Raw genomic sequence first — 60,948 nt, 5'->3', positions numbered from 1 at the left:
GAAACAGAAATAGATAAAAACAGTGTTTAACAAAACCAGTTTATTTTTTTGTTCTTGATAATGAACCAGTTCAATTTTGTAGTTAGGGAAAAGAAAAAAATAATTCTGTTTTTTTTGTTCCCGAGCACAAAATGAGAAACATTTGTCTCTCTCAGTCACTCTCCACCACTACCATCATCATCACCACCACCACCATCCCGACATGACCACCATCATCGCCACCGTCGTCGTACCACCACCATCGCCACCATCATCATCACTACCATCACAACGCCACCACCACTGCCATCTTCGCCACAGCCACTGCCATCACCACACTACTGGCAGACCTACATGGTTGCCTATGTGTGCAAGTGTAGACATAAAATAAAAATAGTTTGAAATAGCTTGAATAGCTTGAAGAGTAAAGTACATTTTGGATCCTCAACAAAAATCACGGGGTCCCTTAGAAAAAAAATTCGATTTGTGATCCCTTTGAAATTCAGAATAGACATCTGAAATTCAAAGAAGACCCACATTAGTTTCTCAAAAGGACTAACATGGGTCTATTTTGAATTTCAGAGGAATCACGAGTCGACTTTTTTTTAAGGGATTAAATTGGGTCACGTGATATTTGTTGAAAAACCAAAAGATACTTTACTCTAGCTTGAAATAGCATTTACAAAAAATGAGATATGCATGAAATAGCAAAGCTTGATATATGTGAATAGTTTTCTTTTCTCTTCTTATTTATATTCTTTTATTTTTTAATGCATTTAAAAATTTCTTTAAAAAAAAATTTCGAGGGTGGTGTACAGATAGGGTTGGCAAAAACGAGCCAACCGTAACCCGCCAAAAATGAGCCGGGTTGGGTTGACAAAAATGAGCTGCCAACCCGACCCGAGCCAGCTCGTGAAAAAACGAGCCAACCCGCGGGTCAAACGAGCCAGCTCGCGGGTTGAGGTTTTTTTTTTTAATAAAAAATACAAAATATAATATACAAAATTGGACAAAACCCACACATGTTGTCATCATTTTTCTTCCTTATCTAAACCTAAGTCCCTAATCTTTTCACATCCCTGCCATTTTTATATTGTTAGGTTGTGCTAGCTCTGTTTGGTTCAAATATCTTACCCACTTAGTAGCAAGTGATTCTGATTGTTTCTTGATGTTGATGCAAATTTGTTGTGAAGAAAATTTGAAATTAAAATATTTTACTTTCATTTCTCATTTTATAACCCTTTGTTTAAGCTGATCGAAGCCACATAGCTGGTGCATTAATACTTCAGGGTCATTTAAATAGGCTTAAATCGAGCAAACCCACGAGCAATTTTCGAGCCAACCGCGAGCCAATTCGCGAGCTATTTTTTCAAGCCAACCCACGAGCCATATTTTTTAGCCAACCCAAACCCGACTCTGGTCGGGTTGGGTTTTCTGGCTCATTTTTTTTCGAGCAAATCCTAACCCGGCTCGTTTTTTTCAGTTTTATGCGGGTTGGGCCGGGTTGGCCCATTTTACCATCCCTATGTACAAACCTAAATAAAATTTCTTGAGTCCGCCACTAACCACCACCACCACTACCATTTCCAAGCCACCACTATCACTACCGCTGCCACCAATATCATCGCCATCATCACTACTATCATGCCACCATCACCACCACTACTATCACCACTGGCGGACCCAGGTTGGGTCACATGTCCGCAAGTGCAGACATGACATTTTAGATTTTAATTTTTTTTTTTTGTAGTCATGTAGGTTATTATTTGTCTTTGGTTCAATATTTATAGTATGAGTAAATATCATTTTAAGTCCCTAACAAAAAATATAGTCCCTATTTTAGTCCTTTACCAAAAATTAGTCTCGAGGAGGTCCCTAAAAAATTCAAAGTGAATCAATTTAATGAAAATCGTGATCCCTCACAAATTTCAAAAAGACCTACATTAGTCTCAAAAAGACTAAAATAGGTGCACTTTAAATTTTATAGGGACCAGGTGACTCTTTTTTTTTATAATGGACTAAAGTGGAGACTAACTTTTTTGTTAGGGACCAAAAATGATATTTATTTTTATATTAGTTAGTAACGTAGCAACGTACAGAGATGATTAAAACAACGTAGCAACGCAAATTGATTAGAGAGAAAACTTATTCTTTCTCCTCTGTCACATACTCATTCCAATGATTTCTTTATCCTTTGTTATGGAAGCAACTAGATTATGAGCGGGTTAAAGCGTTAATTTAAAATTTTTTTACAAAAAAAAAATTCGGGGGCGCTGCCCCCGAACCTCCGCCACTAAATGTGCGGACATAGAGAAATTTTTCTGGGTCCGCCACTGACTATCACCACGCCATCGCCATTGCCACCACCACCACTATAGCCACCATTGCCGCAGATGCTGCTGTCACCACCACCGCTACCATCACCATGTCACCGCCACTGCTGCCACAATCATTACCACCATCATCGCCGCAAAATTTTATTCTATTATTATTATGCTCAATAGAATAAAATTTTTATGCTCAATATGAATGCTTTTTTATTCTATTATTTGTTGTGTTATCAAATGCAATTTTCATTCTCGAAATAAAAATAGAACATGTTATCAAACATATTTTTTTCTCATAAACTGTTCCAAGGCACAAAAATAAAAAGAATTGTTTCTTTTCAGAAACAATGTGGAGGAACATAATGATTATCATGCACACCCAAAATGTCAAAGAAAAATAATAATATTTGCACAAACTTTATTTCCACAACGTGTTTATAAACTCCATGTGAACCCATGAATTTTTTTTAGAAAAAGCTATAGTAACTCCTTTTCACTTTTATGGAACTTTGTCTTCCTTTGTGGTGCTTAGACTCCCTCTTGTTGAGTTTTGTGTAACTAGGCTATTGTTATTTATATTGCACTGATATTGATATGGGACACGATATTTTAATATATTAATTCTATAAAAATATTAGATATTTTTTGTCACATTAGAAAATATTTTGATATTAAATAATATTTTTAATTTATATGGTATATTAATTTAATATTCAATAATATTTGGAAGTTACCCAAGCACCCTTTATAGGCAAAATTTCATTTAATGTGAAAGTTAATAGTCCATAGTAATAATATTTTTCCATGTGAGAATAAGTAACCTATCATATTTGAAATTAATAGCCTACCATATAAAATCAAGTCAACAATTTCAACAACAACAATGCTCATAGTTTTCTCAATTGGTAGACTCGTTGTCGTTGACACTGTGACATTTGTGGTGTGTGTATTCGACCTTGCGACGAGGTTGATTTGAAGGGTAACAGCTATGTAGCACCGATACTGACACGGAACACGTGACACGATACGACACGACTCTCTGACACGTTAATTCTAAAAAATGTTAGATTTCGACACGTTAGGACACGTTTTGATATAAAATAATATTTTTAATTTATGTAGTGTATATTATATTTAATATTCAATAATTTAACAAAAAAATGAAATTAAACTTATAATATTTATCAATTTTGCAAAGAAACATAAGATATCCCAAATATTTATATTAAACTTAATAAAATGGTAATCGAAATTCAACGAATTTAATAGTTGAAACTAAAAACTCAACGCAACGCAACCTTTGAACCTTTTTTTGAATTTCTATAACACGTGTTAGAGTGTCGGGGAGTGTCGGAGTGTCGAAGAGTGTCGGAAAGTGTCGGACACGACACGTCAAGGATTTTGAAGTGTCGGTGCTTCATAGGGTAACAGAATGTAGCAGCAAGAAATGCTGTATCCACCCCTCTTTTAACATTTTTAAATTTTTATTGCATTTATTCTCTTATTATATATTATAGGATTTACAATTCTATTTTAATTAGGATTCTATCGCAACATTGTTATAATTAGGAAAATAGTAAATGAAGAAAATAGAAGAAATTTTTTTAAAGGAATTTTATTTTTTTCTAATCTTTTCGTAACAACAATTTCAACCCAAAACCTTAAGATATTAGGTGATGACCTTTTTAATGTTTTTATTTTATTCTCTAATACACCTCTTCACGCAAGAGTCTTATTTGGGCTTGAAGCATGGATATAACACAAGCCCACTATTAGTTTGCCTTGTGCTGCACAAGTCAATTTTTGTATCAAAGTTTTAGTGATCACAATGTCACGAGTTCGATCTCGACTGTACAACACAAGGCAGACCAATAACAGGCTTGTGTCATATCCACGCTTCAAGCTCAAAGGACTCTTACGTGAAAGGGATGTTACAGAGATATAGAATAATTAATTTCGCCCCACCCAATGCCTTAAGGTTTTGAGTTTGATTGTGGTGTTCCGAGCCCACTTAATATTGTTGTTCACTTGGTCCATAGTTAACGATCTTTTCCCGCCATGAGCTCCCCTTGCATGGCCCAACATGTTAATGCTTTTATTTTATTCTCTATCATCTTTTTCAATTTCTGCCTAATTTCGTCCTTCTTTCCCTTCTCCCTCTGGTTTTCCTCTCTGTTCGTTTTCTTCAAATTTTCTCAAAATGTCCCCTACTTGGAGGGTGACATTTGCTTTAAAGTTGTAGGGCTTTGAACATTCTTCATTAGGTCTAGTTCACTTTTTTTTTTGGTAGACAGTTCAAATTTTAATATAAAACAATATAGTTCATAAATATTCATAATTAAGTTAAACTGTTGATAAAATATTTCACAAATTATGAGCATCGTATTGCATCCTTTTATTCTTAAAAGACAAAATCTTAAATTGACCCTCTAAATATTAGCGTGTTATTACATTAGTTCTTAAAAAAAATCATCACTTCATTCGCAAAAATATGAAATATTTATTAAAATCATCTTCTGTTATCACCACTTTATAATTCCTTCAATTCATAAGGGATGTTATATTTACAAACTTTTTTGTTTACAAACTCTTACAAACTACACTAAGTATGACCGGTCATACCATTGACGGACCTAGGTTTGTCCAAACGTGTGCAAATGCAGACACAAATTTTTTAGAAAAAAAGAAGAAGAGTAAAGTATTTTTTGAATCATCGACAAGAATTATGGAACTCAAATTAATCCCTTTAAATAAATCGACTCATGATCTTTCTAAATTTCAAAATAGATTCAGTTAATCGAAATCGTAGTCTCTCTAAAATTCAAAGAAGACCCACATTAACATGAGTATATTTTGGAATTCACAGGGTCCACGAATCGACTTTTTTTTCTAACGGATTAAATTGGGTCCTATGATTTTTATTGAGGATCCAAAAGATATTTTACTCAAAAAATAAATTTGAAGTTGAAGTTTTCTTCTATTTATATTCTTTTGTTTTTCTAATACATTTAAAATTTTCATTAAAAAAAAATTTTGGGTGCAGGCATAAATAAAATTTTATAGATTCGCCACTGGGTCATACTTTAATCATGTAGTGTACAACCGGTCATATTTAGTGTAATTTGCAAAAAAAAATTGTAAACATATCCTATCCCATTCATAAGAACTAATAATGTTTTAAAATTGTAACGAACTGAGTTAATAATAAAACTCTTTAAAAAGTTAATATAACATCAACACAATTGTTAAAAAAAATTAACTTAATAATTTATTAACAAAAATTAACTTTTTATATGTATTAGGGGTTTTGGTCCAATGGAACACTTAATGACCCGTTGACCTTTTTTCTTGGGCGGGCGGTGGATTATAACTGAGCCAGCCCAATCCTACCTATTTAACATGAAGCTAATACTGGAAGGGCCAAAAAATCCCAATTTAAAAACGGCCTATAATTTAGTCATCAACTTAACTGGTACGTCCAATAACCATATGAAACGCTCACGTCTCAAAGTCCATTTTAAAAACCCCACGTAGATGGATGACAAGTCTGATTTGATATAACGACATGAATTGACAAGTGTGCGTTTATAAAATTAAGGGAAAATTGTTTATCCTTTTAAATGACATAATTTATATCATTTCATTTTTACAAAGAGGTGAGACTCATACTTTTATTTTTTTATCAACTCTCTCTTCTCTTTTATCTATCTCTTTTTTTCTCTTAAAATAACACAATTTTATATCCTTTAAAATAATACATACTTTTTCCTAAAACTAAATTTGAGGAATATTTGTCCGGTGAAAATTCAAAACAAAAAATGTCCTTTAAGAAAAAAGAAGAAGATGATATTAGATAATCTCATTAGAGTTTGACAGGTCAATGAAATTTAACTTTATCCTGTTTTTTCTTTCCTTTGTGGTATTTAAATTTTCAGGAGTTTCAACGGCATTTCTACTTAGGGGTGAAAGTGGGTCGACCGACTTATAAGAGCTTACGGCCTAACCTATATCAGGTCGGACTTGGCCTAATGTCTATTATATATAGTCAAATAAAATAGATCCGAGCTTTTAAATAAGCCTATTTAGAAAGTAGATGATAGGTTTTTTTTTTACATGCCGAGCCTATAAGCCTACAAGTCGATCTATATTATATTATTTATTTTAAATTAAATTAAATAATATTATTCATACTAGTACCAAATGGCGATAGTTCAATTGGTGCATGTGAGCTAAGTAGGTGGTGGAAGGATCTAAGTTCGTTTCCTCACCACTACTATCTTTGAGAGTTGCATAAAATCTGTGCCAATCTTTATAGTACCATAAAAATCAACATTATTGATGCCTATAGTTCTAGCTTGCCGGAAGATATCATCCAAGTGTTAATATACGATGGAGATTGGCTACGTAATAGGTATGACTTAAGAAAAAACAAAAGGTATAAATTTAATCAATTGAAATTATTTTATAATTAATTATATTCGATTAAATTTTTATAGAAATTTGGCTTTATTTTTTATGTAAGGGGAACCATCATCTCAGTATGTGAGATTGCCTATATGAATCTATTAAAAGATTTTTTGTTTCTTAATCTTATTTTTTTTGTTTCTATTCTTTATTTTTATTTTTTCTTTTCTATATTTACAAATTGTTTACCAACTTTTTTTGTATGGGAGAGAAGATGAAGAGAATTTTTTGGCTACTGCAAGCATCATAATGTGTTTATTGGATTTATGTAGTTTTTTTAATCTACATAGTATAGATTTGTTTGTTGGATCTGATGAAATATATGTTATTTAGTTTGAGCATTATATTTTTGAATGTGACTTAAATGCAGATTGTGATGAATTTTGTTGTGATTCATGGTTCTGTTTGGACGTTGACATTGTGATTTTTGTTTTAGCAACAAAATTTGAGTATTTTGTGAAGATGATTCATGATTCTGTTTAGGGAAGTTAAAAATTAACAGGTTAATGGGCCAAGCCAGGTCATTTATTTTTTTATAAACAGGTCAAGCCAGACAAACAGTTAGACTCGTACTAAACTCGGGTCAGGCTAAATTGAAATTTTTTTGCAGAGGCTTGGACTTTTCGAGACAAAGCTCGGCCCAGCCCAGTCCATTTCACCCCTAGTTCTACTCTACTCATATCATGTTATATATATTTTTTTAAATTTTGCATTAACTATCTAATAAATTTATATAAATATTTTAATTATGTGATTCTGTTGGATTTTGAGTATCTAAATTTCGTCTTATGTTACAGTAAATTTATATGAAATTAATGTTTTTTGTGTTATACAAGATAATTTTATTTTCTACATATAAATAAAAGGATGTAAAGTCCAGAGCGAGAAAAAAATACATGGACCTCACACACACTTTTATGTGTATGTAAATAAAATTATCTTACATGGACCTCACACAAACTTTTATGTGTATGTAACTTTACTCATAATTATTTACCCCCTTTCCAAAATTTTGAATCATTTATCCCCCTGACTTAAGATTTTTTTATCATTTAGCCCCCTAAGTGAGAGGGATAAATGATAAAAAAATTTAAGTTAGGGGGATAAGTGATAAAAAAAAAATCTAAACAAGGGTGTAAATGATTCTAAAAATTTGTGAGGGGGGTAAATGATACTGTCAAGATCCCCAGTAATCCATGAGTGAGAATCAATGTTTGCTTCGTTTGGTTCAGGAAAACCAAAAATTTCCCCACTTTTCACGGTTGCCTAGCCATTGTCTTTGGCGTGTAAAATTGCAGCAAAGTTATTCTGCGATTTGACCAAAGTTAACGTGGTATTGTGAGAAGCATAGCGGAATGGCAAAAAGTGGTGCAATTTTATGACAAAACTATCTCGTCCAATTTTGTGAGAGTTATGGAGACGTTAGAAATGTTGAAGAAACACTCGATGGGGACAACGTTTTGTAACGTTGGGAAAAAATTAAATAAAGGTTATTCTGGTCATTAATACTAATTTTTCCATCAATATTTTACTTTCAACAAAATATGGACTCTTATAATTTAACTTAATTTCGCCAGCAATATTTTGGTCAACCAAACAATTTTTTTTAAACTTCCCTACCAAATTTACTTTCCTATCATTTTCTAGTAATTACATTTACATGGTTAAAAAAATTTTCTTCTGAACCAAACGTAACCTTAGAGTTGGACGCGGGCTAACCCGTTCGCCTGAAATTGTAATTTATTTTTTTTGAGTTTCAAGACTTAAAACTTATATTCGTATATGTAGAGAGAGAAAGCACGAGAGGCAACCTAATTTCCGTGTGTTTTCATTTTGGAGACGACTTTTATTTAATAAGGCTAAGGTTTTGATAGGCTACTTTTTTTGTATACAAAGGAATTAAACTAAACTATATCTGTCTAATTACACAGGGCCAATCAACGCCCCTGAAATCATTCTCCAAGACCCCAAGACAACCTTGAGGAGGATTATCCAGCAAAACAGTCTCCATATTCAAAGAATGAGAATACCCAGCAAGCCAGTCAGCAACTCCATTGCCCTCTCTGAATGTGTGGACAAAGTATACCTGCCAATCACAATCTCTCATATGGTTGATCTTTTTCACCAGGCCTGCATGAGGGTGGCTTGATTCACATCCAATCCTGATCATGTCCAAAGCCACTTGGGAGTCACCTTCAATGATCACCTTCCTATACCCAATATTCCAAGCAGTTTGCAACCCCAGTAAAATACCCCATAGCTCTGCTTTGACAGAGCTTCCTGCTCCCAGGTTCCTAGCAAATCCTATAAACCAGTGCCCAGAGTCATCCCTTAAAACTCCTCCACACCCACTCTGTCTATTTCCTCCCAAAGCAGACCCATCCGTGTTGATTTTAATCCAACCAACTGACGGAGGGGCCCACTGAACAAGGGTTTCCACTCTATGTCCAATCTGCAATCCAGTAGCTCTATACAATTTCCTTGCATCCAAAAAATTTAGCAAGAAAATACGTATAGATCAAGCTAAATCCTCTATTCTAAGGTTTGTATTTTCAATAACAAAACTGTTTCTATCTCTCCAGATAAACCAGCATATGATGCCGAACAAAGTACTGCCCTCTAGACCTCCCAAAAGGCTGAGTTTAGGGGACAGATTGGACACTAACCAGGATTGAAGAGGCATGCTATTAAAAGCTTCCTATTTCTCCCTACTGATAAATTTTCTCCATATTTGTTGAGACCAGTGGCACTCCCTCATGACATGAAGGCAGCTTTCAAGACAAGAATTACATCTAAGACAAGTGTTTGAGTCAGATATGTGTCTTTGATACCTCCTTTGGTTAGTTAGCAGGTTTTCTCCAAGCAACAGCCAAAGGAACGTCTTGACTCTAGCAGGTCCTTCCCACTTCCAAACTGAATTCCAATGGGGTTGATCCTGGGGAGGATCTTCACTGCATAGGCTATTAAAAGCTATTTTAAAGGAGAATTTGCCATCATGGGATTGCTCCCAAATCACCTGATCTTCACCATCATTCGGTTGAGGAGGGAAAGTACCTGCAATACAATTCAAAGCTTCTTGGGTTAGATAATCACCGAACTCCTGCCATCTCCATTCTCCAAACTGATCTACCATTTGTGCTATCACAGCAAATTGGCCTTCAAGTGGTATGGCCTAGATTGTGTGGTCCTTTAGAGGGCCAATTGATAGCCATTTATCATTCCAAAAAGAGCTGTCAACTCCATTCCCTATCAAAATCCTTGACCCTTCGTAAATTTTGGGCCATACCCTAGATAATCCAAGCCATAAATTAGAACATCCACTTTTCTTCTTGATCATAGGCATCAAGCCATCCTCCACTTTATACTTATTTTTCAATGACGCCTCTGTTTTGATAGGCTGCTTTGGTATTAACCTCTGCTAAAATTCTCTATGACACCTTTGTTTTCTAAAATGGAAAGATGTTCTAAATACATTATTGAAATATATCTCAATGCCATCAGCACTAAACCCCTATAACTAAATCCAACCCACCTCTAATCAGCAATTGTCTTTCCTTCCTCCCCTTTCCTCAAACACATTATATTATGAGAAAAATGTTTATCCTTTTAAATGACACAACTTATATTATTTCACTCTCAGAAAGAGGTGGGACCCACATCTTTATTTTTTTGTCAACTCTCTCTCCTCCTTTATCTATCTCTTTCTCTCTCTTAAAATAATATAACTTTACATTCTTTAAAATGACACACATTTTTCCCTTATATGATATACAAACACAAAGAGAATAAGTTAACAACAAGGTCTAGTTTTCTGATTCACCCTATATAAAAATAAAAAAATTAACCTAACTGCAGGTTTGATTGATCCCCCTTGTATGCCCATGGATTTTCTTTATGTATGTATGCCTAGCTTATGGCAACTCCACACTTGAGCCCAAATAAGATGGATCCAATCCAATTAATTGAATGAGTATTTAGCCAGTCATATTTGTCTTGAACTGTTCATTTGGTACTATTCAAACCTTATTTTTATAATTAAAAGGGACTTGTCTACAGAATACTAGTTGTGTATTGAAAATCTAATAGATAAAATCAAAGGGTAAGTAGAGAGTATAATAATGATCTAGAGACGAAGGAGATAATCATGTAGGTAAATGCAGCTCAAACTGTAAACAACTTCAAATAAAAGAAAATCCTTTTAATAAATAAGTTATCACTAATTTGCTTATCGTGCAATCCAACTCCCCTGATTTGTTCCATTTGGATAAGATGGGACCAGATGATTAGGACTTCATATTTAGAAATAAAGCTAGTGGATATTAATCCTTGGATGCTTCATGCAATTTCAACTGCATAATGACTCCCATTGTTCCTAAGATTGATGACCCATTAGATTCATTTCACACAAGAGGTCACAAAACCATTGGATACACTTTCCTCCTCCACTAGCTAACTAGATTTACACAAAGAGCCGTTTGTATGTGATTTTTACTTTTAAGATTTTTTTTAACTAGACTATATGTTTAGTTTTTTTAAAATAAAACTATTAAAAAGTAATTTTAATATCTTTTCAAAAAAATTTAAACAAAAAAAGTCTAACAAATAATATTATAAAAATATTGTTTTATAGGGAAAAAGAATTCTCATGTTATAGGAGATTTCTTTCTCCTACTAGAGATACATCTAGGGGTGATAAACGAGTCAGGGGCCTTTGGCTCGGCTCGTGAAGGCCTGAGCTTACATGCCTAATATTGGTTGTTGGAACCAAGCTTGGACTTGTATAAAAGCTCGTTTAGTAAAAAAGCCTCAGGCTTTAATTCAAAAGCTCGGTCTTGGAGCCTCTCAGGCTGGCCTAGTATATTAATTTTTATTTTTATTTATATTTTTTATACTATTTATAATAGCCCTCTCTCTCCTCTCAATTCATTTCACCCTTATTTTATTAGTTAAACAGACTTTTTGAATGATTTTGTTCTATATTATGCTGTTTGGATATTCATTGAATTTATGAATATTTATGGAATTACTAGTGTTGTTGATTGTATATTCTGTTTGGATAAATTTTTGTTATCTTATTCTTTTCTAACTGGCTAACAGGCTAAATCAGGCTTTTATTTTTTGTAAATAAAATAGGCCACAAACCGATAATTATATTCGTAACAGGTAACAAGCTTGGTAAGGCCGACACATTTAAACACAAGCTTAGCCTTTTAAGACCAAAGCTCGGCTCGGCTCGGCCCGTTAACATCCCTAGATACATCAAAATATGTGCAACAACTTTTTTTGTTTTTGTTTTTTAAATCGAGGTGAGACCCATCATATATTGTATATATAGTTAAAAAAAAAAAAATTCTTACATAGAAAAGAGGAAAGGGAGGAAAGAGGGACCCTTAAACTTATCATAACTCAATGATAAATAAGTTAGCAATGAAAATTTTTTATATAAAAATCTTTAAGCAATTTGGTACTCGAAAGGACATTTCACTTTCATCTTTGTTGAAATGTTGTTTGTGTGCCTTTCACCCGCATGCCACCTGAAGATCTCACGCGTACACAGAACAGAAAATCTTCCACCACTGCCTAACCAACATTTGAGTTTGTAGCAAGTAAAGTCCGATCTACGAAAGTTAGAAAAACTCTTCAAAACTTTGACTTTCTTAAAAATAAAAAATAAAGAATTGGCTATTAGAAAATTACAATACTTATCGTTATTCCTATTCCGTACTCCACGCTCACAAAAAGAACAGTGATCATACCATGATGTAAGATCTTACGTCACTTAGCACTGTAAAATTCCGCGTTCCATTTTCAGATATAAATTATCATCGTACTCTGACCGTGTTTTAATGAAGCAAGTCCCACGATATTTTGTATGAGAAGGCTCAATTACGAAATTACCCCCCTCACATGCCTCTCAACAGTGTAGGAATTTTGTTTGCCGTTTGCACCTTTGGGTACATCAACATACGATGTTTGTAGTTTGTATAATAAACATTGGAAACAGACGAAAGAAACAAAGGGAACAAGGTAAAAAGAAAAAACAATATTGTGGTGAATGCTACGAAGTTTCGTTAATTTTTGGATGGAAGTCATTGGTGTGTTTTCCACTTGTTTACCAAGAGACTCGGAGTTTTGTCATTTTGTTTTTAACAAATGGGTCTCTATGGAATATTAATCTGTTCATGTTGTTTTAGTTGGGTTGCTGAAATTCCTCTTAACTGACTTGTTTATTTTTTTTAGAATGGATCTTCTCACGTGAAAAAGTGAGTAATTATGTGATCATGTTATTTGATCGCAGTCACTCATTAATGATGAAATAAGAGAGAAAAAAATGTATAATTTTTAAGTGAATAATTAAGATCAAATAACATGATCACCTGACTATTTTTTCACGTGAGAGGATTCATTCTCATTTTTTTTTTCTTCAATCATTAAGAGTTTTAAAGTCTGGTTTATTCCTTTCTATATCTAGTTATCTACATTTAACTTGACTCTATATGTCGGTTCTCAAAGTTCCCTCTTGCTAATATTGGCTTTTGTCTTATTTTGTTGCTTTTGAACCAAACTGAACTTCCAATCCAACGAATTTTTTTATATAGAAAACAATCATCAAGTGGTGGTATTGCCTTTTGGCTTGGCTATATCTCTATGCCATTTGTCAAAAACCTATGCTAACCTTTCTTCTCCCTGTAGAGACAACTCTGAGGTTCATCTTCATCTGCCTTTGTATACAAATGACAGGGTAGGAAGACTCTCTTCTTCTTGATTTCTACTTCCACCAGGTACACTTCTTCTCTGTGGTAATTGATCTTTAATTTCTACCTCCAGAATCTAGATGATCTGCTTTAAATTCTGTAACTTGGATCCTTTCTTCTAATAAGAGGTACTTAGTAATCTGTTGCAGTCTTAGGAATTGATTGTCAATCAGCGGCAGATGATACATATTATAGTATTATGCTTGTAAATGCAAAAAGTAAAGATTGGATTAAATAAGGCGCTTTAGTTTCTCCTCTTCCTTGCTGTTTGTTAAAATTCAATGTTCTAAGGAAGTTTTTGATTTTTTCTTGTATAGGTCTTTGCTCCCAAAGGGTTTTTGTTTAGCCTTTTCTGTTACTATCGCTTCATCTGTCTACTCATTGTTTTGACTTATAAAAAAAATGCTGTTTCTTCATAGTAGATATTGTTGTCCGGAGATTCTCCATTTCTCCTAGCTATAGACAAAACAAAGACAAAGATGCTTCATTTCAATGTTCTTAATCTTTAACATCTTAATTTGTATCCACGGCAGGTGCTTCATTTCAATGTTCTTTCTGGCTAGAGTTAGTATGTATTCTCAGGGCTTTTGATTTGCAACGTTATAAGATTTCTTCATTTTCTAGTTTGGCGGATAAGGTGTAAAGATTTTAGTTGGATGTCTGAATAATCATAGATAAATTTTGATTTTGATTTTTTTTTTTCCGAGCACAATTTGATTTCAAGAATGCATTTTGTTATGTGGATTGGATTCTAGTATCTGCAGACAGAAGCTCATATTCAAAATGGATGTATAGCACACCATTCTTTTTTAATATTTATTTTGCTCCTCCAGATAAGGCGAGGTGACTATGTAAGGAATAACGGTCTTTGCTACGCTAAGGTGGAACTTTACCTGCCATTTGAACTCATGTTTGACTGAATCTAATAAATAAGTTTTTAAGTTTGAAATTCATTCTCTTGGTTGGCAAAGTGAGAACATAGATAGTACTTGAATAATTTCAACCATAGTGGGTCTTCTAAGCATGCAGTAACATCAAATTCTGTTTCTATTGAAGACCATTAGTTCATTTTTTGGATTGGATAGATACTTGCACAAATTATGTGAGAGATGGCCATAATCTAGTTGTAGTGTGACTAGGGTGTTATCCAATGACTTGCACAGGAGTATGTGCGAGTATATGAGTGTAAGTTTGTGAAAGTATCAATACTTTTTTTACATAGAAACTTTGGTGAATTGAAACATGATGAATTATCAACGAGCTTATTCATAATGATTTAACTTTGTTTATCTGTTACTGAGGCCACTAAACTCATAACTGTGTCTAGTATGTTTTGTCATATTTATATACATTAATTTTTCTAATTGAAAGGTTCTCCTAAATTAGTTTTCTTCTCGTTTTGTTTCTCCCATCGTGGCAAAGTCATCCTAGAAGGTTTAACAGGATTTCATCAGTGAGCGACTCTGCCTGGTTTACTATTTCTCAAGGTGGGATAGGGAAATAAAGATTGGTAGTTGTAATTTATTGCAGACTTTATAACATTTTTCTGGCTAATATAAGTGATGTTTTCGATACAATCTGAAATTCTGTGTGTACTGAATAACAGGTGAACCATGTCATTAGTTAGGACTGCTGAGGTAGCTCCTACATCGTATAAAAATACCAAGCTCTACTCATTAAAGGGAACCGATGCTAGACCTGACTTGTCCTCCCAAATGTTTGGTTCTGATAAGCATAGAACCGTGTACATGACAGATACTTACTCCAGTGAGAGTTATGAGAAGTACTTCCATGACTCACAAACAGAAGAACTGATAGAACCATCTAGTTCCGGCATCTCTGGAAGTTCAATTCACCCTGAGGGTGCATCTTCTTACCAGCTCAGAGCTAGTTCAGGAGCTAGTATGGTTGCTAATGACCCATTTGATACATCTTTCATGTCTACGAGGCACCATGATGTCTATGAGTCCAACTATGGATCAGATTTGTTGGAAAATGGAAGCCTGGACTCATTTGAGGATGATGGTCTAATGAGATTAAAACTACAAGCATTGGAGAGGGCATTGCTTAATGATAGTGATGGTGAGGAGGAGGAAGAAGACATATTTGGAACTGCTCAAAGCATGGAAATTGATCCTGACATAGCTGAGTGGGCTGATCCCGTTCAGAATATGCTGCTCTATGACTCACCAAAGGAGTATTCATCTTCAGATTCCATTATTAGCAGTATCAGCAGCAGCAAAGAAATATCACATATTTCTCGGACCCCCAAGCAACTGCTTTATGAATGTGCTATTGCACTTTCAGAAGGAAATGAAGAGGAAGCCTTATCTATGATAAACAATCTCCGGAAAATGGTCTCAATTCAAGGAGATCCATACCAAAGAATTGCAGCATATATGGTGGAGGGACTTGCAGCTCGCTTGGCTGAATCTGGCAAAAGCATTTATAAAGCTCTGAAATGCAAGGAACCTCCTTCTTCAGACCGTCTAGCAGCCATGCAGATACTATTTGAGGTTTGCCCATGTTTTAAATTTGGATTTATTGCTGCTAACAATGCAATTTCAGAGGCAGTTAAAGATGACATGAAGGTTCATATAATAGATTTTGACATCAATCAAGGAAGTCAATACATAAATCTAATTCAAATACTTGCTTCAAGGTCAAGTAAGCCACCCCATGTTAGATTAACTGGGGTTGATGATCCTGAGTCTGTGCAGAGATCAGTTGGAGGCTTAAAGATCATAGGACTAAGACTTGAAAAACTTGCAGAAGTACTCGGGATGCCATTCGAGTTTCGAGCAGTAGCATCAAGGGTTTCAGTTGTCACCCCATCAATGCTCAATTGTCTTCCTGGAGAAGCACTTGTGGTGAACTTTGCATTCCAGCTTCATCACATGCCTGATGAGAGTGTTTCAACAGTAAATGAAAGAGACCAACTTCTTCGCTTGGTGAAGAGCCTGAAACCAAAGCTTGTAACAGTTGTGGAGCAAGATGTAAACACTAACACCACCCCCTTCTTACCGAGATTTATTGAAGCCTACAAATACTACTCTGCTGTGTTTGAGTCTCTTGATGTTACCCTTCCAAGAGAAAGCCAGGACAGGATGAATGTTGAAAGACAATGCTTAGCGAGGGACATTGTGAATATTGTTGCATGTGAAGGCGAGGATAGGATAGAACGGTATGAATTTGCAGGAAAATGGAGAGCAAGGATGACAATGGCTGGCTTCACTACATCTCCAATGAGCACAAATGTGGCTGATGAAATCCGAAAACTCATAAAGATGTACTGCGACAGGTACAAGATAAAGGAGGAAATGGGTGCTCTTCATTTTGGTTGGGAAGACAAAAACTTGATTGTTGCTTCAGCATGGAGGTGACCAAGATAATTCATGTTAGGTGAGACTCATTATGGTATTGATAATGTAGTTTTTGCTTGCTTGTTTAGTTTGTAGACTTATTTTGTCATTCGTATTGTAGTGTTTGCTTGTTTCTTCAGATGTATGCTAACGTACAATCTTAAGCTTTTAACGAACTTACATTTTATTTAACTGCTTAACGTGGCTGCAGGACAAGGAAGCATAAAACAGCTATGCTTAGGCTTTCCATGCCATGATTCCTTGTTAGCAACATTATTTCCATCTACTCTTTCCCATAGTTCAATTGCATTGGTGATTTGGTGTGACTCGTTTTATGTAATAAAAAGAAAAGAATTTATGACTTGTACCCTGATTTAACAACAACAAAAAAAAAAAAACAGCATGAGCCAACAAGCACCCAAGTCCTTGATTTTCCTGTTTCACAACACAAACCCAGTCAGAACCTAATTAATTCAAATTTCATATAGAAATCCGATGAACGTACATTTAAGTCTCGAAGTTAAATTAGCTTCTGGTGTGTCTCGTCAGTTTAATTTATTTGGTTGTAAATTTTGAGTATTGAACACTCCCTTATGAAATATTCTTTTCTCGTTTGCCTTTTTTCTCGCCCTCCTTGGCCCCTTAATGCCAAAGCATCACAATGGTACACATACAGCTTAAAATGCAATTGCAAAAGCCTACAATTGTTTATCTGTGTCAGGGTGTGTTCATGCGTGTTTTGTGTGTTAGCAATGTAGCAGTTTTGCATTTCAAGGAAAATATAATTTAATCTATTGAGAACGATATAACTAATTCAAAGGGTATCAAGTTTAGGAAAAAAAGCATTTAATGAAGATAAAGAAGCTAATTTCTAAACACAAAAGGTTGTGGTGGCATTCTGCGAAAGAACAATGGTTCGTGTTTAGCAGGAAAGATAACGAACTTTACAGGCAAATGTGGTCGGGAGAAATAATTATAGAAATTACTGCATTTCTTGTTACTGGCGAAATCATCTTTTCATTGACAGGTTGCATCCTATCTCTTTTTTTTTCTTTTCTTTACTCAGCACACAAATTGAACCTTACAGAACAAAAAAATAAATCGATTTTTGTTTATTTTTGTTAAAAGCTATTTCTATCTGATCCCGGAACAGAGATTGAAAAAAAAAAAAAAAAAATCTCAGAAGGTTATTATACACACCTACAAATGCAGACAACTTCAGTTTCATCCATGAGTGGGGTTCCAATGTGACAACGAAAGCGAAACAAGTGCAGCACATGCAATGTTTCTTTTCAAGAATCAAAGCGGTTGTACCAGGAACACCACAAGAGTGAGTGGCACAAGCATAATATGAAGCGCAAGGCCACGCAACTCCCACCCACCCCTTGCTGAGGAAGAGTGCACGTCAGACATGGAATTCAGGGACTCAAGAATCAGCGTTTTTGAGATCTTACTCAAGTCTTTATGTGCATAATACTTAGGCCAATTTTGTAGGGAAAGTCTGAGTCATTTTAACAATATTCATGGAAATCCAGAGAAATTGCCTCAAGCATTCTGCATTACAAATTACAAACATCTATATAGACTTCAGTTTTTTTTAAGCCTGGCAGTATAGTAGAAAAAAAATTAAGATCTACAATTATTTTTCAATAAATTCTGTATTCCTATTTATTTATTTATTGAGTAAGGTTATACTTACAACTTTTTTTTACAACCTCTTGCAACCATATCTTAACACCGTTGATTTCTGCTAATCAACGGTTATGATTTTCGCAAATTAAACTCATTAATTAATTATTAATTCACAATAAATGATAACCGTTGATTGACGCAAATCAACAGTATTAATATATGGTTGTAAGAGGTTGTAAAAAAAATTATAAGTATAACCTTCCTCTTAATTTTTTTATACAATGATAAAAATTGAAAATATAATCTAATATAAATTACTCAAAACCATCACCACCATTCCATTTCCTATTTTACAATCTCTTTGGGGAGCTTGTTTGTTGTGGTCCCGGAGCAACAGTTCTTTTTCTAAATATAGAAAGAAAAAAGGATGGAGGGAGAATTTGGGAAAAAAATGGTATAAATGAGATAAAATTTTACCCCTTTTGAAAAATGATCATCAAACAGTAAAATGGGCCTGGATCATAATAAAAAAAATCCCTCTATAGAGGCTGTTTGGTGGTGGAATTTTCCTAGAAATTCTGGGAAAATGGGGTGGGGCAAATTTGTTTCCAACGTTTGACATGAGGAAACTGAAAATAATCTTAGGAAATTTTTTTTCTCATTATTCCATTTTACACATAATATTCTCAAATGAAAATATCATCTGATACATGATATTTTTATTTTTTCATAATATCAATAGAATTAACTCAATATTTCTGGAAAAAATTTAAGCCTACCAAACACTTTTTTCGTAACTTACCAAAAAAAAAAAAATTACACCATATTCCCAAAAAGAAAATTCGATAAAAATTCTACCCGGCGCCTCCTAAGTAACGATTCAATAATAGCCCATAATTCTCTGTGGGCTTTATTTGATCTCATGCGAGCCGCATGTGAAAAGAAAAAAAAGGAGAATTGACCCTTGAATTGGGCCTGAAATGGACCAGTTGAAATACCTGATGTCCGATGCAGAACGACTTGCATTCCTGCGTTTCCATTGATAACAACATGATCTAATGGGTGTTGCACATCTAATCTAGATAATTGATTTTGGTGAAGTTTGACTCAAACAATTATTTTAAAAATATGTTACTAATTTTCAATTTTATTTGCATTTCTTTCAGTTAAATAACTGACATTTCTACCAATATTGTAATATAATTTTGATGATAGAAGAAAATATTGTAATTGTCTTCAATTAGATGTGTGAAATGTAACTAATTTGAATCCTCTAAAAAATGTGACATGCTATAATATTATCCGACAACTTAAATAGGTGAAATGTTAAGAGTTGATACTTGATAAGCTAAAAGTATTAACAAAAAGAATATGCGAATAAGAAAACTCTAGTCAATTATCTACATTTATGATATCTTGTAGAATAAAAAAATAAAAATAAAAAGTACGTAAAGAATAACCTCTTACTACTCTAGTGTACATCACCGTTTCTGGTTCTGAGAATTTTGGATGATTTATATTTCTTAGTGGGATAAAAGTTGAGAGTTTCGAAAACATAAATGACATCCACATGAATTTGAGCCTTCTTATATCCTCACAATCTTGGAATAATATCCACTTAACAGATATACCTACAGAATCAAACCAAATAAGTTGAAAGCAGCACACACAGGATCTTATCCACAAGTCCAGAAAGCCTGGGGTGCATTTTCCACACCCTCTTGTGGAAGGAATTACACAAAAGCAGCATGGCCCTAGAGAGCTGTATACGAGTAACCACAGTAGGCACAACCAGACCCCAATGCCTTTCTCCAATCTTTTCAACTTCAAGGGAAAAGCTTGTTTTCCCAACTCACACAGGATTCAAGAAATCCATGCAAAACTCAACAAGATCATACCCATCTCTCTACACAACCGGTGGTGCCTACAGAAAATCCCGTTTTATTTGCAATGCTCGTGAAGCAGTAAATGAAGGTAAATAATTCCCCACCACTTTGCTTGTTACCTTTTATTTCTTATTTCCTACAAAGAAACGTTCCTAATAGTCCAGTATCAAAAACTGCATTAGAACATGTTTCGTGGCTGGACTTACACCACCCGGTGCTTTACGAATAGAGCCAAAACAAGTTAAAACTTCACATTCACTCAGGAATGTCATTGTAGCACTTGATTTCGTGTACAAATTTTTGCAGCCAAGTATTTGCTTGAATTAGTTAGCAGATTGATTTTTTCAATATCACCTCGAAATTGATGTATATGTTTGCTTGCATCATATCATGGCTTGTACAGAATTCTGAATTTAGGTAACAGTTCTAACCATATTTGCTTTAAGTGACTTAGCCCTCTATGTTGTGTCCTGTCACATGAAATAATACATATGCTCAAATTTGGCAGTTCAAGTAGTGACTGACTCGAGCTGGAATGACCTTGTCATTGCAAGTGAAACCCCTGTGCTGGTAGATTTTTGGGCACCATGGTGTGGTCCATGCAGGATGATAGCACCTATTATTGATGAGTTAGCGAAAGAATATGCTGGAAAAATTGCATGCTACAAGCTTAACACGGATGATTGTCCAACTATAGCAACACAGTATGGCATCAGAAGCATACCAACAGTTCTATTCTTCAAGAATGGAGAGAAAAAAGAAAGCGTTATTGGTGCAGTTCCCAAATCTACTTTGACCGCAACGGTGGAAAAATATGTCGATATATGAAATGAGAAAAATGATAAATAAGGTCATGCATTATTACAGTGCCAAAAATGAAAGGACTGGAATGGGAGAAATGAGAATAGTGACATTGCCAATTTTCATTTTCTTCCATTCTTTTCCATGCCCAATAAGGCAAGTGGTAGTATTTTTAAGTTAAAGACCGTCTTTCCATCAATGATTTCAACACTTCAAATAATGCTTCGTAGTTCGCACCCTTCTTTTTTCAATTTGTAAAGGTTGCATTGGATAAACAGACAGACTTCATTCAATGTTTGAATGTGGATTACTTCCGTCAGTAGTGGAACTTCAAATTTATCTTCGCTTAAGATAATATCTTTTAACTATTCTCTCCAACCAGATGCTTTTTGTTACTCAAAACTCGTCCCCTTCCTCGGGTGGCGTTTATAAGGATGAGTTTGTGAAAGCTCATGAAGATATAAAAAGTAAAATAAAAAGTTACACTTGAATTCACAAAAAAAATCAGCCCCATCAGCCACACAACCAGCCAACAAATTTTCATTTCTTAAATATATAAAATCATATATTCGCAGATTGGCCTACTCCCTATCACTACTCAATTGCGTTATGCCATCATTTGGGGGCAGAAGGCAATTCTACCATTTCTCATGCTGCACAAGCAGCTGTCAAGAACCACATTCATACCATCTAAAAAGGCTCTCATGGAGAAGGTTTCCAATCAAATTGAAGATTATTAAAACCATTTACTGCTCCTAGCCCACTAAGTAACTGGTTTGACAAATCCTGTTGATGATTCATAGCTTGATCCCGAGCAATAGATGCCATTCCTCCCCTTCCATTCATAACTGAATTATTTACCATAGCAGACCTGATTCCATTAGGCATAGTGGATTGCCCAAGACCCATTGTGCCATAGCTACCAACACCAACACCAGAATTACTGTTAGGTGTGCCATTGCCCACCAGGCCATTTCCATTGTTGAGCCCTGTATTGGCATTCACTGGCAGAATACCATTTACATTCTTCACCTCATTTCCAAGGGAACCAACACCTACCATTCCACCTGTGCCATTAATCTGGGATGATATCATCATCTCATGTATGATTTTCTGGACTGAGCTCTGAGCATCACTAGGATCAGCTTCACCAGAAAGAGATGCCTGCTGTTGTTGCAAGGAAATATTAGCTGGTGAGTTTGCTGTACTTATGTGATTGGTCGACATTAAGGCAGGGTGAGATGTTTGCGGGGGGTTGTTACACGAGGATGGTGTTGGTGATTGAAAAGGGGATGAATTTGGCTGGGCTGGTGGCACGGTACTGGAGGAACCTGGGGATGGAATCTGAACAGAACTACCTCCATATGGACTGCTTGCATTGTTTATTGAACTTTGTTGTCTAGAATTCATAGAGTGCTGATGGAGAAGTCCAACAATAGTACTTGTGGTGGTTGATGTGGATGCTGAGTTGACAGAGTTATTTACACTAACCATACCATTGCTACTAGAGGCAATTTGCATGGCAGCAGCTTGAGCTGAGTTTTGATCACCATTTGAGTTATGACCCACCATTTGCTGTTGTTGCTGCTGTAATTGATCTTCATGTTGTGCTTGACTACGAAGTCCAGATGAACCGCTTGTTCTCCGAGGGAATTTGACCAAGCTCTCTGAGAGAAGGCCCAAAAAAAACAAAAAGAAACATTCCATTATCCCTATCATCACAATCAAACAACTGGCAATAATTATTAATATAAGAAAAAAACTTCATAACCAAAAAAAAAAAAAAAAAAAAAAAAAAACATTTCCACCTAGTTATCTCAAGGACCTAAACTTTCCTCTGGTTAAGTGATATGACATTATAGAAATAAAGTGAAGAGAGTTAGAACTCATGTTCCCAACTAGGTACAGGGATAAAAAAGAGAGATCACAGCAAAACCGGTTGCCCATGTAAACAATGTCATGTACAACAAAATTGATTCCATACTTGACACAAAAAGCACAAAATGGAAAACTTTGGTTTCTCAAAGACGTACAGTCAACTTTCAGCAGCCTCTTGACCTCAAACTCACGAATGAGGAATCAACCATTACACTAATTATTAACTTACCCATAGGACCAGTCCCTGTTTCTCTGCTGTAATCTATCAAGTCTTTCATACTATTTACCACTTCTGATATCTGCAACATAAACAAGTAAGAAACAATAAACCAAAGTTTGTCATGTTGACTTGGCATATCCTCAGTAGAGATCAATGGAAATTATCCTCTGCCCGAACTCATAATTTTTCTGATTAATTTAACATTAATTCTTTTGTTAATACAGTATTTGTGGGGGCGGGAGAGGGATTTTGTTTTCTCTTTTTAGTCAAATGCCAAGAATTCCTGATTTATTTAGCCCTCGATAACTACTCTCCCAAAAAAATACAGAAGACAATTTCTTTACCAAAATATAAAATCATCACCAAAACATCAGCCAGCAATTACTGGGTACCAAGTCCTCTCTTGGGAGAAGAGTCTAATACAAACATTGATTCAAGAAAACATAATATAAACTGAAACTAGAATAATTGCTACACTTAGCAGTCACATTGAGAGAAACAAAACCAAGTAAGGATTTCAAAACAACCAAGGGCCAATGGGGTGTTCTGTTCACAAATTTCCCAATATTGCATTTAAACATGAAGGAGACACAGTAGTTCCGCAAAAAGAAACCAAGTGCTATTTGAAACATTAAATGGAAATACAAAAATATTTTCCCATAAATATATAGATTAAATATTAGAATATATGTGTGTGTGTGTACATGAAGGGGACACAGTAGTTCCGCAAAAAGAAACCAAGTGCTATTTGAAACATTAAATGGAAATACAAAAATATTTTCCCATAAATATATAGATTAAATATTAGAGTGTGTGTGTGTGTAAGCAATGTCTTAAGAATGGAACATTACTTGTAGGCAGCGCACATATCTCTTCGTATATCCTAAATCATTAACTAATGGAACTTCTAAAGCTTTAGCCAACTGACGGGCTGATGAAACAAACCTGGAAAAGAAGAATATAAAATTATTAAAAGAAAATCAAAAACTTATTATAAAAAGCAATCCTAATTAAGTTAGACCAAAAAGAGATCAAGAGAAAGGACTTAGTCAACCTAAACTGCAAGCACAACCAACAAGAAACAGCATCCAGAAATAGGAAATGGCTGTATCGAGCATGTAACATATTCCAGAATGTCATAAGATTCACATGCAAAGGCACCACTTCTAACAGCAGCAAGACCAGAACCCATTACTTCCATAATAACCCAGGGAAAAAAGTTCATTGGGAAAAAAACAAAATCAAAATATACAAATCTATATTTCCAAGAAACGGGTCAGCCAGCCAAGTTAAACACTAAATAATCTATATCAAGTGATTCTAGATATAGCATTTTGACATTACAAGGATAAGAAAAATTTGTGCACCATATGTTAATCAGGAGTGCAAGTCAAGAACCAGTACACTGCAGCATCTTTCATTATATTATAATAAGAAACCACTATGAAGAGACCAGTAAACAAGGTTTAATTTATACAAGAGGATCGATCACCAAAAAGAAGGGCTAAAAAGAGAATATAACAAATTGCAGACTACAGTGTACTAGAGGAGATAAGCATGGTGAAACGTTCACATGAAATCCCTGCTCAAAAGGAAATAAGCCATGGCACGTACCAAGGTCTTGGAATAAGAAAGTTACAAGACAATTAACATACATAATATTCAAATTTTAAAGAAGGCTAGCATCACGAAGAATTTCATCAGGTTAGGCTGTAAAATACATCAAAACTAGATAATTAAAATGGCTCAAAGGGCAAGAAATTAACATAAAGAATAAGGATTTAATGTTATCGCTCCCAAAACGACGTCGTTTTGAGTTGAAAAATTAAAAAATTATAATGAAAAAGACTATTATAACCCTGAAATAAGTAATAATTACAAAAATACCTTGATTTCCGCCTTAAAACGACGTCGCTTTTGAGCTTAATGTAGATAAGTTATCTACATTGACTGTAGAAAAAGCGACCCAAAGAATAAATGGCAAAATGGACTTACATATTGCAATTATTTTGTAACTCTGGAACAGATATATTGGGCGTTGCATTTTGAGTAACAGCCTGATATTTTTGAGCAGCCGCTCCAAGCTGACTAACCTGTATATAATAATAATAAAGTAAAAATAAGAATAAATAACCATTATGTATAATAAATAACTAAATGTATAGCCAAACATTACTATGTTAAAACCTCTACAAGATAACACCAGCATTGCAAAAGGCATTCTGAGCAAAATAATAATAATTATAATCATAATAACTAACTAGCAACAGAAACAGGAATTCATAGATCTGTGGCAAATATCTTATCAAATAACAATCTCAAAACTCACAACAGACCTACAGTCACATGAAAAAAAAAACTAATTCTAACTATCAACAGAAAATGTTACCTATTGTTACCGGGTATGTTGTAAGCATCTGGTACAAGATAGGAATATATGGGTTTATTAATCAACCAGCCAGGTATCATGTCAATTTAAATAAACAGAGAATCTATCCCTTATATTACAAAGGTTTCTCATAATGCAACTACTTAATCAGCTACCTGAGGTATTAACAATCTTCTGGGGATGAGCTCTTCATGGCGCCGAGCACAAAATTCCCAAGAGCATATCTGCAAAGAAATAATAAGCAAAGGAATGTCAATTAAACTTTTTAGAGAAAGTCAAGAATGATAGTAACATAAGCATTTTCCGGTTAAATTTAAGTTATTATTTCTAACAAGACCTTCAGATCTGGAGAGAAAACTATTCGGAGTTGACCATCACGAACAACACGAAGTTGCTCAAAAACACTTTCTTGTATTGCTTTTGCATAATCTAGAACAATCTGGCCAGAGGAATTATGATATTCGCGGGGCATGTCAACATAAAGTAGCTCTTCCAAAGTACCACTTTCATACTTTATCTTGAAAAGCCTGGGAAGAACCTCAACAGTTGCCTCTGAAAACACACAAAAAACTTAACCATTCAGAAAGAGGATAGGGCGTCAAAATAACAGCTACAAACAACCCATATTTCTTACATATATTTGACAAAAGGTAAATATGCCAACATTCAAACAGTGAAGAAGCAAACAGACTGAACAAGGAAATGCAGAAAAAATGACCCAAAAATAAAAGGAAAAAAACTTACCAAACCCGCGGCCAGGTTTGCGATTACATATTTCGCAGTGCCATACATCCTGAAAATAGTTAAAGAATCCATCTTTTAGCTTAAACTAATGCTTAACATACATGAAACTACTGTAGCTGGCACCTTGAATCCCATAAAATATTCATGGCAACATTTAAGGTAATAGTTACTTGAGTCCTGAGACATAACAATACCACAATCACAACAACAAAATCAAGATGCAAATAACTGACCATTCAATAATAAAGTTATGAACTTAGATAAGGTTATCCAGGAATTAGAATAAGTTTATAAGGATTTATGTAACAACAGACCTGAGGGAAAACTCCATTTGTTTGTCTGCCACTTCCATACATAGAAACACACCACTTCTTCTTGGCATTGGGAGCATAATACTCAGCAACAAACTTCCTCCAGAACTCAATATTGTTATCCTGCATTAAATCAAAGTGTATATACCTCTTAATAAGACATTTACACACAGAAAAATGTCAATATATAGATTAATTCTTACATCAGGTCTATGTTGTTGCTGATACATGTAATGTGTCAACCGCCTAGCGCACATCCCAGGTTCATATACAGATTTCACAGGAGACCTTATAGACATATTCTGCTGTTGAAATTGCTGTGGTAGTTGAGACCGTTGTTGAGGCATTGCCTTCAAGAGTTGTTGCTGCTGGTGTTGTTGTTGTAATTGCAAAAGCCTGTGATGGTGCAAAAGATTGATCTGAGCAGCAGCAGCCTGAGAGGATTGCTTTGACAAGTGGAACAACTGCTGCTGATGTTGCTGTTGTTGCTGCTGTTGTTGTTGCTGCTGCAAAAATAATGGTTGATCAGAATGCTGCGGCTCCATTTTAACTGGTGCCAGAGTTCTCATTGTTTGAATTTGTTGTGGTTCCAATTTCACTGGAGCAAGATTCCTCAATGATTGCAACTGCTGTTGCTGTTGCTGTTGCTGCTGCTGTCCAAGTTGATCGTTGTTTACCTGGGGCTCCAACTTTACTGATCCCATAGCACCTATCCCTCCTCGAATCGATTGAAAATGCTGCTGTTGTTGCTGCTGTGTATTCAGAGGAGCAGAGAACTGTTGCAATGACTGCTGACTGTGTTGGAAATTTTGAGGTTCAAGCTGTTGGGAATGCTGTTGATCTGGCAACAACTGATTACTAGAAGGGTTTGAAAATTGTTGACCCTGACCTTGACCAGAGGAACCAGCATTCACCATATTAGATTGTACAAATGTGGATGAAGAATTACTGAAGTTCATTCCATTACCAACACCGGAGAGTGGATCTGTTTCAGCTCCGGTATCAACCCCTCCACGCTGGCTACTCCCTGGACCGGAGAGCCCAGGATTTGGAACTCCATTTGGGAAAGATTGATTCAGTAAGGAAGTTACATTGTACATATTTCCTAGAATGTTCATGTTGTTGAACTGAGTACGCGGAGACAAAAGTGATGGGAAAGATGTCTGCGAAGGCACAGGACCCGGACCCCCTTGAGCTCCTAGCATTCCTGAATTTGATCTCAATAGAGAGGGTGAAACAGACTGGGCACCACCAATGGGAGTGGGCGGCCCCGGAGGCCCCATCATTCAATATTACAGTCTTCAAGAAATCACCTAAGCAGAACAACTAAGTTATATAAAACATGGTTTCAACAAACTACAATTACACAACAGCTTGTGAGAAACTGGGCATAACGGTCAACCCAGATAGTATTTCAACCCAAAGTCCAAGGCCAAAGGCTTTAGAGTCTTCCCTGTGATCCAACAACAGAAGCACGTGGTGTTGATTTTTACCAAACACAAGCCATAGACCAAAGAAAACCAAAACCAAGAAACAATCTTTGATTCTGAACATTACAATTGAGCTATCTCCCTTATATGAGCAACCTTCAAATGGCTTTCGCATGAATCTCTGTACAACACATGACTCCTCAGATCCAACCCACCAACCAGTGCACACAATAATAAACCAATAATCCAATAATTATAAAAACATCCACCACATTCCAATCAACATAAGTATCACACTAATCACCAAAGCCTTAAAAAAATTATTTAAAAAAAAAAATCAGCTTTAATCAAATTAAGGCACACATATCACAAAAGAGTGAATAAAACCCCAAACTAACAATCCAAGCTATCACTTCAAAATTACCATTTTTTTAAACAATTCTAAGCTCAATTGAAAGGGGTGAAAAAAAAAAGTATTGAAAGGCCTAAGACAGAAACTTTATCAAAGTATAAAACACAGTGGGGACAAAAGTAGCAGCTGATATGCATCGATCGAGCCGTAGCTGAAGCAAATCAACGACCAAGAACTATAAATGAGGTGAATGGGGTGCGGTAATTGAGGGAAACAGAGACAGAAACAGAGGCAAAAGGGTCAAACTTCAAAAAGAGTAGCGTCAAGACTTGTCATGACTCACCGGGAGTTCAAAATTGAGAAATTGAAGAATAATATAATCTGGGAACTGATCACAGAATTGATAACGAACAAAAAGTTTGGAACTTTCCACTTGGGGTTCTGAATTTGATTCCAGTATACATGAGCTGAGGTTGCCTAGGGTTTTCTCAGTGTAAGAGCACCATAATCTTCAATCTATGCATCTCAATAAAACGCACAGTTGCTGTTTGCTTCTTGCTGCGTGTTTTAGAGAGAGAAAGTAGAGAGAGAGAGAGAGAGAGTCATTGCGGACGTCAAGATAGTATTCGACTAGATTGAATTTTCTTCCTTCTTTCTTTTTCCTTCTATTTTCTGTCTGACAAAAAAAAATTGAAGTCAAAGCCCATTCTTCTTCTCTCTGTTGCGCCTCTCCTATGCACATGCACCATGTCCATGATGATCCATCATGATAATGATGATATGGCAAGGATATTTTCCTATGTCGTTGTCACGATCGGTTCACCAGATTTCAAGTTGAACTGATCTAGTTCTTATAACACTGTTCTTACTATCCCACACTTCAAATATTAAATTCAGGGTTATTTTTTCTGTAACTATTGTAGATAAGTTATTTGTAGACTGCCCTAATACAATGTCGTTTTGAGACAGAAATCATGGTATTTTTGTAATTTTAATTTATTTCAGGATTATAATAGTCTTTATATTTATAATTTTCAAGATTTCAATACCAAAACGACGTCGTTTTGATATTAAATGTAAATAACTTATCTGCAGTAAGTGCAAAAATATTTTTCCCTTAAATTTATATTCCTTCAAGGTTGTATATAGGAAAAAAAAACATATTGTAGGTCTAAATTTACTTCTAATTTTTTATTGATGATAAATTTATACTAATTTTTTATTTTATCATTAACTTCTTCATAATCTAGCAATTATAATAGGGGAGAAAAAATAAAACTTGAGGGTGATGTTTGGTTTTAATGAAAAAGTATAGTCTAATCTCTCTAGTACCACCTTTGGGAGAGGTTTAAAGCCTTAAGTCTGGACCCGCCCCGAATCGGATTAGTTGCGAAGCAATGAACCGATTGGAATATTTTCAAAAAAAAAATATATATATATAGTCTAATCATTTACTCTTACTCCCATTTTAAATAAAAAATTAAGGTATTACCTTAAAATATAGATTAATTTAAACATCTCTTGGACAAAGAAAGATTTGCGAGAGCTGCCCCTTTAATATGGTCTGCTGACAAATTAGCTTTCATTTCTAACAAAAAGATTCATTTTAAGTATAATAAAATATTTTTATAAAATATGAAATAATTTATTTAAATAATAAATTTATAAAGATATGTTTATACCATATGCATTTAGTATTTTATATAAAAGATTTATTTGTTTATTAGGCAGGTGCTTAATTTTCATTTAATTTATAAATTTAATATTTCAATTTATAATTTAATATATTAAATTTATAATTTAATAATTAAAAATTATTAAATATAGTTAATAAAAAATTCTCTCATTTCATTAAAAATAATTTAAAAATTTCTTTTCCCATTGAAGTTAGTTTCCATATTTTTTTCATTGGGTTAAATGTTGTATTAATTGTAATGTTATTGTATACCGTGGCAGTTAATCGCCACATAATAGGTCTTTTTGTGGTATATAAACATTTATTTGTATTTTATATGGGGTTTATATTTTTTATGCAACATAAGAAGAGAATTTTTTGCAGCACCCATATACTCGAATGAGCCCCACTAGAAAAAAAAATAATTAAAAATATTGGCAAGCAAAATGATGTGATCGTAGCATGAGAAGACTCTTCTTATGTTGCATAAGAAGTATAAACCCCTATTTATATATACACTAATTAACTTTGGGAATTAAATTTCTCATTTTACATGAGAAAATTTTCTCATGTTATACATACAATACATGAGTGGGGTCCATAAAAAGGTGATAAGACAAAAAAGTCAAGATGGGACCCACTCATGTATTGTGAGTGTAGCATGAGAAAATTTTCTGATGTAACATGAAAAAACTATTTCCCATTAACTTTAGAGTAAATTTCACGATGCCCTATTTAGTCCCTAACAATAAAAAAAGCCATCAGTGGTCCCTGATTTTTCAAACTAGACCCACGTTAGTCCTTTCGTTAGTGGGGCTCGAACGTGTTACTGATGTTTCTCACGTGGACCGTTAAGTCGCTGAGTCAAATTCCTCTTAAGATATAAAACGACGTCGTCCCTTTGTTTGCTTCTTCTCTCGTCCAAGATCAGAACCCTTCTTACACCACCATCTTCCACCGTTGAGTGCAAGTAGCACAAAGTAAATGGTTCCACCACACTCCACACTTTGACTCAAACCCTTTGTTTGCTTCTTCATTTGTGCTTTATGTCCGTGAGTCTCCATTACTTTTCATCTTCAACAACAAAGCACAACTTAGAAGCTAAGTTCCAATGTTGAATCTGAAAGGAGGGACGAGATCACCATAGGTCGGACTTGGTGCTGCTGTGTGGATTCAAATTGCTTCAGGAAATGGCTACACTTCCACTCCTTGAAATCTGTTCTTGGTTTCAACCAGAGCCAGATTACCCTGCTTGGTGTTGCCAATGATATTGGTTAGAATGTTGGGCTCCTTCCTGGTCTTGCATGCAACAAGTTCCCACCTTGGCTTATCCTTTTCATCGATGCTCTCTTCTCTTTCCTTGGTTTTGGTGTTCTCTAGCTCGCTATCAGCAACACACTTCAGATTCCTTACTATTTGGTATCTTCATTTCTTCATCTTCTGCTCCTTTTTCTCTACACCCCTTACTTTTTCTAACTTTTTTTCTTTTTCTATCTTCATTTCTTTATTTTTTTGTTTTTGGGAACATAGATTTTGGAAAAAAATTTCTTCTGAGAATCTTAATATCCTTATTCCTTCTCAAAGACAAACTTGATCTTGTAAAAAAATAAAAATAAAAAATAAAACTTGATCTGAGACAACTAAAAGCAGTTATGTAGGAACAGTACATATTATAGTACCAAACTTGTCTAAAATGGAGATTTTTTTGCAATTCTTGGTCAATAATTTTCATTTCATGGAATTAATAGATTCATTAAATAATTGCCATATATAGTGGATTCTCTGTTAAGCAGTTGAAAAGGAATAATTGTCATGTCCTTCTATCATATTGCAGTTACGGTTTGCCCTCGTTGTTGCTACCAACAGTTGTTAATGGTTATCCATTGCTATTCTTGTGACCAACATGAGAAATTTCCATGTTAGTAGAGGCACAGTTTCAGGAATACTAAAAGGTTATGCGGAGCTCAGTGCTGCAGTTTTTATTGAAATTTACAGCATATTTCTTCATAATTCTTCTTCCAAGTTCCTATTGTTCCTTGCCATTAGTATTCTTGTTTTATGTTTCTGTATGATGTTTCTTGTTTGCCTTTGTACTCCAGCTTCTGGTCAAGATTCTAGTGAAAAAGAGCATTTTCAATTTATCCAAGGTTTAAGTGTGGCCTTGGGTTTATGTATACTTGCAACAATAGTACATGGCAAGATTCTCCACATAAGTGATGTAGTGTCATATATTTTGGTGTTTGTGACGATTCTTCTTCTCATGGCTCCTCTTGCAATCCCTATAAAGATGACATTGTGTCCCAGAAAAGCCACCGAATCAGAAACACCTGCGCAACAAGTCGGATCTTCAGAATGTCTGATTCAAGAAGGCAAAGAAGATAATACGAAGCCTCTGCTATCATCTTATCAGCTAATAGTGGCCTTGGGAGTTTTTATGATACGAATGGTTCATTTGAGGTGGCTATGCTTCTTGTTGTGGGTGAGGGGACAGAAAAAAATAATAAAAGGTCCAAAAGAGGGGAAGATTTTAAATTCACTGAGGCTATAGTAAAGGCCGATTACTAGCTACTATTTTTTGTTTACTTTGTTGGTGTTGGAATTGAGGTTATTGTATTTCCAGAAATAAAGAAACAAAAGAGAAGAAAGAATACAGCCACTGTAGATTGACGTGGAAAACTAATACGACGTCTTTTTTATATCTTACATGGAATCTGACTCAGCGACTTAACAATCCACGTGAGAAACGTTAGTAACGACATTGGAGCCCTACTAATGGAAGGACTAACGTGGGCCTAATTTGAAAAAATTATGGACCACGAATGACCTTTTTTATTGCTAGGGACTAAAGAGGGCATCGTGAAATTTGCTGAGGACCAAATAGGGTATTTAATCTTAACTTTATGTAGTAACAATAAGGGGTATGTTTTCCTCTTGTTACATGAGATAACATACCTCTACTACTCATCATCAAAAGTTGTGACAACATTTATTTATAATTATAATGATAAGTTATCTGCATTCACTCCAAAAACAACGTCATTTTGGGAGTGAATGCAGATAAAATTATAATGATAAAGATTATATAACCCTGAAATAAATTAAAATCGCAAAAACACCTTGATTTTCGCTCCAAAACAACGTCATTTTGGGCTCAATACAAATAATTTATCTACATTAGCTGCAAAAAAATGAATCTTTTTTTAAAAGAGTGGGTCTCACATGCTTTGTGTCTATGGCATAAGATAACAAGTATCCTACAACATGAGACTTGTATTCCCCTACCCATTATTGCTTAAGCTAACATTCTGCCTTAGCAAAACCTAGTACGGGTTAGAGATAAGTTGAATTATGGTTCTTGGGCCGATAAGGGTAAGTAAAAAGAGTTACACCCTAACCATTACAACTTTTTGTTTAAAAGTACATGCTTTATCTAACATATACTATCAAAGTCAATGTTGTGAGTTTGATTCCTTAAACTGTTAGTGGAAATTATTGGTGAGACCAACATCCTGCCTTGAAAAGACCTAATGTTGGTCGGAGTTCGATCGAAGCATGACACTTAGGCTAGTACGAGTTAGTAGAAAGAGTTATGCATTAACTAACAACTATAGCTTTTGGTTTAGTGCTAAGCGTTTGATCAAACACTTACATCCCAGTCTCATGTAAAAGATCTAAAACATACTTTCTTTAAGATAGAAAGAAAGCTCTCATTGACTTTGTGAACCTTCCAAACCATACTCTCGGTGATTGCTTTAATCCACATAATATTTTTCTTTTTAATTTGCTCACCTTTTGACTATACTTTTTTATGTTGTGCATCTTGGTGGAGCCAAGATGTATACTTATTCAAACAACTTGCCATATAGAAAGGTATTTTTCACATTGAATTATAGTAATGGTCAATCCAGAGTACGGTGTTGAAGATAGCTAAAGAGAGTAATAAATGAATTGTGTTGATCTTAGATACATGCGCAAATGTCTCTATGTGGATAATCCCATAATGCTGCCAATCTTTCTTTAATGAGTTCAATATTATACTATTTTCCTTGTAATACATGATATAAATCCATCTACACCCAATTACCTTCTTTTAATGTGGATAATTCATGATTTAATCTCCTTATTCATGGCTCCTTCTCAAGTTGGATCAGCTAAGACTTGTTTCAAATTGTTTGAAATAGCTACATTAGATAAATAATTTACAAATGATTTATTTGATTTAAACAAACAATAGTTAGAATTTTTTTTTTTTTTTTATAACAATAGTTAGAAATTTAGTTACTCACGAGATATACAACTTTACTATTCAATTGAGGTTTATATACATATATGCTAACTATCTTATATATAACTTATCTATAAATTAAGAACACTCTAAAAAATGACAATTAATTTGGTGTATTAACAAAGGTACCCTTATACCTAAATTGTTGGATGATGATGGAGATATCATTAGGGGTGTAAATGGGCCAGACTGGCCTGGCCTAGCCTACAGCCCGGCCTACGTTGAGCCTGGTCTAGCCCGGCGTACGCTGAAAAGTAGAGTAGGCTTAGGCTTATAAGAAAGCTGTTTTAACAAATAAGCCGTAGACCAATTTTGTCAAGTCTGGCCTAAAGCCTTGTAGGCTAACCTATTTAATTTTTAAAAATAAAATAAAATAATATATTTATTTTAGGTGGCAATTAGTACCAACCCTTGTCTTGATGGTGGTTTAAAGATATTTCAATGAATGATATTCTCTTGTAGACTTTATTTTAGCTTTGGTTGACCTAGTAATTGTATTTTTTTATTTTCCCCATTTCTTTGACTCTATTCCTCTCTGATATACATTATAGAGCTGGGGTATTATGTTGACTCTTTTTTATTTATCATTTTTTATTTCTTATGAGAAGTACTAGTGCATGCATGAATGGAACTTTGCTCAGTATATTTTTTTAGTTATTTTTTTTACTATTGTAAAATTTTTAATGCTCACTAGTGAAATTTATATCTCGTGTAAAAAAATGCAACAATTTATGAACACGTTAATGACTTGTAATGTCAAGTGAATATTTTAAAAATTGTTAATTTTTTTTAAAATTTTGTAAAAATATATCACGAGAGAGGCCTACAAGGCCTGTAGGCCATACCAGGCTCTGTAAATTTAAAAAATAGGTCAGGCTTGGCCAATAAATAAAGTCTTTAGTAGGCCAGATAGGCTGAATATTTTTTACGTCGGCTTAGGCCAGGAAGGCCAAAGCCCAGCCCATTTACACCCCTAGATATCATGATCCAACTCTCCCAAAAGCTTAAGCTGTTGGATGAAGGCACAAAAATGATTTTGTTATATATGAGAAATTTATATATATCTAACACATCCTCGCATAAGATCTATTTGGGCTTAAAGTATAGATAATACAAAGACCCACATACATTATGTTGAAATTCAACCTTTTTTTTTATAAATAAGAAATTCAACTTCTTATTAGAAGAATGAGGTGACAAGTATTGAACTCTAAATCACTTGGTTATAGAGGTTTTGATACCAACTTAAATTTGATGATGAATAGTTTTCTTTCTTATTCATATTAATTTTGTTAACACTCAAATAATATATGGAGAATGATTTTCTCTAATCACAATATACAATTAGATGTGACAATATAGGTTGAACCCGACGGGTCAACCCACCAAAACGGGGCTGGGCGGGTATTACATATCATCCCACCAACCCACCTCAACCCACCCCTCTTAGTTGTGGGTCAAAATGGGTTGGTGGTGGGTCGGGGCGCGTTGGCTCGCATGTCAGTTTTTTATTTTACTATTGGGTAGTACTTTATTAGTCACTAAGTTTTTGTGATATGAAATTTTTTTTATCTTAGTACTCCTCTAGAAAAAAATAAAGAAGAAAAACTTTATTTATGACAAAGATTATCCATATATGGAGACAAAAATAAGTTTCTAAAAATGTATGACTGATATTAGTATACATTTAGGCTTGAGGATGGAAAATAATTAAGGGGATTGTGAAATGAAAATAAATAATATTATAAAATTAATAAAATATAACTTTTTTTATTTATAATTTTTTTATTTTTTAGGCGAGGCCAACCCACCACAAAACGGGGTGGGATGGAATTTTCAACCCATATCAAAATGAGGGGCGGGGCAGGGTTGGCTGACTCGTTTTGCCACCTCTATATACAATCACCTATAGAATCATATTCAACATTTACCGGAATAGAGGAAATTCTAGGTCCGAGGAATTCCAAGACTGGGGAATTCTAGGATAGAGGAGTGTTGGTTGGAGAAAATTATGGGACGGAGGATTTCTGGGATAGGTAAGCAACACTACTAGAAAACATGCTTTTTGCGACGAATATTTTTCGTCGCAAAACAGGTGATTTTCGTCACAAATACATTTTGTGATGGCATAAACAACAACAAAAAATGGTCGTTTTAAACATTATCATAAACAAAATTTGCGAAGGCATTTCAACATTCCAAATTCTGCCATAAATAATGACGAAACCAAACCATCGCAAACCACATACTTTCCATCGCAAAAAGCTGACATGTACGCAGATAGTCTAAACTAAAAGCCACCGCATATTGCGATGAAAAAACCCTCAGCAAAAGTATCGTAAAATTTCCATCGCAAACTTTGAGAGAATTATGGTGATTACTCCGTCGCAAAATGTGTGACGAAATGAAAAAATATACTATCATAAATTTTGCGACGAAATAATATTGAAATATAGTTGCAAAATTTCGTACACAAATTTGCGACAAAATAATGAAAAATATCATCACAAAATTACAGCGAAAAGTAAGAATACCGTCAAAATTTGCGACAAAATTATAACAACCATCACGAGACATGAAGAATTTTGATATAGAATGTCCAAAAAATTATGTCACAAATTTACAAATATATAAAAAAATATTTATATTCATTTATTTTCCAACCTGTTAACATTACAACAAAAAAAAACATATTTATATCATCAAAAAGAAATAGCTAACAAATAACAATCTCATACAATTACAAAATTGTATCAATAATAAAGGTAATCATAAACAAATGTTTCAAATACATTATGGGGTAGGGGTGTGGGAAGGAGATGAGGATGAGGATGGGGAAGAGTTATCTGGAGGTGCAAAAGACTCTGAAGCCTCCTTCTTCTACATCATCTTCTTCTGCTTCTTCTTTTTTGGTCTTATTAACCATCTTCTCCAGTAATTTCTTCAACATATTATCTGTTTCCTATTTCGCCTTTTGTTGTTGCAGCTCGGCCTGCAAATCAGTCGTCAACCATCGCATTCTGGTGAGCTCATATGCAAATACATTATGACTTAGGTCAATTGTTTTGTACTAAATTTAAATGGACTAGGGAGTGAAAATTTTAAACAACTAACTGTATGCCTTTACCTTGAGAAACACTTGCAAGTTCACTAGAAAGGCACTTGGTACTCTTCAAGCGGATGACAGATCCTTCCATGCTGAAAATTCTTACCTTTTTTAAAACGTTACTCCGAAAATTCTTCCCTTCAAAATAGGCTAGCCCGCCCCGCCTTTGAAGGTGGGCTATGAAATAGCCTCCCAGTCCCGTTTGGGCGTGCGGGGTGGGTTGCCCGTCGGGCCGATGACATTTTACACTAAAAAAATATTAAATAAAAATTTTAGCCCAGGCGGGCTGGCTGACGAGCGGCGGGTTTGAAAAACTCAGTCTGTCCCGTTTGAAGGGCAGGGCCAACAGGCCAAGCCCGTTTTGCCACCTCTAATGACAACTAATTCTATTCAATGTAGAATATTATCATACTAGCTAATTATACTGACAACTAATTCTATTCAATGCAGAATATTAACATACTAGCTAATTATGTTGACAACCAATTCATATAATTACGTATACATTAAAATGCAAAATATTTCCAAAATAGTGCTTGTTCATCTAATACTCCCCCACAAGTTGGAGCATGCAGATTCGAAATGCCCAAATTAGATAACACACTATGGGTGGCTCATCTTAAACGACAACTATTAAGATTAGAATTTTGTTGGCAAAATTAATTAAACCAAATTATCGAAAAAAAAATATGGAAGTGTCCCTTCATTTTCAGACGTAAACTAATCAAGCTTAATTGTTCCATAGTAACTACCCTTATACAGTGGAAGAGAAAGATAAATAAATTATATAAAATTTTGTTGGCAAATTAATTAATTAAACCAAATTATAGAAAAAATATGGAAGTGTCCCTTCGTTTGCAGATGTAAACAATTAACTAACCTACATACATTCTAGTCTTATAGTTATGAGGACAACTTATTCTAATCAATGCAGAATATTATCATAATAGCTAATTATGCTGACAACTAATTCTATTCAATGTAGAATATTAACATACTAGCAAATTATGCTGACAACTAATTCTATTCATATAATTATGTATACATTAAATGCAGAATATTTACAAAACAATGTTTGTTCCTCTAATATTCCCCCTCAAGTTGGAGTATGCAGATTTGAAATGCCCAACTTGGATAGAACACTATGGGCTGCTCATCTTAAATGATAACTATTAAGATGGGAATTTTGTTGGCAAATTAATAAATTAAACCAAATTATAGAATAGCTAATTATGATGACAACTAATTATATTCAATGCGGAATATAAGTAAAGCCCATTTTGGGTCCCTAACAAAAAACATGGTCCCACTTTAGTCACTTACAAAAAAATTAGTCCCGAGGTCTCTAAGAAATTCAAAATGGACTAATTTAATTGAAGAGGAAGGTTATTCTTACAACTTATTTTCATTTACAACCAATGTTATAAAAACCGGACCGACCCGGCCGGGTCGACCCGGAAACCGGTGAACCGGTCATGTAACCAGTCCGGTTTTCATATTGGACCGGCCATGTTATAGAACCGGTGTGACCCGGTGTGACCCGGCTGGTTTTCGTAAAAACCGGTGACCCGGTCGGTTCAACCGGTGACCCGCCCGGTCTATAAAAAAAAACTAATTTATTTTCATAAATTAATGTCTTTTTTTTTTTTTTACTCTCAAACACAAATGATTTGTTTTCTTTTGAAATATTTGAGTGATTTGTAGCTTATTTACTTACATAGATTATGTACCTACAACACTAATATTATCTAGATTATGCAATATGCAGGGAATTTTGATTTGATTTATAGTTGGAGATGTCATTTACTGAACCTGAAACACTAGTATCACAAATATTATATGTTTGATTGATCTTTTGTTGGACAATGATGTGTAATTTATTATTTTCATATTAAAATATTTGAAATTGGTATATTTTTTTACAAATATTTAAGTATATTTATATTTTTTTTAATATAAACTGTAGATTTACATATACTTATCGGGTCATGCGGTTGAACCAGTGACCCACTGGTTAAACCAGTGACTCAGTACCTCGACCGGGTCAATAACTGGGCCGGGTTTAATAACATTGCTTACAACCATATCTTAACCATTGATTTTCACCAATCAATGGTTATCATTTATTGCGAATTAGTAATTAATTAATAAGTGTGATTTGGGAAAATTATAATCATTGACTGGCGGAAATCAACGGTTAAGATATGGTTGTAAAATGTTGTAAGCAAAAATAGGTTGTAAGTGTAACCTTCCTCTTAATTGAAATCGTGGTCTCTCACAAATTCAAAAAAGTCCCACATTAGTCCCTCAAAAAGACTAAAATGGGTCCACTTTGAATTTAATAGGGACCAAGCGACTATTTTTTTTTGTAAAGGACTAAAGTAAGGACTATATTTTTGTTAGGGACCTAAAAGGGTCTTTTGTAACACCCTGTGTGCTCCCGGTGTATTAAACATACATATGGTAATGGCGCAGCTAAATAAATGTGGAAGCTAACTTTTTCTTTCCAATTATGTACATATTAAATTAACCAAGTTGATTACTTATCCTTTTTCAAAATATCGCTTGTATGTAAATTGCAATAAATAACTAACTGAATATCCTCATATCATAAATAGTATCGAGTCACGGAACTAAAACACGTAGGCCGGACCATATCTTGATACATAGGTACAATTCAAATATAACAACAATGTTTGATATCAATGTGGCATGACAACTCCCATGCTCACCAAATAAGGCAACAAAGCCAACAATGTCTCAAATCAACTACCAATATATTGATAGCAAGGCATAACAGGAATCCAGGGATATCAATACAACAACATACATAATCAGCTCAACTCTAGCCTCCTGCCACCAGAGGTCTCAACCTCGGAGGTACCTGTACATGAAAATGTGCCCCAACACAGGGTGAGATCTCTAAAAAAAAATCTCAGTAAGACAAGGGGTCCTCAAGGATCTGTCCACCCCAAGCTCACTTACATGTGCAATATAAGTTCAAAAGCATAATATCATCATCATTTCAAAATCGGTGCAATGCAGCATATATCCATGTCATGTGTGTATATACATTCTATTAGCCAGAGAAATAAAGGTAGGACTTACGTACGTCTATGACCCACAGTACTCTTCTACCTCACTCACGGAGTTATCATCTTGTATGTCTCCACATACTTAGGGGTTACCGTCTAGGTGGAACACCACATACATATCATTTGGCAAAGCACTCATAAATAGCTCAACAACATGTCAATATTCACCACATATATTTCAGAAAACACATAATGCATATAACCTTCCCTCCATGAGGTATGGTGGAACCAAAAATGGGCAAAACCGAGGACAGGAAAGCTTACCTCTCAAGCTAACAATCCAATCAAGAGTCCACACCAGCCCACGGTCACCAAACAACATAATCACGGTCTGTTTATATCAAGAATATTATTAATATACGTTAAGTTCATTACATTACGACAACGTTTCCTTTTTCGTTTAGCGCCTTTAGGCTTCTCTCAAAGCCGTAAGCTTTTAATCTAAGTGATTCTGACTCAGTTAACTTATTACAGAGGTTCTATTAACCAATCATGGGTCCAGAAACCCAATCTACACTTCTATTTGGAAAGAACAGTGCATAACTCAAAATTCCCAAAATATTCGAATATTCCACGGGGGCATATCCGGATATCCATATCCGGATATCACAAACATCATATCTGGATATCCATATCCGGATATCACAAACCCTATATCTAGATATCATATCCGGATATTTCGCGACAGAATGCAGTTTTTGAATTTCGCGAAGATATCCCTCCGAGACACCATTTTTAATGATTCCAGACGTTCAAGCATGCGTTTTTAGGTGTGTTATACCTTACCAATCCTTAAGTTATCAACTTCCACTTATGACATGCATCAAGGTTCATTCTTTCTATAGAAAATCAAGAGCAAAGGTAGTGGTGCTTACCCAAAGGCTCAAAACAGAGAAAAAGAGTGATCTTAGAGCTTTCAACACAGCTCTATGATTTTGACTTCACAAGACTACGAATTTGTCTTGCAAGCTTGGTCCTTTTTCATATAAAATAGCTTCTTGAAGCCACAAGTGCCAAGGAAATGTCTTACACACACTCAATAATGGAAGTCGGCCCTCAACTCACCTTACATTGTGTCAACAACTCAGAAATGGAGTAACTTTCTCCCTCACAATGCTAGCTCACACCTAGCTATGGTGTTTTGGTGAAGGAAATATGAAGAAAGGTGGTCATTTGGGTGAGTTTCATGAAGGAGGAAGAGGGTGGCAAGTGAGGAACACCAAGCTTCAGAAATGGAGGCTCGTAGATAGTGTAGAATCTGACCTAGAAATTTGTGCCAACCTATATATAGTCTCATTAATTTTAATCCCATCATATTAGCACTAATAGCTCCGTTAATCATTTTAATCTCAAACTTCATATTCCGAACCTAGCCATTTTTCTAGGATTTATCGTATTTTTATTATAATTTTCGCAGCACTTTGCCGGTACGTGTTTTATATGTAGCAGATACTAGTTCTGACATCAGTTCTCATTATTCCGACACAAAACTTGCTATATTTGACCTGAATATTGTTCTAGGAATATTCATATACTTATTATAATTTTTCGGGATACTTTACCAGTACACATTTATACCGCGAAGCAGAACCGGTATCTACACTTTTCGTGAAAAAAGTGACTTTCAGCGTTATTAACCCCTTATAATAATTATTTAAATCTTACCATATTTATTCAAGGTCAATTATGAAATTACTTCTTAAACTCATAACTAATTTATTTAAATTCCCTATTTACGGTGTGGGTTCTTACATCTTTACTCGCAGAATATTAACATACTAGCTAATTATGCTGACAACTAATTCTATTCTTATAAATACGTATACATTAAATGCTGAATATTTTCAAAATAATGTTTGTTCCTTTAATACTCCCCATCAAGTTGGAGCATACAGATTTGAAATGCCCAACTTGGATAACACACTATGGGTGACTCATCTTAAATGACAGTTATTAAGATTAGAACTTTGTTGGCAAATTAATTAATTAAGCCAAATTATAGAAAAAAACATGGAAGTGTCCCTTCATTTTTTAGACGTAAACTAATTAGGCTCAATTGTGTCACAGTAACTGCCCTATACAGTGGGGGACAAAGAGAAATAAATTATAGAAAATTTTGTTGGCAAATTAATCAATTAAACCAAATTATAGAAAAAACATGGAAGTGTCCCTTCGTTTTCAGACATAAACTATTGACGCCATTCAACTTGGTATATGCAGGAATACTGTCATTATTTTTCTACTGCGCGTTTCCTCTGTGTTCTTTCTTTCTATGAACTGTGGTGCCAATCTATTTTGTAAGTCACAAATACTAGCTTCCTGCTAGATAATTGTTAGACTTCATGCTCAATTGGTTAAGAAGTTCTCAACAAAGTTTGAATGCAGGCAATGAGACAAGATTGCTGTTATGGACCCGTATAATGGGCCTATTAAGTAGTAAGCCCAACAAGGGGCAATCCAAGATATGGATTGGTGCTAATAAAGGATAGATATCCGTCAAGGATACTAATCCTACTGCGACAACATAGCTATTAGGCTTGGACCTCAATCAGAGATACCAAAGGCCCATCCACACTACCCACAGGTAACCTCTATAAATATAAGGTAAACCCTAAAGGTACGTTACGCTCTCTACTGTTATGCTGTCACTGTGCACACACACCACCCCATTGGCTAACGCCGTTACAGTATTTTGTGCACAGTGATCCGCTTGACTCAAGGGTATTTCTTTCATAGATACCTTTGGGCACCAGATCCAACATAAACATACTAGCCTAATTGGGCTAGACATCTTTGTCTCAAGGACAGAACATTGGCACCGTCTGTGGGGAATTTCTTCCTAAAATTTGAAGTTCCCACCAAATCTGACAAAGGATGGCAATCCAGACAAGGAGCAGTAGTTAGCAGCCACCCCCGAACCAAAATCAACCGCTGGATCCAGTCTTGGAGGAGGCAAATCAGCCTCAAAACCAGGTTGGGAACAATGTTGATTACGATCACGTCCTAGTAGAAGATGATGTCTCAGATACCTCTTCTACACCGGCGCGTCAAGATAGGGTGGTTGGAGCTAGTGCGACTCAAATAAGAAACAACCCTGCCCTGCATCCCGTGGATTTGGCGGCACGCGTTGCTCAAACTGTTGATCCGGATGCTTGGCTGGCAGACAATGTGCTTGCTGCGATCCTAGATCGGATAGCAGCACTGGAAACTCGTACTAATTTGGAGCAAATGGAGATTGCAAATGCGCAATCCGATAAGGGAAAATGGGCAAGCCCGAGAAGAAGGAGCCCACCTCCAAAGGCGAAGGAACGAATTGACAATAAGAAAAAGATCAACGCCCACGAGTCCTGGACATGAGGGATCACATTGGGACATACGACAAGTACACGCCTTTGAATGCGTCGCGTTCACAAATCTGGAGAGAAGTAGCTATGACAGAGATGAAGAAGGTAGAGAGACCCTGACCCATATTTGACAGAGGAGGCTTAGATAAGGCCAAATACTGTGCATTCCATGATGGGCCAGGTCATACAACTGATCAGTGCTGGGATCTCCGAGATGCAGTGGAGAAATTTGTAAGAGATGGCAGATTGCGGCAATACGTGATAAAAACCCAAGGGTCTAAAAGCAACAAGAGGAAGTGGGGAAACAAAAGAAGAAGTAAAAGCCCAGTTCCTGAAAAGAGGAGCAAGGATGACCGGGACCTCAAGGATGATCCCAATCACGACGAGTTCCCAGAGGCAGAATTTGATTGTAATGTAATCAGTTGAGCCCTTGGAGGTGGTGAAGACACCATAAGTGCAAGAAGGAAGTACCTAAAGGAGGTCCTCTCAATTCGGGACCGCCCTAGATTCAAAGAGGATTTGAGCAAACTAGATCCACCATTATTGTATTTCACGAAGGAAGACATGCACGGTGTGTTGCCTGGGCACGTCGACGGACTCGTTATAGCTGGAACCCTGGTGAATTGCCGGGTTAAGAAGATCTTTGTTGATGCAGGGAGTAGTGCTGACATCATACTATGGGATGCCTTCAAAAAGATGAATCTTGATGAGGAGGACCTCAAGCCTTGCAAAACAACTTTGATAGCCTTTAACGGAGAGCATACACCTCCTAAAGGCTATATAGATCTCAGGTTGACCTTGGGAACCAAAGATGCGTTCAAATTAGAACGGGTAAGGTTTATAGTGGCAGACTTCCCATCAGAATACAATGTAATTCTGGGTAGACCGATTATACATCAGTGGGACATGCTGGTCTCCACAAAGCATCAAAAGATAAAAATGCTAAGCAATAAATATGAAGTAATTACTGTTTGTGGGGATCAAAAAGAATCCAGGGGGTGCTATTTCGATATTGTTAAAGATAATGAGGACGGGCATACAGGCCCACCACGAGTTCATACAGGGGACAGGCAAGGAAAGAACGGTGTTCAACGCCATCCCAACAAACCCGTCAATGTGGTTGAACTTGACATGAGAGAAGAAGTGGTACCAAGGCCAGAGCCCAACGGGGAGTTAGAGGACCTGAAGTTGGGCAGTGATCCTGGCCAGCATACCCGAATTGGAAAGACATTGGATCCCCAGCTTAAGCAGGAGTTGACCAACTTTCTCAAAAGTAACTCGGATGTATTCGCATGGAAGTCGTCCGAAATCCCAGTTATTGATCCCGTATTTTGTTGTCACAAGCTGGCATCATATCCGGGGTTCAAGCCAGTTTCTCAAAAGAAAAGGAAATTGGGACCAGAAAGAAAGCAAGTCCTGTAAGAACATGTCAAAGAATTACTAGATGTCGGGTTTATTCGAGAGATACAATATACGACATGGCTTGCCAACGTGGTGATGGTGAAGAAACCAAATGGAAAATGGAGGATCTGTACGGATTATACAGATTTGAACAAAGTCTGCCCAAAGGACGTCTATCCAATGCCCAATGTCGACCAACTAGTTGATAACTCAGCTGGATTCCGTTTGTTGTCCTTCATGGATGCGTATTCCGGATACAACCAGATTCCAATGTACCCGGCCGATCAAGACAATACGGCCTTTATAGCAGAAAAGGCCAACTATTGCTACAATGTGATGCCATTCGGACTCAAAAACTCTGGGGCAACCTATCAGAGAATGATGAATGCGGTCTTCGAAGATCAATTGGGCAAAAACATAGAAGTATATATAGACGACATGATCGTGAAGTCATTTGATATGATGGAACATGTCCAGGATCTTGAACAGACCTTCCAAAAACTTAGGAAATACCGCATCCGCCTTAATCCGGTCAAGTGTGCGTTCGGGGTGGCTGCGGGAAAATTCCTGGGTTTCATGCTGACTCACAGAGGAATTGAAGCAAACCCGGAAAAATGTAAGGTTGTGCTTGACATGAAAGCACCCCAAAATAAAAAAGAAGTACAACAACTGACTGGGCGTTTGGCCGCGTTAACCCGGTTCCTCCCAAAATCTGCTGAAAATGCCCTACCATTCTTCAAGCTGTTAAAGAAGAAAGTGCATGATGGGCGGAACCCGGCTTGTGAAGCCGCGTTTGAAAAAGTGAAGAAATGCTTAACAACACCCTCAATCCTTTCAAAATCGAATCCAGGAGATATTCTAATCTTGTATCTGGCGGTGAACGAGTAAGCAATAAGTGCAGTGCTAATCAAAGAAACAGATGACGGCCAAGAGCCGATCTATTTTGTCAGTAGGGCCTTACAAGGCGCACAGGTCAGATATCAGAAGCTGGAAAATGTGGCTTTTGCTTTATTGGTCACGGCCAGGAGATTACGGTCGTATTTCCAGGGTCATCAAATCATTGTTAGGACCAATCAACCTATTCGGCAGGTGTTGCACAAGCCGGACCTGGCGGGTAGAATGACCAACTGAGCCATTGAGCTCAGTGAGTATGATATAGTATATGAAAGCCAGAAAGCAATTAAGTCGCAGGCTCTAGCTGATTTCATATTGGAATTGATGCCACAGAACTCGGAACTCGAGGAACCTGGGGATGTGTGGAAAGTCTATGTAGACAGATCCTCTAACACTAAAGGAAGTGGGGCTGGAATCATACTGGAAAGCCCAGAAGGGATAACAATTGAACACTCACTCAACTTGGGATTTCCAACCTCCAATAACCAGGCTGAGTATGAAGCTCTAATAGCCGGGTTAATGCAGGCTAAAGAACACGGAGCTCGGAAAGTGAAAATCTTCAGTGACTCACAGCTTGTAACCTCGCAGATAGAAGGAAAGTACAAAGCCAAAGGTTCTCTACTGATGAAGTACCTGAGTCGAGTTCAAGAGATCATTGCCGACTTTGATGAGGTTCAGGTTACTCACATCCCACGAGGAGACAATAGCCGAGCTGATATCTTGTCGAAGTTAGCCAGCACTAAAACCCAGGTAATCATCGAACCGTGATTCCGCAAAGTGTCGCAACGCCGAGTTGCGTCATGGTAATAACCTCCGTAGATGACTGGAGGAAACCTCTGGTTGATTATTTGGAGAAAGGAACATTGCCAGAAGAACACCTGGAAGCTAGGAAATTGGTCCGAGATGCAATGCAGTATTTAAAAAGGGTTTACACAGCCCAATGCTGAAGTGCTTGAGCTCGGAAGGAGCGAAATACGTCCTTGCCGAGATTCACGAAGGAATAAATGGCCATCACATGGGAGGGAAAGCCTTGGCCAGAAAGGCTCTCAGAGCTGGTTATTACTGGCCAACAAGGGGGAAGACTCTAAACAGCATGTCAAAAAATGCGATAGCTGTCAGAAGCATGCCAAGCTAATCCTCTCACCACCTGAAGAACTAAAAAACATCTCGGCCCCATGACCCTTCTTCAAATGGGGAATGGATTTGCTAGGACCTTTTAAAGCTGATGAGGGACAACTTAAGTGGTTAATCGTGGCTGTGGATTACTTCACAAAGTGGATAGAAGCAGAGCCAGTCACTACTATTACCTCGGCTAGAGTGCAAAAGTTCTTTGAACGAAACATTATTTCAAGATTCGGAATTCCAGCTGAGGTGATTACTGATAATGGAACATAATTTGCCGATAAAAGATTCCAACAGCTAATGAAAGACTTACACATCACACATCATTTTGCATCTGTGGAACACCCACAATCAAATGGACAAGCTGAAGTTGCTAACAAAGTAATTATGGAAGGACTTAAAAAACGAATGTTTGATGCTAATGAAAGCTGGGTTGAACAACTGTACTTTGTCCTGTGGGGCTACAGAACCAGCACTCAAACCGCAACTGGAGAAACCCCTTACAGGCTCACGTATGGGTGTGATGCCATGATTCCGGTAGAGATTGGAGAACCCTCCTGGAGAAGACTGAATAGTCTTGCCCAAGGTGAACAACAGAATAGTAAAATGCTTACTGAAGAACTAGACCTTGTGGATGAAGTGAGGGTCACAGCCCACTGCCGGAATATGATGGCCAAGCAGCACACAGCAGCAAAGTATAATAAAAATGTGAGACCAAGAATTTTTGAAAAGGATGACTTGGTACTCAGAAGAGCAGATATTGGCAACAAAAATGTCAGAGATGGAAAGCTAGCTGCAAATTGGGAAGGCCCTTATCGGGTTAAAGAAAGACTCGGCAAAGGGGCTTATGTCCTGGAAACGACAGAAGGCAAAGGAATTAAACGAACCTGGAATGCGGATAAGCTTAAGTTATACTATAGCCAAATTCGGGATCCACCTTCATCTATTTGTAGTGTTATTTTAATTACATTTTCCTCAACTAGGGATTTAATTAAAGCCGAATATGCCGGCACACTCATGTAGTTTGCAACTTGATATCAATAAATGAGGAATTTTTCTCTTTAAGATTATCCTTGTCTATTTTTGATGCATCAATGTACAATCTGAGGTATAAATACAATTCGTCATAATGACTCTGATCAAGTCAAATGTCCTTATTTTGGTTATTAAATCAAACAGGGGCAGATGGCATTATTGTTTTTACCTTAGAAAAATTGAGTTATGAAAATTCAAATTCAATTAAATGACCAAGTCAAAAGACAAAGTCTATTATGCACAGCTTACCAGAAGAAGTAAGTTAGGAAAACATGTGTCATCGAATTGACACAAACCGAAATCCGTCTAATGCTTTGACCTCGGCCAGGTCATAAATCTTAAACTCGTATGATGCATGAGTTTATTAACATAAGTTGGGATGATAACTTCACCCAACAAGATAATGCAAATTGATGTCACTCACTACATGTAAGGACGTCATATATCTATGTAAGTCGGATTTGTATCTAAGCAATGTGGGAATTCCTAAAGCTTTAGATAAATCTGGGTACGAGATACGTTGTCCGGGTTGATAAACTCGGAGACTAAAAATATGGAAATCTCACCAAGAATATTCCTACAAGTATATGCTAAGCTCGACAAATCAATAACCTAGATAAATGCATCTATGATAGCCGATAACGTCAACCAAAGAAAACAACAATTTATGAGGCGCAAGAAAACTTGGAAATCAAAATTAAAAACCAGAGTAAAACCGGCAATATCCAAACTGAATTAAAAAGGGGCCCAAAGGACCCCACAAAAATACACATAACACCAGCATTCCGGCTCTTAAAGACAAGTCAATAGTAGCAGGGATCTCTGATGCCGAAACCTCCTTTACAGATTGATCAGCTACCTCGACCCCCTCGTCCGGCTTACTTACTGCTTCCTCTCCATCCTCCATGGGGACATCCTTCTCGGTCTGCACGACCGACATGTGGGAACGGGAATCAGTAGCAGGAGATATAATTTGACCATCACTGACATAGGCGCGAAAATCCAAGCCAACCACATTCAAGAGGACGCAGGGATTGAGAATTTGCAGCTGATGCAAGGCGTTGAAGAAGGACCCAGTGACGGATTTCTCCAGTTCACTTCGGCAAATCTGAGTGGTGTGCTCAGCTTCTTTCAACTTGGCCTCTAGTCGTTCATACATCCTGCGAAAGCGGTGCATCTTCTCATTTTCAATGGCCTTGTCCTCTTTGCATTTTGAATGCTCAGTGGTGATGTTGGTCAGCTTGGCAATGGTGTCTTCATGGTCCTTTTTTAGCGCAGCGAGATCCTCCTTAGCCTTCAGCGAGATCCTCCCGGGTGGCGGCAGCCTCGCTTAATGTCCGCAGATACTTCAGCTTCAGCAAGAGAAAAGGTTTGACCATCCCAGCCATCTTCAGGAAACCCAACTCCATGTCTTCCAAATCCTTAACCTGGGAAGTGGAGAGCAATGCTGAGTTGTAGAAAACTTCAGGGGCGCAGACTGCATCCCGAAGAGACTTGGGGACTCTGCCTTCCCAAACCATGTGTTTGGTGAGTTCAAGCGTAGGAGGAGGAGGATGAGGGGCTTTCATAGTTTTCCTGGCGCTAACAGAAACTCGGACGTCAGACGGCTTCGATTTCTCCTTCCCAGCGTCTGCGGAAGCGGTATTGGGAGGAGGTAACTTGGTCTTATCCGGACCAACCTGTAAGGAGTCCGATGTTTTCCTTTTCTTATTTGAGCCGGATTTGGCCTGGGTCAAGGCGGCCAGCCAGCTCGGAGGTTCCTTCTGCTGATTCTCCATCAAGGGTGCTGCAGGCGATAAAGCAACAGGTCAATATAAAGAGAAAATGACACACATGCAAATGTTTGATGGCTAAAATAACAACTACTCAATTCAGCGTCAAGCTCGTCTTTTGACTTGAATAACGGAGAGGAGACACTGGCATGCCTATGTGATTGAAGAAAGTTACCAATAGCAATGGCACTATTAATGTCGGACAACCCTAACTCGGTTGCTTGGAAACGGTAACTGGATGGAGGGAGATGATAATGGTCAAAAGACCAGTATAATGGGAACTTTCCTTCGCTATTCCCGGCATGATCGGTCTCAACAAACCAGATGTCCTTGCCGGGATGAGCAGACACTTTAAAGAATTTGTCCTTAAACCTCTTGAAGGAATTAGTGTAAACCTGGAAGAGTTTGCGACAAGGGGCACCTCGGATAGTAATCCACCCCTTTCGACTGACCGGTTCCCGACCAGTGCGCGGAGTGAGTACTTGAAAAAAAAAGAAGAATACGCAAACTGAAGCTGGGATAAAAAGATATGCACAGGAACGCTCAAAGGCTTTAACGAAACCCCATCCATTAGGATGAAGTTGAGTAGGGGCAATCTGGAGATGGTTCAACAGGTCAATTTGAAAATCCGTAAAAGGAAGACGAACACCGAGTTGAGTTACTACGTCTCGACAAAAGAAAAAGAAATGGGGCTCTTCGGGTCTCCGACCAGTGCAGACGGGCTCGTCCTCTCTAGGAGGAATTATACTACAATCTACTAAATTCCCCAAAGGAAGAGCGACGATACTCTCTGGTGACATCTCAGAAATAGTGCTCAGAACTCCGTAGGTCACCCAGGGAAACCGGGTTATTAAAGAAGATGAGGGAGATGGAGAACATGACTTAGTTGAGCTCGATTCTCCTACTACATCGGAAAGGGGTGATGCCATAATACCTAGAAACAAGGAAAGGGAGGGATCAAGAAAAGAATCAAAGTACCTGAGTCACAAGTGCTATCAGAAGAATCACTAGATGGCGAGGATGATGACAAGTCAGAAAGTATAATAGGGTCATCAGCTACTCCGGATGGGAGAGTTGGTTTGTCCCAATGTCGGCAAGTCGCCAATGTGGACTCGACTAAAGAGTCACAACCCCGGTCAACAAGCTTGTGACTCAAATATACGCAGGAATAACATGGACCACTCGACATCACGAATTTATTTCGAGACCTGCCACCACGGCAAGCTCGTGGCCTAGCTTCTGGTTATCCCTCTTCTGCCGTAGGGCTTTCTCAAAATCAGAAATACACACCAGGAGAAACGTTTTTCAAAAACAAAAGATGAAGAAGAAGACTCAGTACTAATCAACAGAACAATAAATTTTGGAGTAAATGGTTGACGTAAATTTTGACCTTAAGTGTTTACGGAAGCCTCAAGGATACGCAAGCCCTATATAAATTCTGGAAAAAAGCCTAGAACACCAACGAAGAAAATATGCAATTTCGTACAAATAATACAGAAAAACAAATGACTAAATGCAGAATCTTTGAATGAAAGACACCAAAAGAAGATCATGTGTGACATACCTTTTGTAGAGACGAATCCAAACAGTCACAATGCAAGCACAAGAAGAATAGTATGCGCAGACGAAAATGAACTGACAATGCAACAACCCAAAACCCAGAAAGTGAAACGAAAGTTGGTAGGGAGAGGCAAGGACTTATATAGGCGGTGTCAAACCCACTGGGTGGCGAATAGCAAAGGTCAGGGTTATATGGGTCCTTTCCCCTAATGCCATAGCTGCCAGATAGTGGATTAAACCACAATCATTGTGCGCGGAACCCACAGCACGAAGGAGGTTAAGGGGCAGGGGCAAAAATGTCACCTCACTCTATAAAGCACTGATCAGACAGCTGAATTGATGCTGCAATAAATGCGCACGAAACGCAATGATGGCATACAAATGACTGTAACACGCTAAGATACGCGGGCTCAAGCACGTGGCACGATGCAATGAGTACAAATCAAAAACCCACGTATACGACAAAGCTACAACATCTGAACAGTTGTTTGCCGCGTTCGAAGCTGACGCTTGGTGTAATCTTGACCTCACGAATACTCAAGCTTAGTTTCAACCCGGCAAAATACTCATCTAAGCAACTCGGATATATGACGATAGTGGGGGACAGTTCAAAGAACCCGTACACACGTCATTTACCCGGTCATTTCACCAAGCAAGGACGGGTTCATGCACAACCCGTCCAAAAAACACCGAGTTAGGAAATACTGATTGGGGGTAACCCGCCAATGGGATTTAAACAACCCAACCGTATCCCTAACCCGGAACTGAAACATAGAACATGCTCAACCACTAAAGCTACACAGACGCCAACATTAACTCGGTTGGATATCTCAACGAGTTGACGCTCAACACGTTGACATAGGGGGCAATAGACACTCCCTGGAGGAAAAAACATTTTCTCATATGCAGAGCATACGAATCGACAACAACGCAAAACTATTCAGGGATACAGAAACCCGAAAAAACAGATGCACAAGTTCACCTCGACTACCCGGACACCTAGGTACTCGAGCTGAGGGGCAACTGTTATGGACCCGTATAATGGGCCTATTAAGTAGTAAGCCCAACAAGGGGCAATCCAAGATATGGATTAGTGCTAATAAAGGATAGATATCCGTCAAGGATACTAATCCTACTGTGACAGCATAGCTATTAGGCCTGGACCTCAATCATAGATACCAAAGGCCTATCCACACTACCCACATGTAACCTCTATAAATATAAGGTAAACCCTAAAGGTACGTTACGCTCTCTCTACTGTTATGCTGTCACTGTGCACACACACCACCCCATTGGCTAACGCCGTTATAGTATTTTGTGCACAGTGATCCGCTTGACTCAAGGGTATCTTCTTCATAGATACCTTAGAGAGGGCACCAGATCTAACATAAACATACTAGCCTAATTGGGCTAGACATCTCTGTCTCAAGGACAAAACAATTGCTTATCACAAAACTTGGTGAACATGTTGTTGAAGGAAAAATTCTTTCGGGCAATAACATAGGTGAGATCGTGTTAATCACTATAAAGTTTGAACGCAAGCAATTTCTGTTGGTTGTTTGCTTTTCCATAACAACAAACAAGAGTCAAGGTCAAACTTTATCTCATCTAAAAATTTATCTTCTAAAATTAATTTTTACTCATGGCCAATTGTATAATGCTCTATCTAGGGTCAAAAGTAAGAAGAGATTAAACATTCTCATACTTGATGATCTTGACATAGTTGCCAATATTACAACAAATATTATGTTCAAAGAAATTTTCAAAAATTAAAATAAGTTAATTTTCTTATTTGTTGAACTATTTTATATTAATTTACAAAATCTCCTATTTCACTATAATACATGATGTACGTATAATTTACTATTCATTTAATTCTATTTTATAATTTTACTTACCACTGTAACGTGCCTTCACACCGATCATACACTAGTTTTTAACTATTTATTGAACAATTGACATCATTCAGTTTACTGATAACGTAAAAAAACCTTTTAATGATTAAATGCTGATTTAAATACGGGAAATAATTGTTTCATGTCGCATAAAATAATTATTTCACGCAACAGAGATAAAATAATGAGTTCATTATTTTATTTTATTTTAAAAAAATAGTGGACCCTCAATCTTATCTCTGTTGCATGAGATAATTATTTCATATAACATGATATTAATAAATCTCTTTAAATATATTTGTAAATAAAAAAAAATACAGCTGTAACCTAAAAGCCGAGATTTACGTTGACATGGGTCCACCTCAATCTTCGTTTTTGTACTTTGACACGTCCATTTGTTACTATTTTATGACGCTCATAGTCACATAGTTAATTGCCTTTTTGAAGGCATGAGAGTGTCGAGGTGCCTCGTGTCCGATAAATAACTGCAAGTTTGCCTTTTTACATTTTTTAAATAAATTTTTTATTTAGAATTATTAATTTAGAAAATATCATAAAGCCCAATGGACTTCAATTATAGAAAAAATTAAAGCGTTTAGAGGTTGACATTTTATTTTTAGAAAAATTTATAACGGAAAATACTATTTTGTACTTAAATAACATGTTACTAAAAAAGCTTTTAGCTGGAAAGTAATTTTTGTGTCAACATTAAGTAAACCAAACAAGTACATAAAATGGCATTCTTCGTATCATATTAAAATTAAAGAATATTAGTCTCATGTTATAGGAGATTAATATTTTATGTCATAGACATAAAATATATGGACTCACTATTTTGTAGGAGAATGGCCCCATATACTTTGCATGTATGACATAAAATACTAGTCTTCTACAATATGAGACTAGTATTTCCCCAAATCAAATCACATGGAAGCCTAAACGTTTTTAGAGTTTAATTATGAGAAAAACAACTCTTATGTTATAGGAGAGTTGTTTTCTTCTATTAGTGATCCTTCAATTTTCGTGCAATATTTTTTTTTAATAGATGTGAATCCACACAAGATGTGTTCACATGAATGGAAAAATCGAACCTTTTACTTATTATATCCACTATATGTATATATATTTTTTACAATATTATCAAACTGGCACTAGTTGACACTAATATAAAAATTAGACAACCTACTGGAGAATCACTTTTGTTATAGTAGAAATAGATCATGTCACTAAAATAATTTTATTTTTTAAAACCATTATTATTTTAACCAATTTTGTGATGATATTGAAGGACCTCCTAATCCTAAGGGTTGGAAGTTTTGATGATTGACAAAGACAATATTGAAGATCTCAAATTGAAGACATTCAAGATCCAAGACTTAGGGCATAGTTAAATCGATTATATATTTTGTTACACATCTTTTATATCATAAAGTATAATATACGGCTCCATTGCATTCCATGCATTGCACATTAAAAAATAAAATTTATTTTAGGGGCTAAGGTTATTTTGGTAATCCTATCCAATAAGGGTAACTTGGTAAATTCAAAAATAATTAGTTAAAAAAATCAAAACCAATTATGTTTTTAGGTTATTTATATAGATATATGGATCAGCTCTTAATATTCAAAAAAATTTGGGCTTCCTGGTATATCCTATAAACTCTATAATTCTTGCTTCTATAATTTGTCCTGAGTTTCGTTGTTCATTTTTGTGATGTAAATCATGTGATAGGTATTGTGTATTTTTTGGCTTTTATTTTTCTTGAAAAACTGAAAATTATATTGTGTGTTTTTTTTTTTTTTTTTTTTTTTGTAATAAGTGTGTTTTAGTATCTATGGGTGTTGGATTAGTCTAGAAGTGTGTGGGGGGTTTCAACCAAGGGGATTGGAAACCCAAGATTGGTTTGTGGTTATGATCCCAAGTTTTGGAGCGCCAAAAAGCCTACAAAAGAATAGGGTTCTGACTGAGTGGAGTGGTGAGATTCTTCCGCTCTGATTACGTATCAATCCCAGAGTTTGAAGCTGTGGATCTTGTATGTGTAGTGTTTGTAAAAACGTTATTTTGGTTCAATAAAATTGCTCCGCAGTTTTCATGTAGTTAGGGTCGCTAAAAATTAGCGAACTCGTTGGGTTGGCTCGTAATTTGTCAAAAATAAATTGGGTTTGGTTGGTAAAAATGAGCTATCAATCCGACCCAAGCCATCTCGGAAAAAAATGAGTCAACCCACAAGTCAAATGGGCTTGCTCGTGGGTTGATTTTTTTTTATAAAAAATACAAAATATAATATATAAAAATAGACAAAACTCACACATGTTGTCATCATCTTTCTTCCTTATATAAACCTAAGTCCTTAATCTTCTTACATCTCTGCCATTTTTATTTTGTTAGGCTGTATCTTATCCACTTGGTAACAAGTGGTACTAATTGTTTCTTGACGTTGGTACAAATTTGTTAAAAAAATTCGAAAATAGAATATTTTGCTTTCATCTCTCATTTTGTAACCTTTTTAAGCTGATGGAAATCACATAGCTTGGTGCATTAATACTACAAGTTCATTTAAACATGCTGAAAATGAGCCAATCCGCGAGCAATTTTCGAGCCAACCCGCGAGCCAACTCGCGAGCTATTTTTTCAAGCCAACACATGAGCCATATTTTTGAGCCAACCTGCGAGCCAACTGATAAGTGTCCAAGACACTATGTTTTTATGGTTAAAAAGAGTTCAAATAATTATTAAAATAGTTAAAAATATAGTGTTAAAATAATAAAACAGTAAAACAGAATGAATTGCCAACAAATGGATAAGATTCTAAATATTTGTTATTGTTTCAGGTTGTTCATACTAGAATAACAAATTACTAACCCGATAAGAATGAGTTGGGATCAATTGCAAAGGATAATGATCAAGAAAAATAAAGATTAATCCTCAGCGAGATGGCCCAAAATTAAAGGCCTAGTTTCAAGTCTTTAAATAGAACGAGACGAAGCCTTTGGAAAGTATTGGGAAGACGGAGGACGGCAGAGCTCATGATGGCTGCGGCTTAAGAAAGGGAAAAGCTCCGTTCCGGACCTGAAGAGCGGAGAAACGGTCAAAGCTTCACCGTGGAGGCCGGGTTTTATATTTCTTTTATGAATCTTTATAATTTCTTTTTATATTTTAATTATGTTATTATGACTATGCTTAGCTAAATTACTGTTAGTAGTTAGGAAGATACAGAACCAATAGGTTCTTAGTTGATGTTTGTTTATCTCTTATGAATTACATTCTTGCTTTTAAATTATGCAATCAGTCTGATATTTATGCTTAGTTTTATTTATGACTTGATCACTCGTAGATAAACATATGAGTCATATATGACAATATGGATGTTGGTGTATGATTCTGATTGGTTGATTGCTGGAATTTGTATGATCTAGGGATAGACTTGTGAACTTTATAACTGTGAGTTCTTGCGTTAATGCTTATTTTATGAAAAAGTACTAAGAGATTAGGGTTTGGATTAGAATAAAGGATTAGATTACCAAGGGATTGGGATTTAGTCAATTATAGAAAGAGCTGTTAATAATTTAATCTTGAATGTAATCGTAAGAATAGACAAACACGTTAAGAAACCATTGGGGAAGTTGAATCCTAACTACGCCTTTTTATTAAAAATCTAAACTCAATTTCTAGTATTCTAAATTCTGAATTTAATTTCTAAAATATTAAAAAACCAAAAATAATTTACAAATTCTGCTTTGAAATTAATCACAATATTCTCAAGAAAACCTTTAATGATCGATCCAACTTTAGTTAAATAAATAAATTATTGCTTGGTCATCAGTCCTCGTGGGATCGACAACTTTCTTATCACTTTATTACTTATACGACCGGTACACTTGCCGAGTTCGGCAACAAGTTTTTGGCGCCGTTGCCGGGGACTGATTTAATCAACATTAATTTTATTTATAAAATTATAGATTGCATCATTTTATTGTATTGTCATTTATTTTGCTTTGTTAGTTTAATATTTTTATTGTTATTTATTTTATTTGTTTTTTTATTTTATTTTCTTAGTTTAATTTGTTTGCTTTAAATTTTAAATTTTAGATTTTCTGTTAGTTAGTAGTTTCCGTTAGTTGGTCTCACTGAGCCTTAGTTTTCTGGTTTATGCATATGCAAGTCACTGTTGACACCAGTGCCTTACAGTACAAACCAGATTTAGGAAGAACAAAAATTTAACGTAAATAAAAATTTAAAAATTAAAAAGATTTGGTTCTTTAAGAGATACTGTCAACATTATGGTTGATCAGTTTGAAATTCCACTAGAATTAGAGGAAAAATTGCTCAACATAAAATATGAAAAACTTTTTGGGGGTAAACATGCAGAGGATCCTCATGATCTAATAGATCAGTTTCTGGAATTTTGCAATGGCATAAGGATAGAAGGAGCCACTGAAGACTCCATTAAGGTCCACTTGTTTCCCTTCTTTCTGAAAGATAGAGCTAAGACGTGGTTGAAGTCTCAACCTCGACGAAGCATCTCTACATGGGATGACCTGAAATTCAAGTTTTTGAACAAATACTCTCTATCATCTAAAGCCAAAAAGGGTAAAGAGGAGATTAATTCCTTTGCACAAAAGGAAGGAGAATATTTACATCAAGCTTGGGCTAGACTTAAAGGATTATGTAGAAAATACCCAGATCACCTCCCTGAAGATTGGCAAGTGGCTCGCACTTTCTACAATCGTCTATGCCCACTTTCAAGAATAAAGTTAGATCTAGCAGCTGGATGGCCACTTTATCTGAAGAAACCTGAAGAAGCTCTAGCGCTGATCGAGAAAGCGGTTTACGACGAATATCAGGCACTCAAGGCCCAGCCAATAGTTGAGCAAGGAGTCAGGGATGAGTTATTCATTCTAGATCAAGAGGAGTGTATAAAACAACAGAATAACCTCTCCCATTGGGAAAAGTCACTCTTACATGTGATTGAAGCGGAGACATTGTCTAAACAAGAAATGAGAACCTTGTTCAAAAACCAAGAGGCATCTGTCAGAGATCCTGAGCAACTCACTGAATATGCTGAAATAAATTCGCACTTGAAGGATCAATATTTGGAGAAAGTTACTGAAGAATCCGAAATCGAGGAGGAATCTGCTGCAGAAGAAGAATCCAAAGTTGAGGAATATTCTGAAGTGGGGGAAGAACGAGTGGATGAAATTTATGCGGAAGAAACCCCCTCTCCAATGAAGATTACTCTCTTGCAGTATCATGATAAAGCACTAGAAATGGAGGAATATGGAACTGAAGAGGATGCAAACTATGAGGTGCTAGAGATAAAATCTTCAAATGAGCAAGATTGCGAGGAAACTAATCTTTTGATTTCAACTGAGGCATCCAATGAAAGAAGCACTGACATTCCCACCCCTATGGTAGACATATATGTTGATCCAACTTTATATGATGTTGAGACCACTGTGAATCAAAGGCCAGTGACCTTATTGGAGAAAATGGGAATAAAGCATATAAGGTCCGCGAAAATGACTCTGCAATTTCCTAATCGCACCATTCAAACATCTGTTTGTATTGCTAAAAATGTGCTAGTCAAAGCGGGAAATTTTGAATACAAAGAAAATTTTGCAGTCATTGATATGGATGAGGACCCATCTATTTCTCACTTTCTGGAAAAACCATTCTTGGCCATTACAGATGCAATGGTAGTTGAGCTGAAAGATGAAGTGATTCGCGAGGTGGATGGAGACCAAATAAATATTGCTGCTTTTATAATTAATTCTCCATCACTTACATCCTTCTCCTCAGATTTACATGCACAATTTATTAAAGACAAAGGAGAAGGAAAAACAAGACTCGAAAACCCTCATCTATTAAGAACTAAAAGCAAACCCAAGGTTAAGATAAAGAAAACAAAAAAGACGACTATGACCCAGGGAACATAGCCAGCTTTGGTTCTTTGCTACAAGCCACCTTGATCATCTGTCAACGTCAAGCTAATGACGTTAAATAAGCGCTTGTTGGGTGGCAACCCAACAGATTTTCTTGTTTTCGATTATTTTTATTTTTTCTTTTCCTCTTTGTTCTTTTTATTTTATTTTATTAGTTTTAATTTTTGATCTCCATGGTGATGTATTTTGACAATTTTCTGATGCTAATGATTATTTTTGTTGTTATTACATGCTCCTTGTTTCTTATGTGTAGTCCATTGCTGAGGACAACAAAATTCTAAATCTGGAATGGGGAGCACCGCCATATACAGTAGCAGTCAGACTTCCTTGTGAAGATGCGAAGAGCTGTAAAATTTTTCAGAAAAACAGGGAAAATTCTTTTCCTTATTCCACTTTATTTTATTGTGTTTCTTCTTTCTGCCTGAATTATTAAATCATGTTAAGTAAGAATTAGTCAGTAAAAATTAATTTATGATGTGATGACTTAGAATATGTTTTATTTTTATGAATAAGCATTGATTGAGTCAGTCTAAGACTCAGTAAGACTAATAAAATTACAGTATAAGTGATTGAGAAAGAGCATAAATTACTGAATTGCACACATATAATTGTGAGGTTTGAGCCTAAACAAAAATTTCTTTTTAGTGTGCATTTCACTGTTGAAAATATTACTAGAACTTGCTTTGTTTCTCCTTGAAGTAATTGTTTGCATGCGTGTTTGAAATGATTGAGGCATTTTATTGTTTTATCTAGTTAGCCAAAAAGCCAACCATTATGATATCCTTTGTTTAGCCCTTTGAGCCTATGCCTTTTCTGTTCTTAATACCTGTTGTCTTAATTAGCCACTCTACATACACATCTACCTTAAATAAGATTGGATTATAGAAATTTCATGGTAGGGTGTAAACATGAGTACTTTATCATTTAATTCAAAGTGGTGAAAAAGGAGGTTAGGTGAGTGGAGCAAAAGCAAAGGTTGGAAAATGGTGAAAATAAAAATATTTATTGTTTCTATGCAAATAAAAGTGTTGAAAAATGAAAATGAAAAAGAGAAAAGTATTGGAGGTTGGAAAAAGAAAAGAAAAATACAGAAAAAGAAATAAAAGTGCTGAAAAAGAAAAAGGAGGAAGGAAAGGAGAAAAATGATTATTGTTTAAGTGTTTACACTTTACCATGATCTTTCTGTATTTCATTGTTTTAGCTAGTTTTTCCTTATTTATCTTATCTTCAGCCCAGCCCCATTACAACCTGAATAAAGACCTCTTGATCTTTGTGCATGTGAATTAATTAT

General features: G+C 36.0%; 3 protein-coding genes and 1 pseudogene across 7 annotated transcripts; 3 read left to right on the top strand and 1 right to left on the bottom strand.

Moving 5' to 3' along the window:
* The first annotated feature begins 13,343 nt into the window (after positions 1-13,343).
* On the top strand, positions 13,344-17,208 carry LOC133293548 (scarecrow-like protein 1). Of its 5 annotated transcripts, XM_061492129.1 has the most exons (5): positions 13,344-13,552; positions 14,359-14,406; positions 14,948-15,012; positions 15,132-16,927; positions 17,099-17,208. In XM_061492129.1, the coding sequence occupies exon 4, from the start codon at positions 15,139-15,141 to the stop codon at positions 16,906-16,908; it is 1,770 nt and encodes a 589-aa protein (XP_061348113.1). In that variant the 5' UTR covers positions 13,344-13,552; positions 14,359-14,406; positions 14,948-15,012; positions 15,132-15,138; the 3' UTR covers positions 16,909-16,927; positions 17,099-17,208. The 5 variants fall into 5 exon arrangements, with proteins under 5 accessions (XP_061348113.1, XP_061348110.1, XP_061348111.1 ...); XM_061492126.1 differs by lacking the exon at positions 17,099-17,208 and having other exon boundaries at positions 15,132-17,090; XM_061492127.1 differs by lacking the exons at positions 14,359-14,406; positions 17,099-17,208 and having other exon boundaries at positions 15,132-17,090.
* Positions 17,209-20,144: 2,936 nt separating this feature from the next.
* Positions 20,145-21,525, top strand: LOC133293561 (thioredoxin M-type, chloroplastic-like). The gene is made up of 2 exons (XM_061492153.1): positions 20,145-20,493; positions 20,914-21,525. The coding sequence occupies exons 1-2, from the start codon at positions 20,268-20,270 to the stop codon at positions 21,231-21,233; spliced, it is 546 nt and encodes a 181-aa protein (XP_061348137.1). The 5' UTR covers positions 20,145-20,267; the 3' UTR covers positions 21,234-21,525.
* A 96-nt stretch (positions 21,526-21,621) lies between these two features.
* Positions 21,622-29,186, bottom strand: LOC133293560 (transcriptional corepressor SEUSS-like). Its single transcript, XM_061492152.1, has 10 exons — positions 28,874-29,186; positions 26,952-28,359; positions 26,752-26,871; positions 26,438-26,486; positions 26,031-26,245; positions 25,849-25,917; positions 25,300-25,397; positions 24,156-24,249; positions 23,314-23,383; positions 21,622-22,873 (listed from the first exon to the last, which is right to left on the bottom strand). The coding sequence occupies exons 2-10, from the start codon at positions 28,032-28,034 to the stop codon at positions 21,909-21,911; spliced, it is 2,763 nt and encodes a 920-aa protein (XP_061348136.1). The 5' UTR covers positions 28,035-28,359; positions 28,874-29,186; the 3' UTR covers positions 21,622-21,908.
* Positions 29,187-31,316: 2,130 nt separating this feature from the next.
* LOC133293577 (protein NUCLEAR FUSION DEFECTIVE 4-like) lies at positions 31,317-44,048 on the top strand (annotated as a pseudogene).
* The last annotated feature ends 16,900 nt before the right edge of the window (positions 44,049-60,948 follow it).

This window comes from Gastrolobium bilobum, unplaced genomic scaffold, assembly GCF_033153095.1.
Source record: "Gastrolobium bilobum isolate Gb01-03AN ecotype WA unplaced genomic scaffold, APGP_CSIRO_Gbil_v1 utg1090, whole genome shotgun sequence".
Taxonomy (NCBI): Eukaryota; Viridiplantae; Streptophyta; class Magnoliopsida; order Fabales; family Fabaceae; genus Gastrolobium; species Gastrolobium bilobum.
The sequence above is the reverse complement of the archived record's forward strand: the minus strand, read 5'-3'. Positions and strand labels throughout refer to the sequence as shown.

Bases quoted from the DNA above. Each gene is read 5' to 3' on its own strand.
- LOC133293548 (XM_061492129.1), top strand. From the start codon at position 15,139: ATGTCATTAGTTAGGACTGCTGAGGTAGCTCCTACATCGTATAAAAAT.
- LOC133293561 (XM_061492153.1), top strand. From the start codon at position 20,268: ATGGCCCTAGAGAGCTGTATACGAGTAACCACAGTAGGCACAACCAGA. The intron at 20,494-20,913 runs GTAAATAATTCC...CAAATTTGGCAG, and splicing joins TCGTGAAGCAGTAAATGAAG to TTCAAGTAGTGACTGACTCG.
- LOC133293560 (XM_061492152.1), bottom strand. From the start codon at position 28,034: ATGATGGGGCCTCCGGGGCCGCCCACTCCCATTGGTGGTGCCCAGTCT. The intron at 26,487-26,751 runs GTCTGTTGTTAC...AACTATTTTCAG, and splicing joins CAAATGGAGTTTTCCCTCAG to GATGTATGGCACTGCGAAAT. The intron at 26,246-26,437 runs GTAAGTTTTTTT...GTGTGTTTTCAG, and splicing joins CAAACCTGGCCGCGGGTTTG to AGGCAACTGTTGAGGTTCTT.